The sequence below is a fragment of the Pleurodeles waltl genome, chromosome 7 (assembly GCF_031143425.1).
Source record: "Pleurodeles waltl isolate 20211129_DDA chromosome 7, aPleWal1.hap1.20221129, whole genome shotgun sequence".
Classification (NCBI taxonomy): domain Eukaryota; kingdom Metazoa; phylum Chordata; class Amphibia; order Caudata; family Salamandridae; genus Pleurodeles; species Pleurodeles waltl.
This window is the reverse complement of record NC_090446.1, coordinates 73949602-74021690: the sequence shown is the minus strand read 5'-3', so window position 1 is coordinate 74021690 and position 72089 is coordinate 73949602.

Below are 72089 nucleotides of genomic sequence, written 5' to 3'. Positions count from 1 at the left end.
AGCGGTCATAATCCAAATTTTCAAATAATGTGAATCAATTGCAACGTTTTCAACCCATGCAGCAGAAGCAAATGTCACATGTACAAATGACACTGTTGCAGCCAATGCAACTGCAGGTTCCCATGGTACCTAGACAGCAAATCCAAATACCACAGGCCCCAACGGAACAGAAGCAGGTGATGTTTCCTCAATAGGTCACAGGTCAGAGGCTTAAGAAGACATTAGAAGAAAGTTCCCCATTTGCATTAGTACCCTCATGCAGATACTTCTCATCTAATTTAAACCTCTCTATAGCTGTTAATCCAGTAGTTGTCTCGAAAGAGGAAGTATGGTTGGCTTCCTTTGACCCGCCGTGACTCCTTCCCCCTCCAGGTCTGGCAATTGCTCTGTTTGTCTCTCAAAATCATCGGCTTCTGGGAATGCCCTCTTCTGACTGGGCTCTCCTGCTGCCTCAATTGAGATTGGCTCACTGTCACCCCCTTGGGTGTTTTCTCCTTCGTCTCTCACAGGAGTGACTGAACCATCCTCAATGGCCTCAGATCTGGTCTCAGTTCCTCTTTCTTCTCCTTCCGGCCCGAGACTTGTTCTGTCGTTGTTGGTACTCTCAACAACTCTTCGTCATTGTCCGATCGACATGCCACTTTCTTCGTGTGGCTGGCATGGATCCAGTTTGGAACTCCAGCGCACTTCACGGCTGTGGTAGTCATCAGAACTACCTGGAATGGACCTTTCCAACAATGTCTCAAACACGTTTTCCTCACTTGTTTCCAGACCACAACCCAGTCACCGGCTCTCAGGTTGTGCCCTGGGTCATGAATCGGTGGCAGTGTGGTGGCTTCCACCTGCTGAGAGGAAGAGCGAACCACATCAGCCAGACCTTTGCAGTAATCCAACACCATATCATCTATAATGTTGACAAGTACATTTGCAGGCACCGCTGGCAACCTCATGGCTCGGCCCATAAGGATCTCATGCGGCGACAATCCTATCTTCCTATTAGGTATGTTTCTCATTGTCATCAAAACCAAGGGCAATGCATCAGGCCATTTCAAATTTGTGGACGCACACATCTTTGCAACTCTTGACTTTAGGGTACCATTCATCTGTTCCACTAGTCCTGATGCTTCAGGGCGGTAACTGCAATGCAACTTCTACTCAATGTTTAATGCTGTACACAGTAATTTAATTACTTCATTGTTGAAGTGCCTTCCTCTATCTGATTCTGAAGAGATCAGAAACCCGTAATGTGGTATCAGTTCCCAAACAGTATTTTTGCTACTGTGAGGCTGTCATTTCTGTTTGTAGGGTACGCTTCAATCAAGTGACTATAGATGCATACAATTACCAACACACATCTCAAACCTCCACATGCAGGCATCTCCATAAAATCCAACTGTGTTCTGCTAAATGGACCTCCTGCTCTTCCATTGTGACTCAAAATAACCACTGCCCCCTTCCCTGCGTTCAGTTGCTAACAAATGGCAAACTGCTTCAGCAACTTGTCTGAACCTTGGGTTGAACCAAGCATATTTGAACAGATGAATCATGATATCACTCCCAACATGTGCTTGACCATGATAATACCCAGCCATTTGAGACCACAGACTATTAGGCAAAACCATTTTACCCTCTTCTGAAACCCAAAATTCATCTTGTCTTTGCACATATTGCATTTTGCTCCATGAACATTTTTCCTCCTTGCCAACATTATTCTGAAACATTTTCAATTCTTCCATTGTATCAATTACTTTCAATGCATATTTTGAACATGTTTTATCTTCTTAAGGCAACAGTTACCACTTATCTTTGAACGATATACAGTTCAACGCACAAAACCTTGTGTCTTGATCCGCATATCCATTACCAATTGACACGAAGTCTTGTGACTTCAGATGTGCACTGCATTTTACCACGGCAATTTCTTCAGGCATTTGGATAGCATGTAACAATTCTTTAATTCTCTCACCATTTCTCACTGGTGAACCAGAAAAGGTCATGAAACCTCTCTGTAACCACAACTGGCCAAAAGCATAGACTATTCCAAATCTATACTGGCTATCTGTATAGATAGTAACTTTCAGTTGAGCAGAAATATGGCATGCTCTATTACGGGCTACCAGTTCCGCTACTTGAGCAGAATACACTCCTTGAAGCCAGGACGCTTCCAGGATACCAGAAATTGTGCACACAGCATATCCTGTTCTCAGTGTTCCTTTATTGTCTCTTAAACAAGAACCATCAAAAAAACAATTTGGTCATTTTCTTCCAATTGAGTGTCTCTAATGTGAGGCCTCGGTTTTCTACACAGATTAGTTACTTCAAGGCAACCATGCTCAATGTCAATTTCAACTTTTTCATTTGGAAGTAAAGTTACCGGGTTCAGCACTGTACATCTTTTCAATGACACATTTGGTGACCCTAAAATACTTGTCTCGTAACGGGTCAATCTTGCACCTGTCAAATATTGGGTCTTGGTGCAGGTAAGGATAACTTCAACCGAGTGGGTGACCATTTTTGTCAAAGGATGTCCCTTCACTATACATTCACACTGTGTGAGGATCTGTCCAACAGCTGCAACTGCACGCAAACAACCTGGTAAGGCTGCTGCAACTGGGTCCAAAGTAGCTGAAAAATATGCTACTGGGCCGTTTACACCTCCATGGACCCGTGTCAAGACAGACAAAGAACATGCATCAAGTTCATGACAAAACAATGTAAAAGGTTTCATGTAATCAGGCATACCCAAAGATGATGGATGCAAAGAATTGTTTTGTGTGTACACAGATTTCTTCGTCAGTTCAAGAAGGAGTTACTTATCATAGTTTGCCTCTAACTTATGGGATAAGTTGTAGTCTGTTACTAACAAGATTCTATAAACAGGAGTACATCCAGTACTTTTATTCCAACCACGTCTTGGTGTTTTAGTTTGTCCCTATAATTAGGTATTTGAGTAGAGCAGCTAAAGATAATGACACAGTACTAGTTAGAGAATTCTTTGAACCTACATTAACATTTGGCACCGCTTATGCACACCGCAACAACTTGACATATTTGCTTACACCTTCAGAGAAAAGCTTCTTAGATCACACAGATGACAGGAGAAAGGCGTTGAAGGAGAAGTTAGAAAAAGGTTTAGAGAAAAGGACTTACAAGAATGATTATGCTTATAGTGCAATAAAAACACAAGGGGAATTATCTTTAGATGCACAACACGTAGGTAAGCTTTGTGTATATAGGCTTAAGTCTCGCACTGACACTTTATTTGTGGGAACAAGTGAATATAGACATGTGTTTTTGCTTCAAAGTAAATGGACATTTATGTTGAATGGACAGAATCCAGCGATTCCTGGGACATATTACATCTGTGGTCCTAATGCTACTACAAGAGGATGGTGTGGTACGTGCTATTTGGGGATAGTTTTCCCAAAGATTTTCTAACTGGATGATCTGAAGAAATGTCCGAAAGTGACTGCAGTACTTCACATGAGACAGAGGAGAGAGTCTCCTTCTGGTATAGTGGGATATATATTTGGAGCAATAATTCCTTCAGTGGGAGTTGTTCTGAATTCAATAAAGACTTGAAAGTTATCTACTATCATGGATAACATACTGACAAATTTTTCAGAAGCGATACTTCTGATAGATACTCAATTAGCTGCTGAAAAATCTACGACTCTTCAGAATCGTCTTTCATTTGACATTCTTTTAGCAAAGGATGGCGGAGTTTGCAAAATGCGTTATTCTATGCATTGCTGTTCATTCATTCCTTATAATAGTAAAGAAATTAGAAGCTTAGGGCCAGATGTAGGAAACAGTTTGTGACTCGCAAACGGCAAACTTTGCCGTTTGCGAGTCGCAAACCGGAGTTTCCTATGCAGAAATGCATTTTGCGAGTCGGGACCGACTCGCAAAATGCATTTCCGACTTGCAAATAGGAAGGGATGTTCCCTTCCTATTTGCGACTCGCAGTGGTATGCCTGTTGGCGGTGCTTCCTCCGTCCCCGGCTCTGGCGGTCCATGACCGCCAGGGTCGGAATGACCCCCTTAGTGTGATGACACATTTATTCATCAGAGAAGGGATTGCTAGCGCAGGAGTTTTTAACAGAATTAATAATGAATATGCATGTATCCTGAGTGTTGAATTTGCGTAGAGATATAATAATGTAGGAGAAATAGTGCACGCATTTGAAAGTATGACCACCTTGAGTGGCCGCCAATATTCTCGAAGTGTACTTATTAATGGCTTATTAAAATGAAATATTGAGCATATGTTTGATTAATGTAGTAATACATCATATATAGGGTTATGCATTATGTACTAGCTTTATTAATTGAAAGCCTTAACTTAGTGGAGGTCTTGGCCTAGTTGCACGGCCTCATGTCAAGCTGCATTTCTTGCGTGTTTAATAATATGGCTGTTTAGAGAATTAAGCTGTGATTTTCCACTGAGCTAACCTAATGTGCTCATAGCTAAAAGTCTTTCTCATGAGAACTGCTTACTAGGAGATGTTATTCCTGCAAAATGCAACATTGTAAATGTAACATGTGTAAGACTTACTTTCTCAGGAGGAGAACAATGTCCACACTGACTGGAGTATAAGCTGCAACAATATTGTTACCTGACGAGCCGGATGATGAGGACATTACAAGAGAAGCCAATCATCGACATGTGAACCTTGTACTAGTAGAAATGTAGATATGATGTTTTAGTTTCGTTGGACAAAGTGTGAACATGCGATCCCTGGACCAATGGGGATTTAAGAAGTACTTTTAGGAAATCTAATTTAATGGGACTGCACTGAGAGGAGGCTGCCATTATTTTCTTAGCGTCTTGAGAAGAGACGTGCTTAACTTTAATGCTTAAAGACTTTGCCTTTCTGAACTTTGCCTGATGTCTTTCTGACCGAGCTGATGTCCTGAGGACGAAGACTGACACTGCTTGCTGATCCACACTGAGGATTAGGTATAAAGATATAGGCCCTCATTATGACCGCCGCCCGCAAAGATCTGACCTAGTTTCCGCCTGCCGGCCCAGCGGGGATCTCGGCCGCAACACAGGAGCCGGCTCCAAATGGAGCCGGCTGTGTTGCGGCTGTGCGAAGGGTGCAGTTGCACCTGTCACGCTTTTCACTGTCTGCTATGACAGTGAAAAGCTGCATGGGGCCCTGTCAGGGGGCCCCTGCACTGCCCATGCCAGCGGCCCCCCAGGGGCCCCGTGACTCCCCATACCGCCAGCCTGACTCGTAATCCCCTGGGCAGCGCTACAAGCAGCGCTGCCCAGGCGGATTATCACCGCCGGGGCAAAAGTGGCGGGAAACCGCCGGCCCCGGCGGTGCGACCGCGGTGCTTCCGCCTGTTGGCGGTGCAATCGCCACAACAGCCCTGCCGGTCTTTGACCGCCAGGGTTGTAATGACCCCCATAATGATGTTTGTCATTTATATTTGCTTTTGTTTCTAGCTACCAACCGCAATATTTTGATAGAGCCATAGTTAGAGGTTTTACAAATTTGTGCTGACTAAATTGGTTTACATGAAGCCCAACATGCTAATTCTAATCTGATGCTAGTTAGGGACCTCACTGATGAAGTTTGTTATATGGAATAACATTTGAGGTATTTCCTTGCTGAAACTAAATGTATGTGATATTGTTTGCGCAGTTACTCTTGAATTAATTTGCACTGTAATATAAGAATGTGTAGTAGATCGAGCCTTCATTAGATTGCTTTTCTTTCGTCGCTTTCGACAGCCAGTATTGTTTCTGTATGTTTATCTTTTGATTTTGAGATTAATTTACATGACATTAGCATTGTTAATATAGGGAAATAAATATACAAACTTTTTATTTAAAAGGTGTGGTTTTTCATGACTGCAAGGTCATGGTGCGTCAATTACTGACTCCTATTGATTACTAATTTTATTATTACTGATAATTGATGATTATAGTTGACATTTGGTTATTGATCTGTGTTGGTATGGGGTCTATATGGTGGGAACATCTCAAGTATTGGTCAAAAAATTCATCGACCTATTTGCTTCCCCTTGTAAGTTTACTTATTAAGGTCTGACTTACTAACACTTTAACCTTTATGTGTCTGCCGAGCCTACACTTTAAATTTGTTACCAATGTCAATCCCATCCCAAAGGTATGCCCGTTGTATCTAGCACCCTTTGCAGCGCTCCTTTCAAAGGAGCTAGATTTGCGCTTTGAATTACAAAACCATTCATACAAGCAGATGTTTTACCCTGATATAAAGGTTGTCCATAGACAAACCAGTATAGCAGCCAGTCACTCATTTCACATAGTACTTGGAACACCTTGTGATTGAGATCAGCATTGGAGCCTGAGTCCAGATCCTGCTCAGCCACTTCTGTCTAGACCCAGCATCCTTTGTCCTCTGAGGCCTCACCCATTCACTTCAGGTAAATGCTTCTTGTCTGTGCCGGTGCCCTGAGGACGTGCGCTGAAAGGGTCACTGAACCGGTTTGATGATGGGTTGCGGGGGATGGAAAGGGGCTTGTGCCGAGGGGACCAGGGAGGGTCCGGGGTCATGTTTTATAAAAGCAGGGTCTCCGAAGTGTAAGTGCGAGGTGAGAAGGACAAGGGATCATCTCCTGGTGAGGGGAAAGATCCGGAACAACGCATCCGGAATCACGCCTGCGTTGTTCACACTTGCCTGAACAATGCAGGTTTTTTCTCTGCCTTAACCACACATGTGCTGAACAACGCACATGCGTGGTTAAGGCAGAGAAAAAGGAAGATCCATCGGGAGAGGACGAGGTCAGGTAAATGGGGCTATGGCAGGGTTGGGGGTAGTTTTTAGGGGTGGGGTGAAGAGTTTGGGGTGGTTAGGTTCTTTTATTTTTTTTAAGAGGCGGGGTGGGGGGTCGGTACTATGGTTTTTGGGGCTGGGGTGGGGGCTCAGGGTTATTTTGCTTTTAGGGGTGGGGTGGGGGGTCTGGGTAATTTTGTATTTAGGGGTGGAGGGGTGGGGTTCAGGATAATTTTGTATTTGGGGAGGTTGGGGTAGTATGTTTTTAGGGTGGGTGGGGGCAGGTTTTTAGGGATGGGGTGGGGTAATTTTGTATATAGGGTGGGTGGGGGTCGGGTTTTTAGGGGCAGGGGTGGGGGTTGGGGTAATTTATTATTTAGGGTGGGTGGGGGTGGGTTATTAGGGGTGAAGGCTTGGGGTAATTTTGTATTTAGGGCAGGGGGTGAGTTTTTAGGGGTGGGGTTGGGGTAATTTTGTATTTAGGGCTGATGGGAGTGTAGGGTTTTTAGGAGCAGTGTTGGGGGTTGGGGTAATTTTGTATTTTGGGCGGGTGGGGGAGGGTTACTAGGGGTGAAGGGGGTCGGGGTAATTTTGTATTTAGGGAGGGGGCGAGTTTTTAGGGTTTGGGGTCAGGGTAATTTTGTATTTAGGGCAGATAAGGGTCAGGTTTTTAGGGGCGGGGTGGGGGAGTTGGGGTAATTTTCTATTCAGGGCAGGCGGGGGGTCAGGTTTTTAGGGGCGGGAGTGAGGAGGTCGGGGTAATTTTGTTTTTAGGGGTTGGGTAGTTTTATTTTTGGGGGTGGAGGTCGGTTTTAGGGCTTAGGGTCGGTGGGGGGTATCAGTGTAGTTTTTAAAGGTAGGGGGTCGGAGTACTTCTGTTTTTAGGGGTGGGCTGGGGGGTCAGGGTAATTCTGTATTTAGGGCGGGTGGTGGGGGTCGGGTTTTTAGGGGTGGATTGGGGGTCAGGGTAATTTTGTATTTGGGGCAGTTGGGGTAGTTATTTTTTTGGGTGGGTGGGGGTGGGTTTCTGAGGGTGGGGGCCGGGGTAATTTTGTATTTAGGGTGAGTGGGGGGTCAGGTTTTTAGGGGCAGAGGTGGGGGATGGGGTAATTTTGTATTTCGGGACGGTGGGGGCAGGTTATTAGGGGAGGGTACTCGGGTAATTTTTTATTTAGGGCAGGGGCGAGTTTTTAGGGGTCGGGGTAATTTTGTATTTAGGGCTTGTGGGGAGTAGGGTTTTTAGGGGCGTGTGGGGGTTGGGGTATTTTTGTATTCAGGGCAGGTGGGGGGTCGGGTTTTTAGGGGCGGGTGGGGGGGTTGGGGTAATTTTGTATTTAGGGAGGGTGAGGGTCGGGTTATTAGGGGTGGGTGTGGGGGTCGGGGTAATTTTGTACTTAGGGCGGGGTGAGTTTTTAGGGGTTGGGGTCTGAGTAATTTTGTATTTAGGGTGGGTAGGGGGTCAGGTTTTTAGGGGCGGGTGGGGGTGGTGTAATTTTGTATTCAGGGCGGGCAGGGGTTGGGTTTTTAGGGGCAGGATTGAGGGGGTCGGGGTAATTTTGTTTTTAGGGGTTGGGTAGTTTTACTTTTTGGGGGTGGAGGTGGTTTTAGGGCTCAGGTTGGGTGAGGAGTATCGGGGTAGTTTTTAAAGGTTGGGGGTCGGGTGCTTCTGTTTTTAGGGGCAGGGTGGGGGGGTCAGGGTGATTTTGCTTTTAGGGGATGGGTTGTTTTATTTTTGGGGGTTGGGCGGTTTTAGGGCTCAGTTTGGAGGGGTATTGGGTAGTTTTTAAAGGTGGGGGTTGTCAGGGTACTTCTGTTTATAGGGGCGGGGTGAGGGGGTCAGGTAAGTTTGTTTTTAGAGGTTGGGTTGTTTTATTTTAGGGGGTGGGGATCGGTTTTAGGGCTCAGGGTGGGTGAGTGTATCGGGGTAGTTTTTAAGGGTGGGGGGTCAGGGTACTTCTGTTTTTAGGGTGTGAGGGTGGCATGTGACAACCACACATGCCGTTTCTACACATGCCTTTGCAAGGCATACCTTTACAACGAAAATCATTGTAAAGGCAAGCGTGGTAAAGGCATGCGTGGAAACAACGCGGTCATTGTTCCGACTGCGTTGTTCAGGCATGCGTGGTTGCCACATGCATGGTTCCATCATACAACCCCTGGTGAGTACACTGCAGGGGCACTGATTGCACGAGGCTTTCCCATTTGCAAGGGAAGTTGTACGATTTGATGCCTGTTGTTGTGTTGATGCAGAGGCTCTGTTTGTACACAGGCATGGTTACATCCCCCTCCACACACATATCACATCCATGCACATCAGATACATACACGTCGAGCAAAAATCAGAAACGCACATGCACACTCACACACACAAACCACACACTCACACACCCGCACTCATATCCATGCACATTAGACACATTCACTTTAAGCAAAACACCAAACACACAAACCAACACACTCACACACAGACGCAATCACACACATGAACACACACACGCATCGACACAATCACATATATAAACTGCAGACTCGTTACTGGGCCCATTGGTGGAATTTGTCCACCTCCTTTGTAACATGTTGCCTCTTGTCTGACAAGACAGAAAAGCAGGCAAAACAAATGCAGATGACACAGGTGACTGATACACAACAGAACTGGCTGCTGTTTAGTAACATGCACAGGTATTTCCAAAGTCTTATTAAAATGACTCCACTGAGGGGTGGGGAGGCGGATCCAAGTAACAAGCATCCAAAGTCATCTGTAAGGGAGTCACAGTAAAGCTCCAGGGCCAGGGACGGACTGTCCATGGCGAGCATTGTGTGTTTTCCCAGGAGTCTGGAAGGGTGGGGGCCAGTTTTGCAGCAGTCAGGCCGGTTTTGTTACTGGGGGCCCATTTTATAGTGGTGCTGCAATATCGACCCCCAGTAACAAAAGCAGCAGTGCTTCACACTTGCCCCACCCTCCCCCTGGGCTGGTCTGACAAAGTTGCCAGGGCCGCTTTGGGTTCTTAGTCCGGCCATATCCAGGATGATTTTATCAGCTACACTCCAGTATTCACTCACATTTATCAGTAACTATGATTGAATGCTCGTTTGATCTTGGCACGTTGGTTGTGGTCAAGTGACGTGTGTAGTCTTTGGGCTTGTCTATAAAGGTGTGTGTGTGCTTTAATCCCTCACAGCCACCCAGCAGACACATGTCCTGCCTGGAGGTCACAACTGAGATGTCACCTGGGTTCTTTCTAGTGTCAACTTTTAAAAACAACTTGGTTTTCTGTGTGAGTTTCTATTGAATGTCAGCCATGCTCCTGTGACACTTCTTCGGTGGAGGTGGTGCCTCATGATGTTGGGCATGAGGCTGTATCAGAGGATCATGCAGTCATGGGTTGATCTACAACAGCATTGAGAGCTATGGTTAAATGACAAATGAGCATGACTGGACCTCTGCACCTTTAAGAGTGCATCTTACTCCTCTTGCAGAATTCATGCATCCTGACCTTGGGTGGAATATGGAGGATGTGTGGACAGTTTAGAGCACCAATGACATTAAATAGGATGGGAATGGCTTAGAAATTCCCTTTTATGACATTGAAAGAGGTAATGATGTTGCTTGCATGCATTAGTAGGTCATTCATTACTTCCGAGAGGATTTGTGAGACACCCTGTGTGAAGTTCCTCTTGCAAATAGCTCACGGGGTGGGTGAGAGCAGTTTAGGACCTGAAGTAGATTTGTGACTTCCCATCAGTATCTAGGAGTGCCCTGACGTTCAGTGGATTCACTTTCGTATGGTGTCCCTTCACAGGCCTAGCAGCTGTAAGTTGTCCTTCCTCTATGTCCATGTGTTTGGCATGAAGATCAACAGGGAATGTTTTGTGACCCAGCAGGTTATATGCTGCCGGCAGATCCATGGTGGTATAGGTGTCTGCGGTCATTGCAGTCTTTTTATCATTTTCCTAAATTAATTACCAAATGCGTTTTTAGGTGTGTTTTAAGGTTTGTAGATGCAAATTTATATGTACATATACCATAGGGAAAATCTTGGTCAGCCCCCCCATCCATTGGTCTGTTCAATAATAATTCACATTTTGCTTCCACCTACCACAGCAAGGGCCAGTGGGTCCACCGAGTTTATTCACTGGCTGTCTCACACTGTGAGTGACAGCATGTTCCTCATCACCTGCCCAGCAGCATGAAAAGAAGTGCATCACTGGTGTGTGTTGGGCTGCTGCTGGGTCACTTCTTTATATTTATGTTTTCTGATGTATTTCTCAAGTAGTTTTGCATATTTTATATGTGTGCAAGACAAATTTAGACATTATGGGTTCTTGGAGTTTAGATGATTATCATTCTAATTTGATTGGTCTTCGCTCCTTTCAGAATATAACTGAGTGACTTGGTTTGGTCTGTTCTTCGACTGTTTAGATAGACAATTGTTTCTCAAAAATGAATATATGATATTCCGTAATAATACAATTGGTCAATGTGTGTCTCAGTTACGTTGTGGTTCAGCCCACAAGGCAGCATATCAAAGAGTGTGTGATTGGTTGGCGCTTCAACAATTGACTTCTAGCCAATGTAAGCTGTATTTTGTTTATTTTCCAAGGACAGCCATGAGTGATTGGTTTTTCAGGCGGTGTTAGCAGTGCTTATTATGGGGCAGTGGTTGCAAGTGAGTTCAACAACATTCATTGGCATGTGAGCTTATTTGTCACCAGCAGACTTTTACCAAAGTTCAGAAAGAGATAAGCAAAAAAGAGAGAAAGAAGAAGGAAGTGAAAGATGGGGAAACAGTGGTACAGGGAGACAGCAGGAATGAAAAAGAAACTGCAGGAGTAATCTTGTAGAGGAAAGTGCAAGAGTGGGCAGGCAGTGTATGGTGGTGGATGGAAGAGGGATGACGTGGAGTCAACACTACGCAACCTTGGTATTTAGCAGCCTCAGCATTCGGCAGCACTGTCAGCAGGTGTCTGGGAAAAGCATTGGGATCCGGCACTTACTGTTTTACAAATTAAGCACTGGTTGTAACACTGTGAGTGACGCTGTTATTCTCATGAAGTACTTACTATTTAATCCCATATCAAATGGTGACAGCTAAGATAAGTTTTGAATGAAGGTGTATTTTTCTTGTCTGGTGTAATAGGTAGCAAGGATCTCTTTACTGCTCTATCTGTTAAATATGTGACTCGAAGGTAATTATTCACACCTTCCTGCATATACATTAGTATTAGTTTGTACAGTGCACAAAGCCAGGCTCAGACTTGACATAAGACATGAGCGCCCTCTGAGGGTCAAAACAAAGTTGTTTCACTTTTTGAAACTTGCACCAAATGAATGTCACATAGGGTCTGATTTAGATCTTGGTGGACAAGTTACTCCGTCACAACAGTGACAGATATCCTGTCCACTGACATCTAAATCCCATAGGAAATATTAGGATTTAGATTTCTGTGGACGGAATATCTGTCATTGTTGTGATAGAGTAACTCTCCGCCAAGAACTAAATAAGGCCCAGGATTAGTTCTGCAGCATTTCCGCTGGTCTCAATGCAGTAACACCTCCATGAAAAGGCTGGCAGACAACATGTGGGGTGGCCACAACGGGCCCCTGCACTGTCCATGCACCTGGCATGATTTCTAGCCAGAGACAATGATGTAGACTGTTTCCCTCTAGGCCAGCTGGTGACCAAACGGGAAACTCTTAATGACTCCAGCAGGGTGGATGCCGCACAGGAGTTTGGCGGATGTGGTTTTCCGTCCACCAAACTCTTAATGAGGCCCTAAGTCTTCGACCCAACTTTGCAGAGTGAAGAAATCCTTCAATGTGAACTAGAATACCCTGTGCCAAGTGACATTTTACCTCTTGATCAGTATGATTTCATAATTTATATTGATGGTTCAGTGCAAGCTGCAATTGGCACCAAACACCAATACTCAGCTGCTTGTGCAGCAGTACATGGGGTCATGAAAAATGGTAATTCTAGCTAAGAAAAATGTTTACACAGACCCTAGGGGATTGCACATCCCAGCTGGCTGGACTGAAAGCACTGACTCTGGCACTAGAGAACACAGTTTCAGAATTCCCCACACTGATAATGTGTGAGTCATACTACTGATTCCAGTCTTACAATGAAAACTTCAATTACTGGTGCCTAAATGGATTCAGAGATTCAAAAGGGAATACTATCAAGCATAAAATGCTTTGGGGAAAAGTGGCACATCTTAAAGATTGTCTGCCACGGGCTCATGTAATTCATACATTGAGTCACCAGCATGTTGGAGTACACGTCTCAGGGAATTCACTGGCTGATGAAGCCGCAAAAGCAGCCATTTAGGCTGCTGTAGTAGCTGCGATTACTCATTCTCATAATACGGTGGATGATGACATTGTGGTTGCAGTTACTGCTTCACGCAATGGCACACCTTTACCGAAGACATATCCAGGAAAAGTATTCCTATTTGTTCAGTTCCCAAGATATTCCTTTTACCCCGGATTACCGGGTTGGGTGATCAGGTGATACCCAACTAAGACCCAGGCTAGAGCTATAATAGCTGCACATGAGGGATTGGCATCTGCACATGCTGGTGTGGTGGAAATAGTTTCTCTACTTCAGAAACACTACTGGTGGCATGGTCTGTACAAACAGATTGAACAATATGTCCTTAGTTGTGAGATTTGCCAACATATTGAAAGTTCCACCACTGCACATCCACCACAGACACCCCTCTTAGATTCAAACAAACCCCTCAAATGGATATTCTCAAATCAATGTAGACCCTTAAATTCTGATGGGGATTTGTAATATATTCTTCTAGATGTAGGTGCATGCTCTGGATTCCTGTGGGCATGTGGCTACAGTGATCTGCTTACGCTCAAACTGTTAAGAAAGATTTGCAAGCCTTTATGGGGAAATATGCAGGAGCGACATTCCACTCGTACCAGGGTCCTGCATTTGCCTCTAAGGCTTACAAGAATACCATGGGAACCATGGGTGTTGCTGAGCATTACTCCTCTCCATAACATCCAGAGGGATATTCAATATTACAGAGGAAGAATTGTGACTTTAAGCAGTCCTTACAAGTTACAAGCTGGAGTATTAGCTTGCACCATCACTTGTATGAAGTCTAAAGAGCTTTAAATAATCTATTTAAAAGAGGTTTGGGATGCCAGACCCCCTATGAGGTTCTTTCGGCATCCAGATGCTTGTTCCAGATCTCAATAATCCTGACACAGTGGCGGGGGACACGCCTTTTGACATAAATAAAGGTTTCTCTGTTTTACAGGAATTACAAGACTTCTGTGACAAGCAATCAAATGAAATTACCAAACGTTCCATTACTGAAGAAGTGAAGAAGTAACCAGCGTCTTTCAGCTGGATTCCAATATTGGTAGGCGGGTCATAATCCCGCAGGCGGTGCAGTGACAGCCGCCGGGCTGGAGATGTATATCTCCAGCCCGGCAGCTGTTACCGCCGTGGAGGTCAGTGTGGTACATTGGCGGGTTGGCTTCAGCCAACCCGCCAATGTCATAATATGGTGGTAAGTACTGCCAGCCTGTTGGAAGTACTGACCACCATGTCACCGCTGACCGCCGGGGTGGTAATGACCCCCTATGTATTTATTACGGCATGGATGGAACCAGTTGAGATTCATTATGCATTTGAGTTGAACATTGAAGATTTAGAAATTGAATCATGTACCATGTAAATACCTGAACACAGCTTAGATGTTTTTTCCTTTAACTTAACATGTATACAGGGAGTTATGGCAAAAAAGATGCAACCTACACCATGCTGAACAATTATATTTTAGAGAAATTACCCTTTCCAGTAGATGAAATGTCTTTAGCCGTCTGGTTAATCCTTAGCTTTATATTGTTAGCAATCTCTACATTTCAATTTAAATCCTGTTTGACACACCATCAGGTAGGAACATGTAAGCTAGGGGGTATAGTTTTGTTGAAGAGTCCTGGGTTCTACCTTTTGATTACAAGTGTGTATGTGGGCAAGCTGAAGTCTTCCTTAGTGGAAATGAATGTTAAACATCATTTGGCAATACTCAATACAAATTCCCTTTCATGCTCACACCCTAATTAAAACATTTTTAGGGGCTTCTCTACTCTAAAAAGGAATGATGAAGATGCATGAACACCTCTAAAACATACATGCCCAAATAAAACAACAAATATTGTTATGATATAAAAATATACAGTCTGTATTTATTCAACAGCACACAATCAGGTAACATTTACATCAAATCTTCAATAAAAATAAAATACACATCAAGGGCCTTTACTCTTCACATCTATCATTAGGTCCATAAATCTTCACTTTGTCATAAATATCTCATATACATGATCATATAAATAAAGATAATAATTATACAAAACACATATTCAACTGCTTCGAGAATAAATATCAAAACACTATCCACATTAATGTTGAACCGGCGTTTCGGTGGTATCCATGATGGATCACCCCACCTTCTTCAGGACACAATGATATTTACATGTAATGCAATTATCTAAAAAAACAAATATGCAGTATCAATTTCCACTCAGACGCACATCATATCAACATTAATGAACTCTATATGCAATTAGGACACATTGCTTGCTATAATTCATCATCCCTATAAGTTAGTGCATAAACCATCCCCCTCATCATGACTCTTTAAAAAATAAGCATAACCCTTAATCAGAATAATGCATTACCTCTACATGTTACCCATATACATTTATATGTTGCTTCTATATATCTAGGCCTTGTCCATATGCTTATAAACTACTCACATTGCAATGAAAGGGATCTACAGTTTATCCCCCTTTTTTGGATGTTCTTTCTCTATACATCAAGCATCCTAATCCTCCATCAACCAGGGTGTGGCGGTCAGGTACCTCATTTATTATTACCCAATTCACCTTCTTGCGTTATTACTCTGCGCTTATAGACGACCCCTTAACTTTCTACTCACCTGCTCCTTCTTCAGTCTAATATGGGGCCTACGTGGTAAGTTATAAATGCCTTATTTCCATTCGCCATCATAAATAAAACTCCTTGTATAAGGATCCTGGAGAGCAAGGGTCCCGACCTTTTCAGTTGTATTTTCTCAGGGGATCAATCTTCTCTAAAGGGATCTAAAATATAGGCCCTCATTCTGACCTTGGCGGGCGGCGGAGGCCGCCCGCCAAAGTCCCGCCGTCAGGTTACCGTTCCGCGGTCGAAAGACCGCGGCGGTAATTCTGACTTTCCCGCTGGGCTGGCGGGCGGTCGCCTTCAGACCGCCAGCCAGCCCAGCGGGAAAGAGGCTTCCACGATGAAGCCGGCTCGGAATCGAGCCGGCGGAGTGGAAGCTGTGCGACGGGTGCAGTTGCACCCGTCGCGTATTTCACTGTCTGCGCAGCAGACAGTGAAATACATGTAGGGGCCCTCTTACGGGGGCCCCTGCAATGCCCATGCCAGTGGCATGGGCACTGCAGGGGCCCCCAGGGGCCCCGCGACCCCCCCTACCGCCATCCGGATCTCGGCGGTCAGACCGCCGGGATCTGGATGGCGGTAGGGGGGGTCGGAATCCCCGCGGCGGTGCAGCAAGCTGCGCCGCCGCGGAGGATTCAATGGGGCGGCGGTACACTGGCGGGACCCCGCCAGTGGTGCCGGTCCGACCGCGGCTTTACCGCCGCGGTCGGAATCCCCATTGGAGCACCGCCGGCCTGTCGGCGGTGCTCCCGTGGTCCTCCGCCCTGGCGGTCAAAGACCGCCAGGGTCAGAATGACCACCATAGTCTTCCTTCAGGTTTCTATCCATATCAATTTTACTTTATTGTATTTTTAACAGTGTTTAGCACTCACCCTAAATCATATGAAGTGGGGCTCGATCCAGAGTAACCTTGTTGTTTCTCAATATACTTTACAGTCCCTTGTTTTTCATCTCACTCGTTAATCATGAAAGATGTTTTGTATCTATGGAAATCACATTAAATATAGCTTCGACAGTATCAACATTATGTATTTCCTCAAGTTATATTTACACTCCCTGTAACTCACCCCACTACAATCCTTAACCGGTTCACATAAACAGGGTCCTGCTATTATTCCACTTGACTCCAATACACTATGGTCAGCTTCAATTCATTCCCATGCGCCCTCTCTTCGAACTCAGGCCATTAACAGGGATAAAATAGGATCTTATCAACCGTTTACTCCACATAGCACAGTCTAACTCCACCCACATATACGCTACTATCACACTACCTTTATACTGCTAGTCACTTGGGCCTTTCTACGAATGGCCACATATACAAGAGTATTGCTAAAAATGTTAAGTTCATTACCAATTCCCAAAACAATGTGGCATTTTTTCAAAGCATGGTCTTCTATATTTATTAAATATGAATCCGACTGATTCCAACAATTGCTATTACATCCATTAAATATTTCCACCAATCCATATCTGTTCTGGCAATACTCAATCACATTTCTTTGCTTACTACAGCCAATTCACAAAATTGCTATTACAGCAATTATAAATCCACACTATTATGGGCCGCTATAGTCTTATGCTCTTACTTCGCTTAGAAAAATTGCAGACGCTTCCATAGTATTCAATCTCTTTTCTCTGATTCAGTATACTAAGCCGCCATCTTGAATTAGGATGTCCTTATAACCAAAAAGCTTCAGGCGCATGTGTACTTATCTATCGTAAAAAAAATAAGCCATAATTCCTCCAAGCAATCATTTATTTAGTTACTGCCATACCCTTACTTCACCCATTACATCATTAATTATTAACTGTAGCGCGAATTGTTAAACCTGTACATTTTCCAACCATTAGACCACCTTTGCACTCAAAAACATCTTTGTATAAACAAAGTACTTCTCATACATGCCCACCTTCAAATAGTCTCGGGCGTCGGCCACCGTGGCTCCAGACATCCATCCTACATTCATGAAGCCATAACAACTATCTCAGCTCTCCAGCATAGTTATTGCAGGCATTTGTCCCTTACTATAGCCCTCATTATGACATTGGCAGTAACTCCCGCTTACCTCCATGCTGACTGCCGCCAACATACTGTTGGCGCGGCGGATTACCGCTACACATATGACACACACATAGCAATCCGTCACTATACAGACACACACACAAGTTGCCAGCTCAAAGGTCAGTGATAAACTGGTGGTACCAAAACCCACACCGTTACGCCAACAGAACTACGCCCACAGCATTATGACCCACGAATTACCCCGGCGGACATTCAATGGCGCTAAACCATTGGCGGTATATACCGCCACGCTCAAAATACACATACTCAAACAAAACAACACTACATTGGACAATTCAAACTACACGCACTTGACACACATACACACACCACTATAAAACACACACACACTACCCACAACCCTTTACGATTAAAAAAAATTGCCAACTGAGAGAGATAGACCAAGAGCACCCACAGAACCAGAGCCACATAACATCATCACCCATACACCACCCACACACCCCAAGACATCACCCCACACACTCTCACACACACCACTCACAATAGACCTATGGCACCACAAAGGAGGAGCTAAGGGTCATGGTGGAGGAAATCATCTGGGTAGAGCCAAGGCTATTCGGATCACAGGTGCAGCAGACCTCCATTGCTAGGAAGATGGAGCTATGATCGTGGACAGGGTCAACGCCGTGGGACAGCACCCAAGAACAAGGGATGACATCAGGAAGAGGTGGAACAACCTATGGGGGAAGGTGCATTCCATGGCAGCAAGACACCAAATAACAGTACAGAGGACTGGAGGTGTGCCCCAACCTCCTCCCCCACAGCTAACAACATGGGAGGAGCAAGTCTTGGAAATCATGCATCCTGAGGGCCTGGCAGGAGTAGCAGGAGGACTGGAATCTGGTAAGTCAATTCCCTATTACTATCACCTCCCCTGCCTGCATGCCATCACAAACCCCCACCCTTACCCTCACTCCCATCACTCCACCTCACACACCCCCAACCATCACAACCCACCCATCCCAATACCAAGCCCTGAATGCAACACCAATGCATGGACGCCCATCACAGACATGCATGGACACTTATCACTAAAGCATGCACACTAGAGGGAAACAGCTAGCCCACAAACAACAATTCACACAAGGCACGGCTGCCATGGCAAAAACAACCATAGAGGGCAACACACCCATGCACAATATGTTACACACAAAAACAATAACACTGCATTTACATCCCCACAGGTCCCCCACCCAACGTCATCGAAGAGGAGTTGCCAGCAACATCTAGTCCCCCCACAGTAGAGGCCCACAGTGATGACAGTAGCTTTGGACGCCTGGATTTGGATGACCAACCTGGCCCATCAGGGATCTCTGGACATTTTCATACCACCACAGAGCCTCCCCCCTCAGAAAACACCAGCACAGCACCCACCCAGCGGGCCCATACCTCTGTCTCCAGGACACGTCAATCAGCAGTGTGTCCACCACTACAGGGACCCCAGGACACCCCAGAAACACAGGACAATCAGGGACCTGAGGTCAGTGGCGGTGGGCACACGGTTCAGTGGACAGAGACACAGGACAACAGGAAAGCTGGGAGGACTGTTGTGCGACAGGGGGAGGACTGGCCCAGTGAACCGACTCTCCAGGAGGCACTTGCAGGGATCCTGGGAGCATACCACCATTCCCAGGAGACGATGGGCCAGATACTGGACAAGTTGCAGGAGATCCAGTGGCTGCAGGAGGGACAGTACCTGGGGATCAGGGAGGACCTGAAGGACATCAACACCCCCCTGGTCACCATTGCAGGGGTGCTGGCAGACATGGCCAACACCATGAGGGAGGCAGTAGCACACCACAGGGCCCCTGACACTAGCCACACTGATTAACAGCCCTCCACTTCTGCTGCCACTAGTTAACAGGAGGCCCTGCCACAGGAACAACAGGCCACCAGCACCCCTCCCCCTGCAGAAGGAGAACCACCCTACAAACAGTCCCTGCGATCCAGGTAGAAGCCAGAGAACATTGCCAAGACCCCTACCAGGAATTAGGACTCTCCTGAATGTCACCTTTGTGTCCCACTCTGTCACCCTGTCCACCTTGAACTGCCATTGCTCCACTTCCTATGCCCCCTTGGACAATGCACCTGTGATACAAATAGACAAAACTCTATCCTGGACTTTCCTCCACCATCACCCCAGCCCATTGCACATACCCCTCTACTTATTTTCACTTAAATAAACACCATTTTTAAAGATACAAGTATGGAGTCTGTCAAATGATTGAACGATGTATTTGTTTAACAATCTTTAAACACTGCAATACAACTGTCCATGAATGAATACATAGGAATGACCTATAGTAGGCTGCAGTCAACACACCAGGAGCTAGAGTGGAGCATAGATATCTGAAAATAGAGATGCCAAAGGATACAGTAAGTGGCCATAGAATTGTGAGAATGTGCCTGCCATGTACAATGTCAAACACAAAACTGCAATGTAAAGTGAAGTTACAGTGTCCTACCTGTGTGTCACTGGAAGTACTGTTGTATTATTGCTGCTCTGTTGTACTCATCGTCATCCTCTGCCTCCTCATCTTCACTGTCCACAGGGTCCAATGCTGCCACACGCCCATCTCCAGCCTCATCCTTCTGCAGAAAAGGCAAGGTTATACAACATGCAGCATACCAGGATGATCTGGCAGACCTTCTTGGGTGAGTAGCACAGGGATCCACCAGTTAGATGGAGGCAACAAAACCTGGCCTTCAGGAGGCCAAAGGTCCTCTCGATAAACCTTCTTGTCCACCCATGTGCTTCATTGTAATGTTCCTCTCCCCTTGTCCTGGCATTCCTCACTAGGGTCAGTAGCCATGAGAGGTTGAGGTAACCAGAGTCACCTGTAAATATCGAGGGACACCTGTTAGACACACACTAACCCTTAGGGCCCACACCATACCCATACACCATCATCCACTGGGTGGGAACCAGGGCTCACCTATTAGCCACACCCGGTGCCTCTGGAGCTGAGCCATCACATATGGGATGCTGCTATTCCTCAGGATAAAAGCATCATGCACAGACCAAGGATACTTTGCATTGACATGGGAGATCAGGCATACTATCTGCACATTCATGGAGTGAAAGCTCTTTCGATTTCTGAACACCTGTTCATTTCTCAGGGGGAAGACAAATGCAATATGTGTACCATCAATAGCCCCAATTATGTTGGGGATATGTCCCATTGCATAGAAACCAGCTTTCACTGTGGCCAAACCCTCCACCTGGGGGAAAACGATGCAGCTGCGCATGTGTTTAATCAGGGCAGACAGCACGCTGGTCAGCACTATTGAGAACATTGGCTGTGACATTCCTGCTGCCAAGCCAACTGTCACTTGGAAGGAGCCAGTTGCCAAGAAATGGAGCACAGATAGGACTTGCACAAGAGGGGAGGATCCCAGTGGGGTGACGGATAGAAGATACCAGGTCAGGCTCCAATTGGGCAGACAGCTATGTGATTGTGGCCCTGTGAAGTCTATAGGAGAGGACAATATGCCTGTCCTCCATTGTTGCCAAGTCCACCAGGGTCTGTACACAGGGGGATGTCTCCATCTCCTATCCATCCGCAGCGGTTGTAATCTAGGGGGCAAAATGGGGAGCAGATGGTCACTATTTCACATTTCCACACACTACACTGCATTGCATGTTGTGACTGTACACAATATTGTTGGATAGGACCAAATGGTGCACATGTGTACTGTGTTGCAGTTAGGTGCCATGGCATGCCCCCCACCCCTGAAATGGTGTCCGCCTGTCCTGTGTAAAGGTCACGTGGGAATGAGGTAATTCCGCTGATGTTGTGTGCCGTTGCGGGAGGTGGTCGAGTACCACCATGCAACTCCTCATTGGTTGTCATTGGGCCCTATGGGTTACAGTGGCCAATGGTGATGTACGCCTGTGGTGACGGTACGCACCGCCGTGGACGTGTCTGCCATTTTCTATCTGTTCACTCTCTTGCAACCTGACCTTCAACAGGGGAGGACCTACACTGCAAGTGCTGCTGTGACCTGTGTCTGGAACTGACCATGGCTCGTGTCACTGGGGAAAGGGCCCCTGCGTTCACCGCTGCGGAGTTGGAGACACTGGTGGTTGGGGTCCTACCCCAGTACCGAATGCTGTATGGGCCTCCAGACCGACAGGTAAGTACACTGTTAGCACGATGCATGGGACATGAATGCATGGAGTGCTGTGTGTGAGGCCCTCGTGTAAAGGGGGGTTGGTGGAAGGGTCCTGGGCAGCATGCTGCATGTATGGTGGGAAATGTCTGTTCTTAAGGGGATGTGAGGGCTATGGTGGGACATGAATGTAATAGGCCGGACGGTCTGACTGATAGCTTTGTCTATGTATATTTTTCTGCAGGTCAACATCCATCAGAAAAAGGGTATATGGCGTGCCATTGCCAAGGACGTGCGGACCCTGGGGTTTACGGCAGGCGGAGCACCCACTGTCGCAAACGGTGGGACGAACTGAGATGCTGGGCAAGAAAGACGGTGGAGACCCAGCTGGGGATGGCTTCCCAACGAGGAAGGGGTGCCCATCGAACCCAGACCCCCCTAATGGCCCACATACTGGCGGTGGCCTATCCGGAGCTAGATGGGCGCTTGAGGGCATCACAGCAGTCACAAGGGGATGAGTACAGTTTCCCAATATACTACTTGTGCCTGGTGGGGTGGTCTCTGGGTGAGGGATGTGGGCCTGTGGGTGCCCCTAGGCCAGGCAGGACATTGCAGGGTAGGTCCCATGTTGGGCAGGGTCTGATGTCAACCTCCTCCAACCAAGCTAGTAGGCATCCACTACTGGGCAGGGGTCTGTGGGTCTCAGGTATGCTGCTATTGGCGTTAGTTATTTTAGTACATGGCCTGGTGACAAGCATTGTGACTGTTAGTGCATTGCCTAGTGTGTAGGGCTGTTCCCTGTGTGTATGTGTGTGTCATGTACACCAACGGTGGTGTTGGAGCAGACATTGATCAAGTGTATACTCTGTCTCCCCCCATTTTTGTTTTGTCACCCTGTCCTGCTGTGCATTAGCATCATCTGGCGGAGGAGCAGAGGCACCGGCGACAGAGGGAGCTGCATCCCACATGACCCTAGAGGCCGAGTCCACCTACGTGATGCCACCAGTGGGACGGAGAGCGAGAGGAGCACCACAGCAGAGACAGGAGGGGACAGGAGGGGACAGGTCTGACAGTGATACCTCCTCTGATGGAAGCTCCCTGGTGGTGGCAGACACCTCTGTGGTGACCCCCAATTACAGGTACAGCCGCCACCCCCATACCAGCACCGCCCTCCCAGCAGCCCCTCAACGTGTTTCCCCTGCCCGCTAACCCAGGAGTGTGGGCATCTTCTTCGCCCCAGGCACCTCAGGCCCTGCCCCAGTTAGCCCTGCTGCCCGGAGTGAGGAAGCTATTGACCTCCTGCAATCCATCTCTGTTGGGCAGTCAACCATTGTGAATGCCATCCAGGGGCTGGCAGCCCATTTACAATGAACAAATGCATTCCTGGAGGGCATTCACTCTGGCATGGCGGCCCAACAGAGATCAATCCAGGCTCTGGCCTCCTCTCTGATGGCAGCCATTGTCACTGTTACTAGCCTCCCCCTCCAACTTCCTCTACCGAGTCCCATTCCCCTCAACCCCAACCTATCCCAAGCACACAGGCAGACCAGCATGCACCCAGGACAACACACAGGAGTGGCTCAGGCAAACACAAGCACCACATATCATCCCACAGGCACTCATACAAACACCATCCAGATGCAGACATTCCAACATCCACTGCCTCCACTGTGACCACCCTCCTCCTCCTCGTCCACCTCCCACCCAGTAGCATCTCCACTCACACTTGCATGCACTACATCCTCATCCACTACCTCCATCACCAGCACGCTTATCACTACACACCAAGCACTGGCTGCCACCACCCCCACAACCATGCACACGTTCCCTGTGTCCTCTCCCACTGTGTCTGTGCCCCCATCCCAAAGTACACAAACGCAAGCACTCAGACACCCAACAGCCATCCACCTCACAACAGCATCCTGCACATACACCTGAACCCAAACACAGCAGACACCTCCTACAACCACTTCCTCTTCCTCCACTCCCAAACCTTCACCCTCTTCCCGCCCCAATGTCCCTAAGAAGCTTTTCCTCCCCACTGTTGACCTCTTCCCTACCACTCCCCCCGTCCTTCACATCGGGCCAGGGAGGTCAGAACCCAGGCGAGCACCTCAGCCACCCAGTCCACGGCCACAGTAGTGTCAACAGTGCTTGCTCACCTGGTCCTTAGTAAGTAAACTTACAGGGGGACACGTATAGGCCGATGAAACTTTTGATTCGCATGGAGTATCCTAGCTATGTAGTGACTGGTGATCATCAATAATCAATATACAAAACATTACAACTAAGAATGCATTAGTCATTAATCCATAGTGACAACATTGATGAATAACCACAACTCAATATACGTTTTGACAATTTCTATTCCCCTATTAGTTACAATACTAATCCATATGGTTAATTCAAACTTTATTCAATCAGCTCAGAATTAGTTCATTAGTGACCACCAATAACATAATCTAATCAAAACTTGAGAAAAACATATGCTCTAATGCTTCAGCATAAGCCATCAAAGATGAATATATCAACATTAAAAGCAGAGTTCAGCAATCAGTTTGTCAATCATTTGTCACTGTCAGAGTCACCTAAAAGAACCTCACCTAACCCAGATTAGCATTAGCATGCGGGACTTCTTGCGAAAACAATTTAGAACATGAATTTGGAAAAACATATAGCTAAGAGAAAAACTATTTAGACAGCACAGTTGGTACCTAGAAAGAAAGGCACAAAGTTAACAGTCAATTTTCATAGTTACCTATCCACGGAATAGATCAGCAAAAAAGTCAGTCTTCATCTTCAGGTCATCAATCGATCAGCATCGCATCAGGCTCTCAAGAGCATGAGCCCAATGACAAAGTCTTGAATCTCTTCTCCCCCAATATTGCATCAAAATTCGGTATAAGGTCTGAAGAATTTTCATTCTGTCCCGACATTATAATAAAGTTATCCAGTCATCTCCTAATTCCTAATTGGTCAATTAGTCACCCAATATGACACTACCCAATACATTCAGTTCTTCAAATCTATGAATTCTAATATTTCATCACTCTCAGGTTGTCGATTGGTTCATGGTACGATGACCTCATCATCCTGCTCATCAGGTATCAAAAATGTTGCATCTTCTTCTCTAGTCAGTGTCTTCATTGTTGGAGTCCTGGGAAAGTACATCGAGTCTGCCTTACACAGCCTTTGTTACAATTTTTGATTCCCTCATCTTCTGTCCGTTGGTTCATTGCAGAAAATTCTAGCTAAGCAGACTTTATTAACACAAGTGGTTCAGGGTCAGTTCAACACATTTGCTTCTCCACTTTGCATGATTATTCTGCTGCTGGTCGAGGCCTGGCAAGACTAGGCCACAACTTTGGCTAAGTTAGCTCTACAATATCATGCAAATCATATGTTATACATCTTAATATGACATATTACTACATTATTATTGCACATTTTCAAGATTTCACATATTTTTAATAATTTTAGTACAACTCGTGAATATATGGTAGCCACTCTTCGTGGTCACATTTTCAAATGTGCACATAAATGTTTTCTCTGTTTACCTTTTTCTATAATTTTCTTATTAATCAAAACGCATAAACATTCATTAATAATTTCTAATTAACATATCTGCTTCAACAACAGCTATTCCAGGTGGGAGAGGATCCCAGGCACCAGGCAGCCACACTGAAAGGGTGCCTGCACCAGGTGCTGCACGGAAGGCCAAGGAGGCACCACCAGCTGTGTCAAGGAAGGACAAGGAGGCACCACCAGCTGCGTCAAGGAAGGACAAGGAGGCACCACCAGCTGTGTGAAGGAAGGGCAAGGAGGCACCCCCAGCTGCTACAGGTAAGGGCAAGGAACAATCCCCGGCTGTTGACAGGAAGGGCAAGGGGCCTGCACCAGCTGGCAGGAAGGACGGAAGGCCTGGTGCTGGGACTCATTCGGAGCCCCCACCACCAACCATGGGGGTATAGCCGTCCGAGGCTGCAGGGGTGAGCTGGAGCCTCCCCCCACCACTGCCAGCACCGCCACTAGCACCACTGCCAGCAGCAGAAGCCCCAGTGGGCATCCATTAGAGACTGCAGGGGATAGGCTGGAGCCTTCCCCCACCACTATCAGCACTACCACCAGCACCACTGCCAGCAGCAGCAGCCCTAGAGGGCAGCCGTCGAGGCTGCAGGGGATGGGCTGGAGCCTCCCCCCACCACTGTCAGCACCGCCACCAGCACCACTCCCAGCAGCAGTAGCAGCCCCAGTGGGCAGCAGTCCAAGGCTGCAGAGGAAGGGCTGGAGCCTCCCCACACCACTGCCAGCCCCAAACACCAGCCCCGCCACTACAACCACTAAGCAGCCATCACCGCCAGTGGGCAGTGTGTAGTCCTGCCTCCATGGGCTGTAGTGCATCATGGACCCTGAAAATCCTGTAGGTGTGACACCCAGGTGAGAGACTGTGACCTTGCACTCCCCAAAATCTGTATCAGGGGGCACAATGCCCCCTCCACAACCAGTGGAAGAAGCCATCCACTCACCCCATCCTTCTCAGGATGAAGCACACTGGGCACAATTCCCCCTCCAGAACCAGTTGAGAAGCCATCCACTTGAGAGACTGTGGCTTTGCACTCCCCAGGACCAAGCAGTGGGCAACCCACCCACTTGATAGACTGTGGCTTTGCACGCCCCAGGACCAAGCAGTGGGCAACCCTCCACTTGAGAGACTGTGGCATTGCACTCCCCAGGACCAAGCAGTGGGCAACCCACCAACATGAGAGACTGTGGCTTTGCACTCCCCAGGACCAAGCAGTGGGCAAACCACCCACTAGAGAGACTGGCCTTGCAATCCCCAGGACCAAGCAGTGGGCAACCCACCCACTTGAGAGACTGTGGCTTTGCCATCCCCAGGACCAAGCAGTGGGCAACCCACCCACTTGAGAGACTGTGGCTTTGCACTCCCCAGGACCAAGCAGCGGGCAACCCACCCACTTGAGAGACTGTGGCCTTGCACTCCCCAGGACCAAGCAGTGGGCAACCCACCAACATGAGAGACTATGGCTTTGCACTCCCCAGGACCAAGCAGTGGGCAACCAACCCACTTGAGAGACTGTGGCTTTGCACTTCCCAGGACCAAGCAGGGGCCAAACCACCCACTTGAGAGACTGTGGTCTTGCACTCCCCAGGACCAAGCAGTGGGCAACCCACCCACTTGAGAGACTGTGGCCTTGCACTCCCCAGGACAGAGTGATGGACATGTTGCCCCCTCCGGACCAGTGGAGTTTTACCATCTTCTGGCTGAGGTGCCCCCCCATTCCCTGCCTGTGTATTTTCAACCTGATGCCCCTGCCGTGTTCTCTCCGTGTTGTTGCAGGAGTGATGTGGGGCCTTGGCCTATGTGTTGTGGCACTGTGGCCCACGGACATTGAGGACTGGGCGGTGTCCCTCCACTTGTAAATATGTATCTACGTTTGTGAATTGATGCACTTATTCATGTTCTTTAATCGTATTACACTCACTTTCTTCCAATCATTTTGTCCTTGCATTATTCCTGAGCGGTAAGGGATGGATATGTAATGTTATTGCATCTGGTTGTGTGTATGGTGTTGGGGGTGTTGAGTGTTGCATGTGTGTCACTCTCTTTTTCCTCTCCCCTCCCTTGTGTGCTAGGCGGCAGTACTCACCGTGGTCGTCGTCGCTGGCGTTGATGTTCGTACTGCTGCAGAAGGTAGACAAGCATGGGGAAAATGTGCAACACGGGCTCCACGGCGTCGTGGTTGTTCTGTTAGTCTCCAGAGGTGAGTCCTTTGACTTCTGTGTTCTGTTTCCACCGTGCTTTTGATGTCGTTGGTACCGCCCCAGAAAAGGTGGCGGATAGGTGTGTCTTAATACAGTGGGCGGTACATTGTCTTCCCCCTGGCTGTTGCTGGTTACTGCCATGGTGCTTGTTGCTACCCAGTGGTGGTCAGTGTGTTAAAGTGGCTATCTGTCTGAGCGGTTTCCGCCGATGTCATAATTCCATTTTGGTTACCTCCAGCCTGTTGGCGGTATTACCGCCGCTTTAACACCAACCGCCAGGGTTGTAATGAAGGCCTATATGTTTTATTTACTACACCCTATATTAAGCACTTACTATTATTTTTTTCATTTTTATTTTTAATATTTTATTTGTTATACCTTCGCACATCACTTCTCATTGTGCAGTCCAGTAAGTTCCAATATACCTCTTTCCTGACTTGAAACCACCTACTCACTGTCCATCCTTCTTGTGCAACCCATACTAAATGCTCCAACCCACTTCCTCTCCATCTATTTAGTCTAGTCCTCGTAACTATGAGTACACATTATTAAACGTCATTTGGCTACTCATTACTTTGTAAAGAGGTCATGCTGCCTGGCATGTGTAATGTGTCATTGGCAAATTTAGCGTGCTATCTGAAAGGCGCTCCAGATTCATTGATTCGACCAGTGTTCCAATTACTCTTGAATAGGAGTGATTTGATTTGGAATGACCAGGGTTGCTGTGGGATGAAATCACGTGTCCCATATTTAGTAACGGTATCCAGGACCTCGAGCTGCTGTAGCAATGTGTTATTTTCACCCACACACGTAGTAAGGGAAAATACCTTATCGCCTTCCATCCCTATTTTTTGTGTGAATTTCAATCAGGTAACCTGGCTGAATGCCTTATTGTTTGAGAAGGACGTTACTTCAACATCTGCTAGAGAGACCTTTGATCTCCAAGTCTTCTGCTGACATATAATCATTATTGCATACTAACTTGCCCCAGCATTTTGGTGAACTTGTTCACCGTATATCTAGTGTATCAAATACTGCGGGAGTGGTACACTTTTTCAAAGCGATTGAGTCTGGATTTGTGAGCACATTCCAGACTTTATGTGGAGAGCTCCTGGCCATTCTGCACTCTTTGGTTCCCTGAGTTCTTGGAGTTATACTGATTGTGCTATTCCCAGACATCCCTATTTTAGTTTTGTTTTTTTCTGCTCCACAATGGATGTTGCACCACAGCGAGGCCAAATAGTGATGAATCTGCCACACATCCTGCTGTGTTGTGACCAGTGGTGTAGCGTGTAGTGGGTAGGGGGGGCGGGCGCACCGGGCGCAATATCTGGGGGGGGGAAATCCACGGGTTAGGGGGCGCAAATTACTTGCCTTGCCCCGGGTGCTGCCACGGGTTAGGGGGCGCAAATTACTTGCCTTGCCCCGGGTGCTGACAACCCACGCTACGCCACTGGTTGTGACTGCATGCTACAGTAGTTCGACATGTGTTTGCTCCCGGAATCAAACATGTACTGGTCTCTGTTGTTTAGACCTGTGTGGTTACAATGTGTGTAGATTGTGTTCCGCTGGCTGCTGTGCCCTTTTGAGAGTGCCCTGGACTTCTGTCTGGCTACACAATTGGTGCAATCTGTGGACATTACTCTGCATGTGTATTTGTTGAGTACCTGCCCTAGTTTTGTCCCATCAGGCCGCCTTTGCTTCTGCATGCATACTATGACCCTTAATTCCTGTTGAAATGGATGCTTCAACTCCAGGATCCTGGAACCTGGCTCTAACCAAGTGGATACCCAGTTGGCTCTTGCCTTCTGCATTGGCTGAGTTGGCTGGATCTGATCATTTCTGTTCTTTGGAACTTGCTACTACGGCCTCCGTAGTTCTGTTGTCTGCGGTTGTGGGAACCTCCTAGATTTTGATTTGGCCCCCTTTTTGCTTATAACGAAATTGCTTTTTATTAATTTTATTTACTTTTTAAATGGCATTTTGTTTGAAACATATAGCTTTCATTTGCTTTTATTATCGAAGTGTACTCCACATTTTATTCATATAGGGGCCACATGTACAAAGCATTTTTTTAGTCGCAAACAGGCTGATTCGAAGAATCGGCCCTTTTGTAACTAGAAAAATGCTTGATGGGATGTACAAAGCCCAAATTACGAATCAGTAACTTGTTACCAAATTGCAATTTGGGTTTTGCGATTTGGCATTAGGAAGGGGCACGTTCTTTCCTAATGCAAATCTGAATACTATGCATGATTGTTTTGTAACCGTGAATGCGTGCACAAAATAATCAGAGTTAACATCAATTTAGAATTGGTGCTCACCCATTTGCAAACGGGAAGGGGTCCCAATGGGACCCCTTCCCCTTTGTGAATGGTAGCAAAAATGTTTTTTCAGAGCAGTCAGTGGTCCCACAGACCACTGCCTGCTCTGAAAAAATGAAAAGAAAATGTTACATTTTTCTTTCTACCACTATGCAACAAGTTTCGTTGCTACATTGCTTGTACAAATGGTAAATCCACCTCATAGCATCAGCCAAATATATACTCATTTTTTTAAATTCCAGAATGGACTGTAGGACTGTAAGGCCAACTAATGTAAACTTGTGAACAGGATGTGTGATTAAGATGATGCCACACATCCATAGAAACAGTAAATCACCAAACTATAGGAGACATTTTTGTTTGCTGCGACCCCAGAAAAGAGCATATTCAGAAGAGCCACAAGTGTGTAACTCAAAAGCACATCTGCCTTACAGGGCAGTGACGCTCAACAGAATGCTGGTTTGACAACCATGATCATTTTTCTGGCCTTCCCCCCTCTTGTGATGCTGTCTAGCCTCCAACGGAATTACATAACTCTTTGAAGCAGCCATGAACCTCTTCCTTCAGACAGATTTTATAGGATGCCACCTTACTCATGTCATCATGGACACTTTTTCCAGCTTTAAGGGTTTCACCTACAAATTGTAGCTATCAGGTGTGTTACACTAATTCAGGGATGTACTGCATTGATCCCGGTGAATCAAATCTATGCTAGCTTTTTAGGAAAAACACTGCCTAAGTAACTGAGCTCCATTTATGTTCACTGTAGTATTAGTAACTTGTTTTTTTGGTAAATCTCTTCATACCTCAATTCTACTGTTGCAAAGATTGGTAAATAATAGGTGTTGCTACAAACCATTCTATTTTTAATTAGTTGTTCATCTTTAAATAGCGCAAACTTTGCCAGCATGGACACCTCTGACCTTCAAGTCGCTGCGTATCTCAGCAATGAGTTATAACTCATTTATCACCTTCTTGTATTGCATGTAAAGGTATTTTATGTGGATACCCCTAAAGATTTCCCACCTGGCCCAAAATTGGACAACCTCGATCTAACTAGTTTAATGGAAGCAAACCAAGACTACAGCACCCAGAATGCATCACATTACCATGATAATAGCAACCTTTGCTGAGTGCAGCTGCCTAACTCCTGAGGACCGGAGGACAAAAAGTACACTTCAGTCTGAGTTTGTGGAAGCTTCCAGAGTAGCTTCTAGAACTGCCCCTGTTACCTGTAGTTGGTGAATGCTGGAAAGATTTTCAGCCATCGCAGCGCAATATTTGAATCAAGGATGCACCTCCCTCACTTCCAGGGCGGGCTCTAGGTTGGTGCGACCGGTGCCACCGCACCGGGTGCTGACTTTGAGAGGGGGTGCCATGTTTCCAAGTATATTTTCGAAAGCTGGTTATTGATTTCTGTGCTACTAAGTTCCACTGAAAAATACCTTTTCTCTCATGATACTATTAAACTCTCTCATTCTGAAACGCAAAGTAATATTTCCTCGAGTAAAGCTCTTTCTCACTGAGATCCAGGCATTCGTGCAAGCAGCGCTGCTGGAGCTGTGATTCCAGATCCCATGTCGCGATAGGACTGCTGAGGAAGCTGTTCATGTGAACTATCAGTTTCCTGTGGATTGTTGCACGCACAGAGCGTGACTGTGGAATTTTGGAATGTTTATTTTCTTGTATCACTGCATGCCATCAGTAACCTCACTCACCGCAGGGCCAGACATTTCAGTCTCTGCACCTGCTCTACTCACATCCCTGTTACTAGCTGCATTGCTGATTGTTCACCTGGCGGTCTCTAGCTGAGGCGCCGTGAATGTTTCCAGGCTCAAGTCTGTGCACAAAGGCGACATACGATGGCCTCGGTTGCAAGTTTGGTGGTAAATACCACTAAACTTGAACATAGGGTACACACCGATACCACGGGGTTTGGCAAATAACTACGTGCTAAAAAAAACACTGATTATGAGTTTTTACAGTGCGTGGCGGACTAGTAATCTAGCTCATTTGTTAAATGCCGAATGGCCCTCATTGGCTGGGAAGGCTGCTATTATCCCGGCTCCATCCTCATGCAGCATAGTTTGTTGTACTGTTAGCGCGTCAGGACCTTGATAAGTAAACTTACAAGGAGACACGCCTAGGCCGATGAACCTTTTGACCACGTTCGGAGACTTCCCAGAACCAGATATCTTTTTAACATCACAATCAATATGACAATAAGTCAAGCAATATTCGCAATACCTAATCTACAATTTAATCGATAATATTCAAGAAAAATCAATGACACGAACACACCATGACCTTCCGGCCATGAATAACCACACAAATCTAATTAAGTGTTAGGGTATTTATTCACTATTGGTTACAATCTAATAGTCATTTCCGATAATCTCATTAGCAATCAATCTTATTAGTAACTCTTCAAACTTGTAATTAGAACACACTTAGGGGTCATTCTGACCCCAGCGGTCAAAGACCGCCGGGGCCAGGGTCGGCGGGAGCACCGCCGACAGGCCGGCGGTGCCCCGCAGGGCATTCTGACCGCGGCGGTTCGGCCGCGGTCAGAAGTGGAAAACCGGCGGTCTCCCGCCGGTTTTCCGCTGCCCTTTTGAATCCGCCATGGCGGCGCAGCGCGCTGCGCCGCCATGTGGATTCTGACAGCCCATACCGCCATCCTGTTCCTGGCGGTTCGCCCGCCAGGAACAGGATGGCGGTATGGGTTTTCGTGGGGCCCCTGGGGGCCCCTGCAGTGCCCATGCCAATGGCATGGGCACTGCAGGGGCCCCCATAAGAGGGCCCCACTTTGTATTTCAGTGTCTGCTTTGCAGACACTGAAATACGCGACGGGTGCCACTGCACCCGTCGCACCTTCCCACTCCGCCGGCTCAATTCTGAGCCGGCGTCCTCGTGGGAAGGGTGTTTTGCACTGGGCTGGCGGGCGGCCTTTTGGCAGCCCAGTGCAAAACCCAAAATACCCTCAGCGGTCTTTCGACCGCGGAGCGGTATTTTGGAGGGGGAAGTCTGGCGGGCGGCCTCCGCCGCCCGCCAGACTTAGAATCACCCCCTTAATCTATTCATAGAGAACACTTATTCAGCAATATCAAATCATTAATAAGAAGCAGTTTAGCAAAGTCTCCGTTGTGCAAGATTCAACAAAGCAAGAACTCAGTCATTTGTCTATTTGCGTCAGATTTTAGTGAGCACCTTAACTAACCTCGAATTAGCATCAGCATGTTGGGCTTCATGCAAAACAATTTAGCAAACACAAATTTGGAAAACATCTAGCTATGGCCTCTATCAAAAGAGCAGTTGGTACGTAGAAAGAAGAGGCAAACAGACAATTATAATTTGCATCAGATAGTTACCCCTCCAACGAATCAGCAATCAGCTTCGTCCTCAGGACATCAGTCAAGGATAGGACAGGGCAAAGTCTCAGTATGGCATGGCTAAGAATAAGGCTCTTCCCTCATATGGAGTAGAAGTAAGGATCAGGTAAGAATTCAATAGAGGATGGTTAAGATATCAGAAGAATAAACAACAAATACTCAAAGAATAATGGCAAAAGTACAGCTCGCTGGAATGTCCAGTAATGGCCGATATCTCTTCGGGTCCTGTGGTTATATCAAAACTGTTGAACTAGCCCTTAATTCCTCATTGGATCAATTTTGGTGCATCATTATCTCTGTCCAATAATTCTCCACGCACCTCACTAGAATTTTCCACAAAACACAGTTCTCATGCAGTTGATTGGCCCATGTTGTTGACGTCTTCATCGGTAGGAATGTCAGGTAAGAAAAGTAACACTTTACGCTCCAGTCAGTAAGCCCATTGTTTTCTCCTAGTCTAGACAGCTTTGTACCTGTTACAAATTACGCTGTTGCATTCGGCAAGAATGTCTCCTTGAGCAAGTCAGGTCCCATGAGAAAGAATTTCTACGGCTACACACATCTCCAGCTTCGGGAAAAGTACAGCTTCGTGTCCTTCAGGAAAGCAGCACATTGCACGTTAGAAAAACACAGTTTAATATGAGACCAGGCAGCTAGGCCCAGACCCGCTAAACTAAAGCCTAGTGATTTAAGTTAACAAACCCCTAATACATGATTCGAATTAAGATATGCTAATACAAATTCAAAATGTTAGTTCATGATTTATGCATCTTTAATAACTTTCATTAGTCTTCGTATACATTGGTGGCCACTCCCCGTGGGCGCATTTCAAACGTGTGTATTAATTCCTACGTTAACACATTTTCTATGCAGCTTCATTACAGGATATATTGCAAGCTTTTCATGTTAACATTAATTTTAAAGATCACACTCCAACGGTACCAGAACATGGATCTCGTATAACATGATACAGCGTCCTAACAGTGCTGTATCCATGGTAGGTATAGTTTTCATAGGTCATGACTTATAGTTACTATTTTTTCTTTCTGGGACTTGGCTTTGGGGTAAACAAAAAAAAAAATGCTTTTTATGCCAGGATGGGAGGAGGGCATTAGAGCTGAGGGGTCAGGGTGTCCCTACCCTGGCCCCTTTTCATTTTTTTTCATATTATCCTGAGTCCCAAGATGGATGCAAACCCTTCCTTGTTGAAGTGTTGGCAGCCAATCAGATCACAGCACGAGGTCGGGAGTGGTCGCAAGTCCTTTGTGGTGTCTGTAGATATACAATTTTGGATTACCTTAAATTTCTCAAAAACTACTGAACAGATTTACACCAAATAACAAAAAGGGCTCTTTCTACACCAAGAGCTACCTTTCTGTCAAATTTGGTCAAATTTTTTGAGCTCTTGCTGCTCAATTTGTTTCTATGGGAATTAACATTGAAAACGCTCTACATTTCACCTCTTGTTTATCTTTGCCCTTGCTTGACCGATCAACGCGCAGCTCACAGACTGTCTAATTGTTTTGGAAAATTTTGTGCAGATTTGTCAAGCAGCACCACAGATATAGGAAAGCAAAAAACAACTTTTTCTAAAGAAACTAGGGGACCTCCTTACAAGTCTGCCGGTCCATGGACAGCCAGACTCGCGGTGGTGCTCAGACCACCCCTGAAGGCTGCCACGGTGCATCCGCCGGCACCGCCAGGTTGCCGCCAGTCATTAGCTTGGCGGTGCCAGCGGTCTCAATCTGCCAGGGCAGCGCTCCAGATTAAGACCCACGTTTCCACCAGCCTTTCCATGGTGGGTTCACTGTCATGCAAAGGCGGGTGGAAAGGGGGTATCGGGGGCCCCAGTGCAGCCCCTGCACTGCACTTGCACTTGGCCCCCATGGACAGCCCAGTCATGGTTTTTTACTGCCCGAATTATGGGCGGTGAAATGCGCGATGGATGCTGCTGCACCTGACGCACTGCAACATTGCCGCCAGCTCGATTACAGGCCGGTGTCAATGTTGTGGTGAGTATTCCGCTGGGGCAGCAGGCAGAAACGCTGTTTCCGCCCACTGGCCCAGCAGAAAACTAATAATTGGGTGGGCGGGTGGAATGTTATAGTTAGGTTCAAGTTTTACACAAACCAAACAATAGAAATTCAGCTGTTATAGATAGAGTTATTTCAACTAACTATAACTCATGCCGTAAGGTATCTATGACTCGCGCCCTCACCATGCAGTTTTCTCATCAATAATTATACTGCAAATGTTACAATATTGTTATCAATTATGTCAATGAAGATGTCATGAGTAATGCAATAACTGGGGTAATAAGCAGTGCATGGCGAGGGTGCGAGTTATAGTTACCTTGGCGCACAAGTTATAGTTCCTTGCTATAGCTATAACTATAACAGCTGAATTGCTATGGTTTTCTGCATGTAAAATCTGAACTTAACTATAATGTCTCTGCAACGATTTTTTAGTGAATTTTGAAGGTCGTTTTAATTCTATATCCTAAGTATAACATCCCTGTAACCTTTGTTTTTTTCATTGAATTTCTAGTTTTTTTTTTTACGTTACGTAAGATGGCCATCACAATGCATGGTGAGTGGGCGGTTTGGATGCAGGGTCTGGCCTGGCATTGTGCTGTCTCTACCTAAGCTTGCTGATCCTGCTCCCCTTCTTCTTGTCATCCATTGTCCAAGTCCATACCCCTGCTCCCTCATTACAGCCATGTATGGCTGGTGTTCTGTCACTGCCTTTCCCACCTGCCCTAAACAATTAGAGTAGGTGGGATCCACCTCCTCCCTACCCTGTGTTGTCTGAGTCCATACACCAGCCCCCTCCCTCCTACACGGTATGATGTACTGCCGCTGCCCCCTTCATCGCCCCATCCTGGTCTGTTATGCACAATTGTTCCTCCTGTCTGTCTAGTATGGCCAGCTTCCTGCCCTTTCCTCTTTTCTCTCTGCTCTCTTTTGTCCATGCGCACGGCCCTGTCCCCTCCCTATTGCTTTCCATGGTCCATTGTGCTGCAGTGCCGTTAAGCTTGCCCTGTGTGGTGTATTGAGCTGCTGTAACCCCTGATGCCTGCCCTGATCGGTCAGTTTGGCGCCCCTGACCACCTCCCTCCTGTCCTCTGTTTTCTGAGTCCATGACCCTACCCCAAACCTCCTGCCCTCACTGATCCAGTCTGCCATACTGGGCAACATTTTGAAATTGGTAAGAGGGAGATTTAAAAAAAAAAAAAAGCTGGGAATTGATTTCCGCATTGACTTACATTGAAAAAGATGGGATTTTAGGCAGGGGAAAGATAAAATAAAGCCCTTTTGGGGCTTAAAAACACAGGGAGTCTCCTGCCTGACTCAGGCCTGTTGGCATTTATGGTTGTGTTGCCACTGCCTCTTCCTTCTGCCCTCTATGGTCTGATATATTACCGCACCTTCTCTTGACAGAACTGCATGGTTGGTTTGTTGCCCCTGCCCTCCATTTACCTGCCCTCCATGGTCCATTGTCTGTTGCACTGTGCTTGCCCACCCCGCCTGGCCAGTGTGTTCAACTTGTTGCCTCTGCATCCTCCTCCCTGCCCTCAATTATCTGGGTCTGTGCCCCTGACCTGTATCTCCCCACAGTAGTCTAATGAACAACTAGATTGCTAACATTCTACATTTATGACAAAAGTGTGGCACACCTGATGTCATCTTATTATTTAGTTTTTAAAAACATTTATACAGCATATGCTGTCACCAAAACTGGCATCCTGGCGCTAGAGCTAACTGGAGATTCATCCTTCGGAACAGAGAGTGAAGCACAGTCATAGGGGTAGGAAAAAAAGACTCAGTTTGGAAAAAGCTAGGTTTTTAGTGCCTTCCTTAAAGGTAGAAGTTCTGAAAATACCCTGAGATACGGGGCAACCTCTTCCAAAACTGAGCAGCTTTGATTATAAAGGCGCAACCTTGTCCAGATTAGTAGTGCTTGAGCGAAGGCATCTTCCAGGAGTGTAATGCTTCAGTTTCTGTTGTAAAAAGTGGGCCATGTCCATGTAAGGTTGTAAATACAATGCACATAGCTTTGAAAATAACCCTCTGGTTATTTGGGAACCAATGGAGGTCATTTAAGGCCTTAGATCCCGAAGACCTGTTAGATCTGTTTAACTCAGCCTTGGCTGCTGCCACTTGAACTCTGTGTAGTTTACTAATCAGCAAGTCTGGGGCACCAAGCAGGAGGGCATTCCAATAATCCAACCTGCTCAGTATGACGCTGGCCATGATGGTAGATCGGGCTTCATTAAGTAGGATCACTTAACAGCGCAAAGCAGGTGCTAGTGACTCTAGGAACCTGCCCCCCCAAGGATAACTTGTCATCAAATATAATATCTACATTGCAGACTATTTTGGAGGGATGTAAATCATCTTTTGTCGGTAACGGCCAGAAGTGTGGGAGAAGCTGCATAGGCATTTTGTTAGCCGAGCAGCAAAGAAATTCTGTTTTGTCCCCATTTAATTTGAGGGAGTTCAAGTTCATCGACTGGACAACATCTAAGATACAGTTTTGAAAATTTGCCTCAGAATCCTGTTGTTTATCGTTCTAAGAAAGAACCAGTTGTGTGTCATCTACATAGTTGATTAGCGTTATCTCACACACTTTTACCAGAGAGACCAGTGGCCTTAGATATATATATATATATATATATATATATATATATATATATATATATATATATATATATATTGTCAGGACAGGGCTCAGAGTCGAGCCCTGAGGGACTCCTGAGTCCTGACCTTAAACTTTTAAACTGTGAAAACTAAGGGGGCAAGGCAATAGCCTGCCATTGGTCAGATAGATAAGATTCCATCCACCTCAAACCCTCCTACTCCGATTTCAGCTAGCCTTTCAAGAAGAATTTTATAGTTGACTATGTTGAAGGCTGATGACAGATCTAACATAACCAAAACTGTTGGCTGGCCCTCATCTACTCTCATGCATAACTGGTTCATTGCGACGAGTAGAGCTGACTCAGTTCCATGTCATGGTCTGAACCCAAATTGGTCCTCTTCCAGGAGGGACTGTGTTGCCGATGTTGTGAGAGCTTCTTACTCACACATTGCTCTTGATGTAATCAAAAAAATACCTAGAGTATTTCCTTTAGAAATTATAAAAATGAGAGAGTCTTATTCCCATAGAAATGATGTTTAGGGCTGTAAAAAACTGAAATGAGGACATATTTTCTGAGTTCTCAAATAGCGTCAAAGTACTTTTGAATTATTTGCTACCTTTATGTACCAAAATGATTGTGTCCTTGTATAATGTAACTGATGCTCATGTAAAGCACTTCAGTGCCTTCTGGTCAAGTGTGTTTTGCACAATTCTGTCAATGAGCTATACCTTGGCTACATTTGGGTGATATGTGTGCTTCATTTGGGCTCTTTTTCTCTGGGGGCCATCTTGGGAAACTGATTTGTTATGAAGCTCCTAATTTTCTTATTTACTGCAGTATCCTTTGTAAAAGATGTATTTTTGGCATAAATTCAGAAAATAAGCACTCTAGTTGCTTATTAGAACATTGTAAGCTGCTAATCATCATTGAGTTAACTGGCAGTCTGCTGCTGGCATTGAAATTCTATGTCAGGACCAGAGGCCCAGAGGACCAGAGGCTTCGGATTATGCAATATGCTTATTAAGGTCAAAACACAGCAGCCAATTAAAAACTAACTTTTTCTTAAACTACATTACCCAAAAGATTTATGAATAACATCATAACAACAGTACAATCATAACCTATCAAACGATATGTAGTCAAGAGGAACCACAAATCCTCCTCTTTTTCTGCTTCTCAAAAAGATGAGTACTAAACTTTCCTGATGTTTGTCAATGGTTTATGTTTTTCTGTGCAACACTGGTGCCAGCGAATGCTTTTTAAATACATGCGGTATTTCCCTTTGTGATTAAATGCACATGATTACTCAGCGCACGTGAACCCCTGTTTTCGGCGTTAACGCCTCGCTGAGCGATCACATGGTCAGATTACACAGTTTCTTGTAGTCACCGCTTATAGCTCCCAAGATCAGGCCATAAATATCTGTTGCACCCAGTGTGGGTGCAGAGAGGCCAGAAGACAGAGTGCATTTGCTTGAGGACCACAGCCCTCTTTCTGAATTGCTGCCCATGCGGGAGCTAAGCACTGGGGGTCACTGTCCTTTTTGATTTGGAACACAGGGGCATGTTCAGACTCTGCAAGTTTTGAGTCAGCTCCCGTGATAACTGTCCCTGTGTGTTAGCAAAACATCCTCCTCATGCCCTACTGCCTTGGTTGTAATGTTGGCTATTACCGGATTTATCTAGAGGGGGAAATAAGCTTCATGGAGCATTGCGTTTCCTCTGTGTTTCTCACACAAGAAGCGCTCAGTGCCTCTCAATTGGCCTAATATACTCTGGGACTGCCCCACCATTACTTACACCATAGAAGCCCAGATATGTATGTATACATATTTCTCAATTTCTTTATTCAGGCTTGTTTTCTCAATATTTAGGCATTATGACGGACAGACAGTCCTCTGACCAAGCCGCATATTTTTGGTAGCATGAACATCTGCTACTTGCCGGGGACATTGTGCACCCCTAGACGTTTCAGTGGCCCAATCAGTAAACAGAGCCCTAGCAGTAGTGCTGCAACTCATTGCTATGCAACTAAAAAGGAATGCCATGACAGTTTCCCCTTATGGCCAACTTAAACCCATTCCCCTTCCTCCCCACACAGATGATCCATCCTGCCTCACCCCAAATGGCCCCATGTAGCTCCCATGGCCCGCATGGTCCAGGCCGCAGCCACAGACCACAAGTATTCGGCACAGCCTTCCACCAGCACCAAAGCCCTCTCTTTCCCTACCTAAGATGATGTCTCTGACGACTCATGCTCTACTCATTTGGACTCAGACGATGACACTTGGTGCTCCCAGAAGCGAAGTCGCCATTCACCGAATGACATACAACCCCCTGTTCCGACTGGCCAAAGTCTAGACCCTAATCCTACTCTCAACTTTGACAGGAAAGCCATTATCCACCGCAGATTGGTGGACTGGACCACCCTTCCCGCAGTTGCGGGGTACGCCCAAACACGACTGAGGAAAGCACTGGACAAAGATGTCAGGAACCATCTCCGCTCAGAATGACCCTGCAACAACTTTATTGTAAATGATGGGTCTCAGTTAATGTTAAAAACAAGGGGAGTATAAAGGAAATAATGTTCCTCTGTTCTAACCATTAACATGTAGGGCAGAAAGGACATTGACTCTAGCCCTAACACTAAGGTCGACATGTTTCACACCTCAGATGTCCCTAAGGATCAATTGGCATTTCATCAAGACCACAAAAGGTTATTGCCCTTATACTCCCCTTGTTTTTAACCTTGACCGAGACCCGTCATTCACAATAAATTTGTTGCAGGGTGGTTCTCGAGCCAATTTTAATGTTCTAGCTCTCTGTTCATCGTAGTAGGTCTGAATTTTGTCCTACTCATTTTTGTGGCACGCACTTTTAAAAGATCTCTGGCATAGAGCCCCATTGTAGGGGCCCGTTGGGCATTGCAGCGCCAGCCTGACGAGAAGTAGGCCCGAGGATGAAGCATGTCACCCAATGGATGTGTGAGGGTTTTAGCTTCTAAATTTAGAAGTGCCTCTGTATTACTACGTATGGACAGCATCCCAGCAGTCCAGTATGGCAACAAACTGGAAGGTACACGGTCACGAATTTTGGTAGAGATAGCAAAGACCTTTTGGCACTATTGCCTCCAGAATCAGTTATCAGTGACAGCAGAATACCTGCCGGGCCAACTCAATACAATAGCGGATTGGAACTTAGAGGCAGATTTAAGAAAAGTGGCACTGCACCCAGTGCAGCGCCACTTTCTTTGGGCCCCTTAGCGCCCCCTAATGCCACAATGTGTGCACCCTATTTCAAATATGAATCACCATGGCGCAGGGTAAGGGGCAATAGCATCTTTTTTTTTACGCTATTGATGTACTCTGCAGGAGTAGTGCCAAAATATTGGCACTACTCCTGAAGAGTACATAGGGGCCCATTATAAATAATGCAATCCTCATTTTAAGGCCCATTATAAATAATGGAATCCATCTTTTAAACGCCTGCTTTGAGCAGGGGTTAAAAATGCTGAAAAAAATGGCGCAAGGAAATCTCTTAGATTTCCTTGCGCCATTTTTGTGCACCCCCCCAATGGGGGAACGCCTACCTTGCACACATTATGCCTGGAGCAGGCATAATGTGACGCAAGGGTTTAGTAAGTGGCACAATGCATGCATTAAATATGGTACAGGGAAAATGCCACTTCAGCGCCGTCTTACCGTAAAACAAAGAGGCTATGGCAGCGCTAAAGTGGTGCTAGGGGCTCTTACATATGCCCCATAGTGTTTCATGCCCTCCAAGAGAGATGCAGCCAGTGTCACATAGACCTATTCGCATCCCGTCTCTCTCACCAAATAGACCGGTTCTTCTTATAGAGGCCAGATCCCATAGCCATAGCAAAGGACGCCTTCTGCTACAATGGACAAAACCACTTCTCTATGCCTTTCCTCCGTTAATCATGATACCGAGAGTTGCATTCCATGCTCGTCATCAGAAGGCGAAACTGATCCTGGACACTCCCATTTGGAGAGCACAATCCTGGTTCCTAATACTTCTGGAAATGTCCAGAGACTCTCCAGTACAGATTCCCCAGTACACAACTTATTGCTACATCCAGAAGGGACTACACCATCCTCTGATAATGCAGAACAATCTCCATCTCATGGCGTGGCACATTTCCAGCAGCATTGGTCTCTTTCAGGCCTTTCAGAACAATCTCTCACGTTTCTATCCGCTTCATGGTCAGGCACCACCGATAAACCTTACACTTCTGCTTGGCGCAGATGGGTACCCTGGTGCGACACACGGAATCTGGATCCGTTGAGGTCCCCCATTAACTCTATAACAAACTTTCTGGCAGAATTGGCATCTGAAAGTTTGAGCTATTATTCAGTCAATAACTACCAGCCTGCTATTTCTGCAGGACACATGGCAATGGATGGGAAGCCTGTAGGAGAACATCCTTTAGTAAGTAAGGAGATGAGTGGCATTCGGCTAGAGAATCCTCCTCAACCTAAATATTCTTATTTATGGGATGTTAACATCATTCTGAACTTTCTACAGAGTTGGCCCTGAAACTCTGACCTGTCAAAGAAGCAATTGTCATCTAAATTAACCATATTGTCATGCCTGGTATCTTGTAAGAGGGTCTCTAATGTCAGAGCCCTAGATATTTCAGGAAGAGTCTTTTCTCTGGATGGTGTTACCTTTTCCATCTCAAGAGGAACCAAAACTCTCTCTAAGAAAGTGACTCACCCTAGTTTTCCTGAAGAACCCAAATTATGCATGGTCCATTGCCTAAAAGAACATGAAGATCGAACCAGAGAGAATCGCCAGACCCCCGGGAGTCAAATCCTGATTTCTCTCCAGAATCCCTTTTATCCAGTGACTTCAGCTACCTTAGCACGCTGGGTGAGATGGATTTTATCTGAAGCAGGAATTGACACCTCAAAGTTTGAAGCTCATTTTGTAAGAGGTGCCATGGCCTCAAAGTCCTTTTCCCGAGGGTCACAATTACAGGACATAATGAGGGCAGCAGACTGGTCAGTAGATTGGACATTTAAAACATTTTATTATAAACCTATCATAGATGTAGCTTCTATTGTACTACAGCAGCTTTAAACTAGCATAATCCGAAGCCTCTGGTGCTGACATAGAACAAAACGTTTTGTAGCTTACACAACAACAATTTTAATTTCTATTAAGAACTCAGAAGCAAGGATTAGCATAAGCATTTCTTTCTGACTATCACACCCAATCTTCTACGCAGAATGTATTTAAACGTTGGGATATTTATCAATTGATAGTTATTGATATGCATGTGATCATGATTTGTACAAAATGCATTTTTTCCTTAATAAGGCAGTCATTGTTAGCATTATAATTTACATTTTCATGACTCGGTTTGCTTGCATGACGTAGTTCATTTATGACAGAGTGTTACCACATAGTCATCTGTTTTCTTCACAGTTTGAGATCAAAAGTCTGGTTAGTTGAGACATCAACATCTTCAAGTTCTCAGGATGGACATGCTTGTCAGCCACTTTTGTTAACCTACGTCGATTCTATGTGGGAGACCACCTTCTGGAATGTTGTTGTTGAGTCAGTTCTAGACTTTAAGACTTTTATCTCAAAGCAAAGAAAGCGGAGGATTCGTGGTTCCTCTGGACTATATATCGTTTGGTGGGTTATGAATGGACTGTTGTTATGATGTCATTCATAAATCTTATGGGTAATGTAGTTTAAGAAAAAGTTTGTTTTTTATTGGCTGCTGTGTTTTGACCTTAATAAACAGAAAAGGAGAAGCATAATTCTCGCTTCCGAGTCCTTCATAGCATTGAAACTTCTTGTCCCATGAGCTAGAAAACGTTTTAGTGCTTGTTTCAGTCCGCATGTTTTAACCAAATAGAAGAGCAAGGTAGTTGAGAACTCACTTAAAATTAAAACATGTCCTAATTTTTGTTTAAACAACACTAACATAATTTATATGACAAAATGAACCCACGCAATTTGCTCTTTTCTATTTTAAAGGTTTTAGGTTTTACCAGTTTGATTAAATCAAGATGGCTTCAGATGTGCTGCGCTTTTGTCATAAGTGAGGCTGTTAGTACTCTAGGAGGCTGCAGTAAAACACAAGGGAATCAACTGACAGGCTCATGTTTGAAGTACATGTTTTTACTGAAAATATCAGACTTTATTTGCAAATGGCTGAGAAAGACAGTGTGAATATACAGAAAACAGGATCTCATTTTAGCTTCTGTAGCTCCTTCCGTCACCTCTGTCGGAAAATCATGAGAAAACATGATTCATGAAATTCCAGCAGAAGGCATTTTCTCAGGGTAAAATCACCTTAGAACACACCACAATTCTTAAATTCAGTATGGTGCCATCAAGAAATGATTTCTATTGTAACTAAAAAATGTTATCATCCTTTATATGTTCTCCTTTTCCTTATACTCAAACCCTCCCATTCACTACATTGCATTTCAATAGGGTGCCATCATGTACATTGGTCCCAAGATAGCTGCCAGCACTTCCTGGTTAAAGTGTTAGTAGCCAATCAGATCTCACCATGAGATCTGTGCATAGGCTCCGCCCAGATATACAAATGTGGTTTTATTTAAATATCTCAAAACCTACTAAACAGATTTACACCAAATATCAAAAAGCATTCTTTCTGGACCAAAAGCTATCTTTCTGCCGAATTTGGTGTAATTCTGTCCAGCAGTTCCGTCTGTAATCGTGTTCAAAATCCCTACAGGAACTACAAAGGGAAATGCACTTTTTTGACCCCCTTCCCTGTTTTTCTCGGCACCCATCAAAATCAGCTTTTTCTATGGAAACTAGGTCCTAACTCTAAAAACCCTTCTGGTGACTGCCAGTAGGTAATATGTATTGTTACCATAGAATGCATTTTTGTGAGGCTAAAAAGTTCAGTAGTTTGGTGAATCTCCACAAAACCTTTGAAAAAAGTGCTCTTTTTTGCCTAGTTTGCACATGGAAACATTTGGGGTAATCCATCAACCAGAGATCAAGAAAAAAGGGGAATTCCAACACAGCTAGAGCCTAGACCACTAAATGGATGTATACCAAATTTGGCAGAAAACTAGATCTAGGGTCAGAAAGAGTACTCTTTGTGTTTGTGTGTTACTCCGTTCAGTAGCTTGTGATCAATTAATGCTGAAAATGTTTGTATATCTAAGGGTGCAGAGTAACACGGATCCTGCCAGATCTCAAACTGAGATCTGATTGGCTCAAACTGGAAGTGGTGGCAGTTATCCTAGGACTTCCCAATCAGTCCAAAGTCCGACAACTAGGAGCGGACTTGCGATCTGCTTACCTGCCTGCAGTGATGTGGGCAAGGAAACAGATCTAATTATTACTCCCTCCCATTGGAGCAGCTTCATCAGCTCCTCCCTGTGGGCGGGAGCAACCCTAGCTCCTTCTGAATGTGGGGAATTGGCTGGGGTTGTGGTGGCCTTAGGGATCCCCCGCTGCCTTCAACGATACAACAGCATGAAATGTTCAGTACCAATTTAATGTTTTGAACTCTGAAAATCACAGAAATGAATCAGTTATAGTTATTTCAAGTAACAATAACTGGTGCCCTCAGTTAACTATAACTCACACCCTCACCATGCACTACTAATTACCTCAGATATTATATCACTCATTACATCTTCTATCATAATTGATAATATCACATTTGCAGTGAAATTATTCATGATGGTGGTGCGAGTTATAGTTACCATAGTGCCCGAGTTATAGTTATTTGAGATAAATATAAGTGGTACATTTCTGAGATTTTTAGAGATTAAAACTTTACATAGCTACTGAACACTTCACCTAACTATAATCTATAATGTTACTTTAAAATTTGTTTTTCCAGTGAAAAAAAGAAAATATATATACACACACACACATATATGTAGTTATATATATATATATATATATATATATATATATATATGTGTGTGTGTATATGTATATATATATATATATATTCCATCAAACTTCTCTCCATAAAGAGATGCGCTGTACGCCTTTAGTCAATAGCATTGTGAGGCATTTTAATTTCACTTTTAAATCACTCAAACAAAAGTTCTTTCTTTTTCCTGACGCGTTGCAGGATGGCGAAATCAGCCTTAATCATAGGTTCATGGTTCTCCCATTTAAAAGTGCTCACGTGATGAATTCGACCACTCTTATCTCCTGTGGCCTTAAAGTGACAGAGTCTCTTTGCAAATATGCCAGTAGCATCGCATTTAGTCATTGAGTGCAATTAATTAACTTTGCTTGCTATTAATCCTTCATTTGGATATCAAAACACATCTGTAAATATTAAATCGTGTTATTGCCTCATTTCCTCTTATAAAAATTACATTGCTAAGTTTCCTTTACAATATCAGTCTCGTACTTTAAAAGGTTAGCAATAAACATTTTCATGATTTTTCAAAAAGTGTCATAGATATCCATCTTGAAAGCGCACTGCATGTCCTCCTTATTTTATGCCTCATAAATACATTTAACCACATTGCCAATGGCTTGCACTTCACTTCTGTGTCGCACAAATGCTGTGAATGTGGATCAATTAACGTCACATTCACTTCCCTTGCCCGTTTCTACCTGTTAATGCATAAATAATAATATTTTCTTTTCACAAACGGTATCCCCGTACCTTTATCTTTCTTTGCAGCAAAAACGGGTGGATCCGGCTCCAACTCAATAAATCACCAACATTGTGAACCTATGATTAAGGCTGATTTCGCCAGCTGAAACGCGTCCGGAAAAAGAAATAACTTTTGTTTGAGTGATTGAAAAGTGAAATTAAAATGCTACACAATGCTATTGACTAAAGGCGTACGGTGCATCTCTTTATGGAGAGAAGTTGGATGGAATGTTTTGCAAGGGTGCTCCGTCCCTGCGCGCCGAGGCCACCCTGTTTGGATTAGGCTCTACGGAGAAAGTATGTTGGTGATATATATATATATATATATATATATATATATATATAGAGACACAAACACATATATATATATATATAGAGACACAAACACACATATATATATATATATATATATATATATACATACATATATAAACATATACATTTATATAGATATACATAGATTTACTTGAAAAAACAAAACTTACTGGAACGTTATAGTTAGGCTCACATTTTAAACATACAAAACCATAGAAATTCAGCAGTAACAATTAGAGTTCTTTCAATTAACTATAACTCGTGTCCTAAGTTAACTATAACTGGAACCCCGGCCATGCACAGCTTTCCTTTCAAAAGGTTTACTGCAAATATTCCACTGATATTATCAATGATGTAATCAAAGATGTCATGAGTTATGCCATATGTGGGGTAATTAGAGGTGCATGGCGAAGGTGCGAGTTACACTTTCCTTAGGGCACAAGTTATATTTACTTTATATAACTCTAACTGCTGAATTTCTACAATTTTGTACATTTAGAACAAGAGCCTAACTATAACATCCCTGCAACCTTTGTTTTTTAAATGAAATTATGTTTTTTTAAATTCTATTTCCTAACTATAACTTTCCTCTAACCCTTGATTTTTTCAGTGAATTTCTCTGTTTTCTTTTAATGTGAAGTAATTTTAATTACTATACGTTAATCCAACTGCCTGCTGCGCATGGCCTGGGGCCAGGCTCCACTGCTCACACCCTATAACCACCCATCCCGGCATCACGCACAGCCTTTGGCGGTGCGCGGCAGGGTTGGCTCTCAGCAGCAGTTGACACAAAAGAACCTACTCATCATTGCCCCCACTTGAGATATTGCACTCAAAAAAAGCAACTATGCAAACACCTCCATGATAATTTACAGGTAATGTTTCAAGGTGAAAATGAGAGAGAAAAAACATTTGCTTTGCCATGATCATGCTGATGAAGTTAGGATAATCAGTACTTTACAGAAGTGGACGTTGAACTTGGGCATTTGCTTTGTTTATATCTGTAAGTGCTTCCTGTTGAGGTTTAATTTCTGTGAAATGTGCATCGTGCCAGAATTAATCCTGCCATGCCTATTTATCCAACAGGAGACACTTTTTTGTACAAAATGTCTACCCAACTGGAATACTTTGTACTGGCTAATTCGTAAGTACTACCTCTTTGGGTAAATGTATAGTGAATCTCCTACACTCCAGCTGCATAAAGGATGTTGAGGAAATGACTTCAGGGACCTTGAGTGTCTATAACTTTGCAATGTCATTCTTTGTTGAGCGTCTTCACTAGGTAACTTTACAAGGTGGAGCTGCAGAGAAAACACAGTTGGATGACATGGGGACGTGGGGGAAGCCTGAAGGCCCCCGCGGTCCCAGCTAGCTCCTGTCCCCTCCGGGTGTGCTGAAAGCAGGACGTTGCTTTAAATAGCAGCACTCTGCTTGCAGGAGCAATGTTTTAATCTCTTTCCCTGCACGCATGTTAGTGTGAAAAGAGAGAGATGAAAACTTGGCTTTCAGCAAACGGGAGCTGTTTGACAGCTCCTGCGGCCAGCAGGGCGGTTTCGGTGCTGTGGTTTGTTCTGAATCCTGATTGGGTGATGTCCAGAATGTTGTTGTCCTTGATGTGCTGGCGTAGCTGAGTGTTGATTGCTTTCTCGGTTACCTTAGCTGGGAAGGGAAGCAGCGAGATGGGGCAGTAGTTTTTGAGATCCGTTGGGTCGGCTGTGGTTTTTTTCAGAAATGGCCGGATCTCGGCGTGCTTTCAGTCTTCGGGGTAGGTGGCTGACTGTAGGGAGCAGTAATGGTCTTATAGAGTTCAGTCGCTGGCCTTGTTGAAGATGTAGCGGGGGCAGGTGTTGGTAGGGGCTCTGGAGTGGATGCTGCTCATGATGGAGTGGGTCTCACATGTTGTGAGGGGAATCCAGGCATGCAGGAGTCTTGGTGGTTTGGAGGGTCCTGGCAGGGGTGTTGTTGGTGAGTTCAGAGAGTCTTGGGGTCTGAAGCTGTCCTAGATGTCTCTGTTGTTCCGATGGGGAAGGTGACCCATCTGTCACAGAGATCCTGATATGGAGGGATGTTAGCAGTCTTGGCATGTGGTTTGGCAAATTCTTTGATGACGTTCAAGAGTTCTTTGGTGTTGTGTGTGGAGGTGTTGAAGCGGTCCTGCAGGGTGGTTTTCCTGGTGGACCTGATGAGACCATGGTGGGATTTTGTGCCGGATTTGAAAGCTGCAAAGTCTTCCGGGGATTTGCTGTTCCTCCACTTCTTCTACAGCCTCCTGCATGAGCGCTTTGATTCTTGGAGCGTGGGGTGAACCAAATGGCTTTCTTGGAGGAGTGTGTCCCTGTGGTCATCCAGATGGGAGCTAGGGTGTTGGTGCAGTCGGCGATACATTTGTGGAGGTCGCGTAGTGAGATGTTGGCATCTGTTGTGTCAGGGGTGGTGAGTTGTTGAGGGTGCTGATGAGTTGCTCATCTGAGGTCTGGTTCCATTTACTGTAGGAGGGGTGTGTTGTGGGAGTGTGCGCTGTAGGCGTGGTGATGGAAAAGTGGATGAAGTGGTGGTCAGTCCAGTGAAGCCGGGTTGAGTCTACGATGATGACATTGCTGCTGGTAGAGAAAGTGGAGTTGAGGGTGTGTCCGGCGGTGTGCGTTGGTGAGGTGACCAGCTGCTTGAGCCCGATTGTGTCTAGGTTCTCGAGTAGTGATGAAGTATTTTGGTCGCTGAGATAATTGAAATGAAAGTTGAGGTCGCAGAGAAGAATGTAGTTTCTGGAGGCTGGAGGTGAGTGCGTGGGGGGCTATGATGTTCACGATGGAGTCGCTGGGTATGGTTCCGCTGGTCTGTAGATGAGGGTGCAGCGGGTGGTGGTCTTAGGGGTGGTGTGCACTTGGAAGTGGAAGTGCTCCACAAGGGGGTTGAATTCCTGTAGGTTAATCATCAGTCGGAGTGTGGTCTTGTGGGCGATGGCTATGCTACCTCTCGTTCTTGATGGATGCTGTTTGCGGAGCAGCTTGTAGTCACTGCGGATGGCGAAGTCCGGTTTGGATGTTGTGTTGGTCCATGTCTCGGTGAAGCAAACGATGCCTGGGTTCATGGGCCCGTATTTATACTCCGTTTGCGCCGAATTTGCGTCGTTTTTTTCGACGCAAATTCGGCGCAAAACTAACGCCATATTTATACTTTGGCGTTAGACGCGTCTAGCGCCAAAGTATTGGCAAATAGCGTCATTTTTTTGCGTGAACGCCTTCCTTGCGTTAATGAGATGCAAGGAAGGCGTTCCCGTCTAAAAAAATGACGGCGACGCAAATGCGTCGTATTTATACTCCCGGGCAAAAATCACGCTCGGGAGTTGGCGGGTCAAAAAACCCCGCATTTGCGCCACTATTTAACGCCTGGGTCAGGGTAGGCGTTAAGGGGCCTGTGGGCTCAAAATGAGCCCACAGGTGCCCTCCCCTGCCCCCAGGGACCCCCCCTGCCACCCCTGCCCACCCCAGGAGGACACCCAAGGATGGAGGGACCCACCCCAGGGACATTCAGGTAAGTTCAGGTAAGTATAATTTTTTATATTTTTTAATTTTTTTTGGGTGGCATAGGGGGGCCTTATTTGTGCCCCCCTACATGCCACTATGCCCAATGACCATGCCCAGGGGACACAAGTCCCCTGGGCATGGCCATTGGGCAAGGGGGCATGACTCCTGTCTTTACTAAGACAGGAGTCATGAAATGGCGTCTGGGCGTCGTAAAAAAATGGCGCAAATCGGGTTGAGGCGATTTTTTTGCCTCAACCTGACTTGCCCCATTTTAAGACGCCCTAACGTCATTTTTGCCCAACGCCGGCGCTGCCTGGTCTACGTGTTTTTTTTACACGCACACCAGGCAGCGCCGGTCTGCTTGCGCCGGCTAACGCCATTCCATAAATACGGCGCCCGCATGGCGCTTCAGAATGGCGTTAGACGGCGCTAAATTTTTTGACGCTAAACTGCGTTAGCGCAGTTTAGCGTCAAAAAGTATAAATATGGGCCATGGTGTCTATCAGAGCCCAGATCTCCACTGTGTGTTTGTCCAAGGAGCGGACGTTGAGGAGGATGTACTTGAGGTGGTCTTGAGGCAGTTCTGGTGCTGTGAGGCCTGGCTTTTAGCGTGCAGAGAAAGTAAGGTGGCAGTGGTGGCAGGTGCTCTGATGTCCAGGGTTTAGTGTGTGGACAGTACTGGTGTTGTATCGATGTATGGCGCGAGATCCATGATCCGTGGTGCTGGCCATGGTCCAGGTATGGACAGGAGCAGACGAGATAGCCTTTGGTGCGCCTTTGGCGTGCCATTGGCACAACCACTGCGCTCTTGCACAGCGGCCACCCTTAAGAAGGGGAGGGAGTGGAGGATTGGTCAGCCGGGAGGCGGGAGAGTGGGAAGCAGTGTGAGAGCGGGGCTGCGAGGGCAGCAGTGGCAGGGAGGGAAACGTGGGAGAGTGCAAAATGGGTGAAAAAAGCTAATGAGGAACAGAAGTAAAAAACAGGAGTAAAACACTGACAAAAGAGTAGAAAGAGGAAAGACAGAAAACAGACAGACACAGATGGCCAATAGGCCACAAGGGATGAGGCCTTGAACACAGAGATCGCAGGCTCTGTGACGAGACAGCGGCAGCAACCACGCAGTTGGGAACGACGGACGCTGGCCAAAAAGGTCAGTGAAGTCACCCCTCACTGCGCAGCAGCCACAATTAAGAAGAGGAGGGGGGGATTGGTGAGCTGGAAGGTGGGAGGGCTGGGGCAGTGGGGGTGTCAGGGAGGGAAGCGCAGAAAAGCACAAAACGGGTGAAAAGTGCTAAAGAGAAGCAGAAGTAAAAAACTGGAGTAAACAGGAGTAAAAGACAGACTAAAGAGGAGAAAGAGGAAAGACAGAAAAGAGACAGATACAGATGGCCCCTAGGCCACCAGTGATAAGGTGCAGGTGGGTGCCTGCTGGTGGAGGTGGGCTCTGTGAAAAGACAGCAGCAGCAGTGGCCACGCAGGAGGGAGTGACGGACGCTGGCCAAAAAGGCCAGTGAAGTCTCTCCTTCACGCTCATGCTCATGGTGGCCATGGCACTTTGAATTGGCTCCCTTATGTGAACTATTTAACTTTTTATTTTCAATTCAGGTGGCAAGAAAAGTCCAGTTAGGAATTTACAACTTTAAAAGCACTAACTTGAAAAAACACAAGACTCACTGCATTGCAAATGCTTGTTTTTTTATGTTTCTTTTTCTGGCTCGGCTGAAGCTGAGTCTTCAAATGGCTGCCAACAGTTCCTGGTTGAAGTGTTGGCAGACAATCAGATCTCTGCACAATATCGGGAGTACTTGCGAAGCCTTTGCACCTCCAGATACAATTTAGATTTTCTTGTAATATTTCAAAAAACTACTAAATGGAGTTACACCAAATTACACAAAGCACTGTTTATAGAGCTACCTTCCTGTCAAATGTCATGCAATTCTGCACAGTTAAGGTTGAGGGAAGGTATATATATATATATATATATATATATGTATATATATATATATATATATATAGTGCGAACGAGACATCTGACGCTTTTGGGGGCATGTATCCTGCTTCCGTCAAAATCTAAACCCACCTCTATGTGACTTTGTAGCTTAAAGTTTCAAGTGCTTCTGATTTCAGTCCCATCCCCCAGGATCACCTATTGTAGCTAGCGACCAATTTAGCACTCAGCTCGAAGGAGCTAGATTTGTGCTTTGGAGGTACCAATACATACTTACACACACACAAACAAGTTTTAGACTAATATGAAGGTATATTAATGTGCAGAGACAAACCGGTATAGAAGCAGTTCACTCGTTTGACTTACTGCCTTGCGATAGAGATCAACATTTCAGTCTGTGTAGTCAGAGGTGAAAGGGCTGTTGTCCACCTGTCCCTGCTGATCCACATCTAGCTAGGCCCAGCACCTCTGGTCCCCTGCGGCTCGCACCTCCTCACAGTGGCATCACGTCTGAGCCTGTGCCCTCAGGGCGCGCTCTGAAAGGCTTCCAAAGAAGACAACAAATGCGTGATAATTTGATTTGACAACAATCTGCCACTCAACAGGGTGTTGAAATGCGAGTGGTTGAATTGCCTAGGAGGCTTGGGAGGGTCTGAAGACCGGTCTTATAAAAACAGGGTCTCCGATGAGTAAACGCGAGGTGCGAAGGAGGAGGGATCGGCTCCTGGTGAGTGTACACTGCAAGGGCGATTGCACTTGGCTTTACTAACTATGGAAATCTCACAGAAAGAGACATTTTAAAAGGGAAGTTGAAGTGTAAATTGATGCCTGTTATTCTTTTGACTCACAGGCTTTTTGTGCACACTGCCATTCTGACGCGCACACACACTCGGGACATACATACGTGACACTCTTTTTGGTGTAAAAGGTCATTTATAAGAACAGGGTTTAAACACAAACATTACTTAAACTTTTAACTGTATATCTTCTTTTAAAGCAGATCTTAACTTTTACAATCCCTTTGCCTTCATTCCTTCCTCAAATATCTCCCTTCAATTCTCCTACCGTATATGCTCCCCTATTCCTCCCCTGCCTTCCCTGCTTGTAGCCTCCCCCTCCCCGCTCTGATCCTTCACCTCCTTGTTTTTCCCCCTGGAAGGGTGGACAAGCCCGCATCTGGCTCTCCACCCTCCCCCATCTCCTGCCAACCAGCGAAACCCGCAAGGCGTTTTGCTGCCCCACCCTCTTTTTATTTCCGTATCCACAAGTTTGTTCCCCATGCACTTTCCAGCATTAGCCTCAGTTCTGTTATATAATACGCGTTCCCTATCTTAGATAGATGGACCCCATCATCACGAAACAAAACTTTTTCTTGTTCTTTTATGTCCCCATGTCTTAGGACCTTGATCCCTTGAGCCCAACAAAAAACTCTCATGGCTCTGTTCAACTTTTTCCGAGCCCGCTCAATGGCTCCGTGACTGATAGCCCCTCTCCATGCCCTTCTTGGCACAAATTCCGTCCACACCAGGCATGTCCCGCATAGCTTTTGTTTCAAAAGTTCTAAATCCCTTTGCATCAGTTGTATCAGAGTGAGCCCCGATAGCTTCACTAAATCGTTTTCCCCAAGATGGATCAATAACAGATCTAGGCATCCCCACTGAGGCAAGTTACTCGTGATAAATGGGAGCAGGCTCCCCCACCTTATACCACTCTTGCCCCACCAATGCACTTCATGGTGTCTGCTGGGCAGTCCCAACGATCTGCCGTAAATTTGCTTCTCTGCAAATTTTGCCGCCCAATGAACAAACGAATGGCCGACCAACCACGTCGTCATCTTTCCTTTCTCCAGCCCGGCCACACAGCCTGCAAAGAAAAAACGTTGTAAGAACTGTATTGATGAGCTAACAAACCCCCCCCCTCCCCCTTATCCCCTCCCGTTTTGCTCTCCTTAAGGTCTAACATACCGCTCGCAGCACCTAGACTTCCATCTCCCTATGGACTTGATCTTAGCCCAATCCCAACCTAAATGAGCTGCCTCCGTTGCCGCGCCAATTCTGAATGAGTGCGTTCCATAGTCGCCTGCGCGCCGTCCTATCCTTCCGAGGGCCATTCTCATAACTTGCAACAGTTGATAGCTCGTTAGCTTCTTCCCTGATGCATGGATAAAAACCCCTGACTCACCTGCCCCTGTCCACTTAGCTTTGAAAGTGTCCCATTCCACTACCGGGCAAGCTACTTCTATGCCCCCTTTTTCCAACCATATCCACTTGCCTTTTCCCAGCTGATCGGCTTTTGACCGCCTCAGCCATATCCCTAACCTATCCCTATACATGCATACCTCTTTTCTCTTTACCCCGATTTCTTTTCCCACCCCAAGTAACTCAGATACTCTAAATGCGCCAAAAAACATCCACAACATACATAAACGAAATAAACCCACCTCGTATTCATCCCTACAACAAACTGGTAACACCTGCACCATCCCTACTAACATTTCAAACGTAATAGGTTCTCTTGCTGGTTTGTCTCCGCACTCTCTAACCTTGCTCCATCCTTTTATCATTTTGCCCAATAAATCATTATGTGCTGGGTCGTAACCAAAGAACAGTTTCCCGTAGAAGGAAACGCCAGCCAGTTTTCCCCCAATTGTGGCTGGAGATAAACCTTCCCTGATCAGAAAAAGCACAAAACGTTTGGTCCGTGCCTCCAGCGTATGCAGGTTCTGTGCCCATAAATTGCCCCCAAACTGTTCAAAAGATTGAAACTCCAACCATGCCAATCTGTAATTACGCCGCGTGGACACTGCTAATGACATCTCCACCAGCCCCGTGATCATCATGCCCCCCATTCCCAGATGTCTGCCGGGACCACAGTCTTGTTCTGCTCCGCTCCAGGTGCTAATTCGCGAAAACGCCGCCACTGTGAACGAGATAGAGAGTCTGCAATCTCGTTGTGAACCCCCGGTATATGTGCAGCTTTAAATATAACATTCAAAGATAAACATAAAAGCATGAAATGCCGCAACAAACGCAAAACTCTGAGGTCCCTTGCTCTCTGTCTATTTACCAGCTCCACCACTGCCATGTTGTCTATTTGAAAAATCACTGTCCTGCTAGCTAACTCCTGTCCCCACACTGCCAGCGCCACTAAGAGGGGAAAAAATTCCAGGAAAGCGATGCTTCTCCCTTGCTGCAACCAAGATGCAGGCCATGTCTCCGCACACCACCTCCCATCCCAATATAAGCCAAATCCCGACGCTCCTGCCGCGTCTGAGAAAATTTGGACCTGCCATACTGTGTCTGACACACCGAAAGACATCGGTACGGCATTGAAGTTTCTCAAGAAAATCTCCCATATTCTAATGTCTTCTCGTAATGTCAAAGACACACGTATCCTATGGTGCGGAAGCACGGCACCTGACATAGAAAGTCCCAAGCACCTACAAAAAGTCCGACCTCCCCTAACTACCCTGCACGCGAAGTTAAGGTAACCTAAGATCTTTTGAGCCGTCCGCAGATCCATCTTGCGCAAGGTGCGCACCACCGCAAAGAATTCTAGTATCTCTCCCACTTTGGCCGCTGGCAATCTAGCCCTTATCTCTCCTGCATCTAGTTCAATGCTCAAAAAGGTTAAAATTGGCATGGGGCCTTCTGTTTTTTCCGGGGCCAAAGGCACCCCCACCTGTTGCGCCAGCTTCTGAAAAGTGTCCAGAGCCCGCCCACACGCCCCAGACGCCGCTGTTCCTACGAAGAAGAAATCGTCCAAGTAATGCGTCACCCACCTGTGCCCGCTTGTTCTCACAAAAACCCACTGCAAAAAGGTGCTGAAAGTCTCAAACAGCGCACATGATATTGAGCAACCCATGGGCAGCACCCTGTCCACATAGATATTACCGTCTAGCTGCATGCCCAAGAGGTCAAAATCCGCTGGGTGAATGGGGAGCAGTCTGAAAGCTGATTGAATATCGCATTTTGCCATCTCCGCCATCCTACCGCACCTTAGGACTAACTTTATTGCATCATCTACTGACGCGTAAATTACTTTGGAATCTTCTTGGGCAATAAAATCATTGATTGATGTACCCTCAGGCCAGGACAAGTGGTGAATCAACCGAAAGTCTCCTTGCGCTTTTTTGGGCACCACTCCCAAAGGGGATATCATGAGGGCATTGCTTGGCCACCTGGCGAATGGGCCTGCTATTCTACCTAGGCCTACCTCCTTTGCTAGTTTGTCGCGCACTATCAGTGGATGTTCCTTGGCTGACCGCAAATTGTCAGCCCATCTCCTTTGCCTAGGGCCTTGATAACCTATTCTAAAACCCTCTCTAAACCCCCATTCCAATAAACGCGCCTTCTCTGTGTCTGGGTATATGTGTAACCATGGCAGCAGGAATTCCAGCCTAACTGGTGTAGGACCCTTTTGGCGCATGAGTGCCATGCGCTCCTCTCCCTCTCGCAGCCCTCCACTGCTCAGCTGGGCTGGACAGGGAGAAACATTGGGTGACTGGATGACGGCCCCCGCACTTGGAGCAGTCATGCTTGAACCTGCATTGTGTTCTGGAACAGAAACCCTTGTTAAAGTTCCAACAAGCCCCCGCAGTTGTCCCTGTTGTCTTCGTGGTATTGCCCGCCCCCCCATGGGCGGGGCGAGCTTGAAAGGGCTTGTAAGTCACTGGCAGGCCACTCGCAGTGTGAGTGGACGCCGCTGTCTGCGCCGATGCCATCCATTGCATCCACAGTTCGGGGTCTATGTCACCCCACGGTTTCTCCGGATTAACACTCACTCTGGCCCTGAATTCTTCATCATAATTGAGCCACGCGAAACCCCCAAAATGCATTTGTGCCTTTCTAATTATATCCATGTACTTAAAGAGTGCAATGGCCCTGTCCGGGTATTTCTCGCAGTATATACTGGCGAATATCAAGAAGGCCGATGTCCAGTTATCCATTGTAATAGGAACCCGGTGCCTACGCGCTAGTTCCCACTCCTCCTCATTGGAACCTTCCTTCGCCTGTATGTCCCTATGCAAAAGTTTGAAAACATCTACATATTCGTGTTTCCATATTCAGTTTATTGTTTTCTCTGCTACGTGTGAACCTAGTGGCATAGCTAAACCCATGTACGGTAGCCTCTTCTTGTGACCTCCCCCCTCCTTATCCTCTACTGTCTTTTCCCCCGCATCCGCCTTCCCCGTTGCGGCTGTGTCTAGTGTGGCGGTGCCCTCCTTGTCCTTATTCTCTGCCATCTTTTGTATGGCGTTATCGCCCGCTATATCTAAAACTGACCCGTCTCCAACCCCAATGGACCTACTTGTGTTAGCCTCCTTTATTGTCTCACCCCCTTTGCCCCACACTGACCACCATTTCTTACCTCCGGCGCTGTCTCCCAAACTCCTTGGCACTCTCCTCAGGCTTCTGCCACGCGGCATGGCTTGCCGACCACCTGTAGTCCCTTCCATTGGAGCTGCCACCTGTAACACAGAGAGCGAAGAAGAGGTTGCGCCGCTCTTGCGCCCTCGCCCACCACCTTTTTTCACAGCGCTCACCTCCCAATCTCGTATTTCACCATCTTCCCATTCCTCCCCTTCCTCATCGTAGTCCAGCTCCAGCTCATCCCCACCTTCCCACTGGCCCTTGTCTTGGCCAAAATCTCTTACGTTGGTTGATGTGTTCTCGCTCGCTTCCGCGCCCGCATGACGCGTATCCTGAAAACGGTGTCTGTGGTCCCCCGTTGTGGAGAAGGCCGCCGCAGACCCCTCCAGCGCTTCGTACCGACGTGTTTGAGCCGCATTGCGCCCAGTCGGCGTAGTCCGTCTCCTGCCAACCTCTGCCGTTGGCATTGCTGTCTTTTTGCCTCCGTGACCGTCTGCGTCACCGGGCATCCCCGCACCTACTAACCCTTCGGCCGCACCAGCCTCTTGTCTCTGCTCTCCCCTTGCCTGTGGGACCCATACCCAAGATCCACTACCTGGCCCTGCCTGCTGCGTCCCTACGTGCCCTCTGGCCTCTCTGATTCTCGGGGTTGATTCGCTGCGGGCGCTCGCCTCCTCCTTGTCTTTAAACATCTGTGCCCACCTAGCCTCCGTCTCTAGGACAACCCTGCGTTGTTCCCGGATCCTGGCCTCCAAGTCCCAAGCCTCTGCCTGGTCCCAATTCCCTTGTGTGCGTGGGGTCTGCCCCTTTGCCGGCCCTGGTTCCTGGGCGGTCCTGACTTTCCCCCCCCCTGGCTTGGCGGGGCGATGTCTTTGCCCTCCCCGCCCCCCCCCTGGGTTTTCCCACGAACTTGCCTCTTTTCTTCGCCGGCGCCCCAAAAAACCTTGGACTTGGGGCCTCCCCCTTGTGGTATGACAAATCTAGCGGAGCAAAATCCCCGCTGGTCCCCGGTAGGGGCTGCTCTGCCTTTTCGCCTTGCCCCGCGGGCCCCCCACTCCCCATCACCTGGCCCCCTGCGCCTGCGGGGTCCCCCCCCCGCCTCTGCGCGGTCCGTTCCCTTGCCCTGGGTGCCTTGTGTCTCTCCATCGAACATCAGCGGGCTCTGTGCCCCGTGCCCGCCCTGTTGCGCCATTGCGCCTTGCCACGGGACCTTCGTCCCCCTCCCCGTCAGACTCCTGCGACTCGCATGCCGCTATTGCCGCCGCGACCTGCCCCGAGGCCGCCCTAGTGGGGCGCGCCATGCCCACCCAGGCCTGATCTAGTACTCCTGGTCTTAATAAATCCGCCCTGCCTGCTTCTCTCAGCACGCGGAGGGCGGCCCGCACTGCATCTGCGTCATGGCTTATTGCCATGTTGCGGGCCTGATGGCTATCGTGCGCTGTTCTTATATAGTCTTATTTTTCTTGCCTGTATCTATATATAAATATATATATTTTTTTTTTTTTTGGGGGGGGGGGTTCAAACCTGACCTCGGTGTTAATTGAGGCTGTTATCTATCTTTGCCTCTTTTCTCCCCTTTTTAATTTTTTTTTCTATATATCCCCTATTTGGGGTGCCCAAGGGGCCCTCCCGGCCTTTTCCGTGTTAGCGCGGTGTTCTGGGGCCACCCGCGGGGTGTGGTGCCGCCTATGCCGCACTTGGGCCTGGCTGTGCTGGTCTTTGTAAAGCGCGGTCTCCGCGCCTTAATTTATGCACGCGCGGCCTTCCCGCGTTAGCGCGGCGTTTTTGTGGCCCACCGCGTGTTGCCTGGCCGCACTTGGCCTGCCCGCGACGTTACTTCTGTAACACGCGGTCTCCGCGTGTTAAATTTATGCCCGTGCCGACTCGGCCAGACGCGCAAAGAAAATTGCCCAAGGGGCCGGCCTCCCCTTCTGTTCGTGCCCCGTGTTCCCCGATGGCTCTGTAAGCCGGGGACCTCCTCTAAATGACCTCTTTCCCTCCTTGCCCTACCCTGTGGGTCCCTAACTCCTTACCTCCTGCCCTCGCTAAAACTGACTCCTCACTGCTACCAACACCTCCCTCTCTGACTGTCGGCGCGGATAAAGAGGCCGACCCCACCCTCCACCCCCCTTATAAACCCTTACCTAAAACCCCGCCCCTACTTACCTTCCACCAATGAGGCGCCTTCCGCGCCACTTCCCCTGTCCCGAATCCACCCGCGGAGAGACTAGACCGCGTCTCCCTCTCCGCGGGCCCCTTCAAAGGCAACACGGCGACAAGGCATAGAAGCTGCCACAGCAAATACAGATTACACAGGTGACCGATGCATAAAAACCTGACTGATGTGCAGTAACACACACGAGTATTTCCAAAGTCTCATTACAATGGGACTGCGATGAGTCAGGGGGGGAGGGGATAGAGGTAACCAGTATCTAAAGTCATCTGAGGCGCAGGCGGGTGCTGGCAGGTGGAGGTGGGCCTTGAACACAGAGTGGGCAGACTGTGAAGAGTCAGCGGCAGCGGCCACGGAAGGAAAAAAGGAAAGGAAAAACCTATGACTTCTGCGCCTACCAGTTCTTTGAACTGAAATGTAGAGCATTTCAGTCTCTTTCTAAATGTTAAGGCTAGCCCACCATCCCGCCTGCCCTCTCTAAGTGTAAACATACATAGTTTGGAGGGAGTGCCAATTGCAAGTCCGGACAAGAGTCACCCTTTAGCCAGGTTTTAGTCATAAAGAAGACATCTAATTGCTCATCCTCAATATGGTTATAAATGTTAAGTGCATGCCTAGGGAGGGAGAGAACATTGATTATAGCTGCTTTTAGTCTCACCTGAGTCTCCATCTGTTTCATAGGTGGCTTTAAGGTAATTATAAATACCTTCCTGAAAGAGGCAGCAGTGGCAGGGGAGGCTATTTCACTGAAAGAGGTGTTAGACCTCGTATCCTTGGCCTGGTCTCCCCTGTCCTTTTTGCCTCTGCTTCTTATGTTTTGATGGTGTGCTGGAACTCTGTTTTTGCTGTTTTTGGTACTCTGAACACTTCACAACTGGTGACCTGTGCTAAAGTACAAGTGCTCCCTGTGTAAATTGTATGTGTAATTGGCTTTTCCATGATTGGCCTATTTGATTTACTAGTTAGTCCCTAGTAAAGTGCACTAGAGCTGCCCAGGGCCTGTAAATCAAATGCTACCAGCGGTCCTGCAGCACTGGTTGTGCCACCTACATGAGTAGCCCTGTAAACATGTCTCAGATCTGCCACTGCATTGTCTGTGTGTGCAGTTTTAAACTGTCAATTTGACCTGGCAAGCCTAAACCTTCCCTTTTTATACATGTGAGGCATCCCTAAGGTTGGCCCTAGGTAGCCCCATGGGCAGGGTGCAGTTATGTTAAAGGTGGGACATGTGCTGATGTGATTCACATGTCCTAACAATGAAATACCGCCAAATTCGGGTTTCACTGTTGAAAGGCCTATCTCTCTCATAGGTTAACATGGGGGTTGCCCTTAAAAATCCTTAAACTGCAGTTTCCCTTTGAGAGCAAATATAGATGTGGAGTTTGGGGTTTCTTTTAGTGAAGGTAGCTTTTAGATTGTTAGTTTGAAAATGTAACTTTTAGAAAGTGGGAATTTTCTTGCTTAAACTATTCTGTGACTCTGCCTGCTTGTGTATTCCGTGTCTGGGTCAGACTGACAGTTGGGCTGTTTGTGAATCCCCTCTAGACAGTGACACAAAGGGAGCTGGGGTGTAGCCTGCATATCCTGATGAGCTATCTGGGCTAGAGTGGAGGGAGTAGTGGTCACTTACACCTGAATGGGCTGTGTCTGCACTCTCCAACACCCTAGTGTGAGTCTGAAGCCATGCCTGGGCAAGGCAGGATCTTGTGAACAACAGAGGCTTTCCTTTGAAGTTTACCTACTTCAAAGGCAGAAAGGAGTATACGTAGTGGACCCAAAACCCCAGATATTCAGATCACTTCTGGAATCAAGAAGCACCTCTACCAAGGAGAAGAGCTGAAGAGCTGGGGGAGGAGTACTGCCCCTTTGTCTGTGACTGTGCTTTGCTGGGTTGGCCTGCAGAATCTGTTTCTGCCTGAAAGAGAACAAAGACAGGACTTTGTGGTATATTCCCGCTGGTGAAGAATCTCCTCCAAGGGCTTGGACTGAGCGTGCCTCCTGTTTTGAAGTCTCAGGGCCATTAAAGACTTCCTCTGCCAGCACCTGGATTCTCTGCTGAGACTCCTGCCCTGCCAAGTGGTGCCCTTCCCAGTCCCATGGCCCTTGAAAGGTGAAGTTTGTACAACAAGGACTGAAATCCATGCACAGAACACCGTGGGGGAAAATTTTGATGCACCCCCTGCAACGCAGCTGAAAACCGATGAGCTACCTGCTTTGCGGCTAAAATCGACACTCCACCTGCATTGCGACTGGGAGATCGATGCATTGCTGCTGGAGAAATAACACAACACCCGCTTGCGGGTGCTGATAATGACGCAAACCCCATGCAGCATGGTTTTCCAACACGTGCCGCCCAATTTCTCACGCATCATCACGGGGCATCAAAAATCAACTCAAGCCGGCGCGTATCCGAGGTGCTTTGCCGGAAATCGACCCATCGCTCTGTTGCAGGAGAAAAAAATGACTTATTGCCTACCCGACTGGAGAAGAAATGACTCACGGCCTCACTTGTGAGTAAGGAATTGACGCATCGCTTACTTTTCCAATGCTCGTTCACCCGTGCGGCTTTATTTTTGACACAAATCAGGTACTTTGGGTGAAAACGCTTTTTCCATTGTTTTCAATGGAGTAAGAATCCATTCTTTTGAAAATTCATATTATGACTTGTGTATGTTGGATTTTTCTCATTTTGGTCATGTTTGATTTACATAAATATTACCTATTTATCTAACCTGATTTGGAAAACGCAGCGTGGTTTTCCATCACGGTGTGACCGGATTTCTCACGCATCATCACTGGGTGTCAAAATCAATGTAATTTTGCATGGACTCGAGGTGCCCAGTTCGGAAAACGAAGCACGGCCTCACTTGCGAGTGGGAAAATGACACATAGCTGACTTTTTTTGACACACGCTCACCTGGGAGCCTTTATTTTTTATGCAAGCCAGGTGCTTTGTGTAACAACAAAGTTTTCATTGTTTTCTATTGATTAGAAGTCTTTTTATTTTAAAAATCCATAGCTTGACTCGTGTATATTGGATTTTTGTAGTTTGTGTCTTGTTTGATTTAGATAAATATTGCCTATTTTTCTAAACTGGTGTGGTGTCCATTTTGTAGTGTTTTTACTGTATAACTGTGTGTGTTGGTACAAATACTTTACACATTGCATTTGATATAAGCCTGACTGTTTGTGCCAAGCTACCAAGGGGGTGAGCAGGGGTTATGTAAGTGTGTATCTCCATTTCCCTGACTAGAGTGAGGGTCCCTGCTTGGACAGACTGGAAATTGGCTGCCTACCAGAGACCCCATTTCTAACAGGGGGTAAAAGGGATGAGGTGCTGTGTAGCATGATTCTTATCATCTTTATGTCAATCATGGACTCTTCAGTCCTCATTTAGGGTGCTTTAGGAGATTCTTGTTTCTTTGATTCTCTTTTTGGATTTGTATCTCATCTCTCATCATCAGGGTTTTTTGTGTGACTGCACCCAAGTAGCAACTAAGCCAGTTGTTGCCTGCTCGTTGCACTGTGCCCATTAGATATGACCAGTTTGCTCAGTTACTGGGTCTAAACTGTTACTCAACTGCGCTCTGTCCCTTCCTTGGTCCATGCAGGCTTGTCACAAGGAGTATGTACATTACACAAAGGTGGGCTCTGATCTTGACATAAAATAGGAAAACCTTCTGAAGGACAAAAGAAGTTAATAGTGTCTCATTTTTAGGTTGAGCATATCAGCACACAAGCACTGCTCTTCTCAACATGTTGTATTCTATTCTGAGTGTTTCAACAATAGCCATCTCATGCCCATCACTTTCATTCGTTCCAGAGCCTGCCTTTCAAAAATCCCTTGATGTCTTTGCTAAATGCTTTTGTTTGTCCCTCCTTGAGGCTGTTTTGTTACCGCCTTGGAGACTCAACGTGTTACATGGATTATTGCACGATCAGCCATGTATCTTAGTGTGGCACACTATTTTTTTCTTTTGCCTCACTGCTGCATGCTCATAGCGGTATGTTGTTTCTTCCTTTTCCTTGGTTTCGGGCATCTGACGTTTCTTTCCGGTGTCTGCGAGATCTTTTTTTTTTTTGCAGTATTATGTAGCAGGAACTCAACACGAAGGTTGGAGCACGCTATTTATTAATTTATTTGCAGTTTTATATAGCACAAACTCAATACAAAGGTGTTACAGTGCTTTACATGAGCACTGGTTACATTACACAAGAACACATTCATTTTTGGTGGCAAGGGGAGATTAAGTGATTTGACCAGAATCACAGGATGTTGAGCCAGCGCTGAGACTTGAACCATGTTCCCCAGCTCCAAAGTTGGCAGCTCTGGCCCTTACGCCACATCCTCTCAGCTGGGGTTCTTTATCTGGTGCTTGCCAGGGTAGTCTGGGAATAACTCTTTTTTTATATAACACTTGGTAATACAGGTTCTGCCATTTCATAGCTCAGCAAAGCAGGTGTTATTCTTAACAAAATCACTATATTTAATTTGCATCGACCTTACAGACATGAAAAGGTGAAAAAGCTATGACAAGATTGATATCTGTGTCATTCTTGTTCTGACAAGACCTCTGCAGTAGGTGCATTAACCAACAGACTTGATTAGAGCTTAGTTCTAGGCAAGAAGGTGGCGAAAGGTGTTCTCTCCAAAATGGTAGAAAAGGAGTTGTGAATCCAGACCGAAGCACTTCCTGGCCTCAACCTTGATAGCTAAAAACATCTAGCCTTTAGATGTAAATTGGGCCTCTTCAAATAGAGTTCAGTTAGCACAAACTTGATACAATGGTATAACAGAACTTTACCTGAGCACTCGTTACATTAAAACAAGAACACATTCATTTTTGGCAGAAACAGGAGATTAAATGTTTTGCCCAGAATCACAGGATATTGAGCCGGTGCCGAGTCTCGAACTGTGTTACCCAGCTCCAAAGTCAGCAGCTGTGGCCCTTACACCACATCCTCTCCCCTAGGGTGCTTTATCTGGTGCGTGTTGGGACAGTCTGGGAATAACTTTATTTTTATAGCACTTGGTAGCACAGGTTCTGCCATTTTATAGCACTGCAAAGTAGGTGCCATTCTTAACCAAATCGCTATAATTCATTTGCATTGACCTTGAAGAGATGAAGAGGTGTAAAAGCAATTTCAGGATTGTTATCTGTGACATTCTCGTTCTGTCAAGACCTCTGCAGTGTGTGCATTAGCCAACTGACTTGAGTAGAACTTAACAGTAGGTGATAGCATGTGCTTTTGATAACCTCCGGAGGGTGACCAACCAAGCACATATGTTAGTTTTAGGCAAGGCGATGGCGTAAGGTGTTGTCTCCAAAATGGTGGAAAAGGAGTCGTGACTCCAGACCCAAGCACTTCACGGCCTCTTGATGGCTTGTTTGGTGGTTTAAATGTTGGCCACCACATCTCTGCTCAGACCGCCAGGGTGGTCTGACCCGCTGGGCCAGAGATGAGCATCTCCGACCCGGCGGTCCACAGAAGACGGCCGGCGGTATTAAGAGCTGCTTTTTCACCAGGGTTTCCGTGGAGGTAGCACCGCCACCAAAATCTTGGCAGAAAGGCTACCTGTGGCAGGGAATTTCTTCCTTGTCACCGGAAGACGACTCCCCCAGCAAGCACAATACCCCCCCAAACCCCCTGCCCCACCCTTCTCCAGGTACAGCACCCTCCCTCCCCCTCACTCCAACCCTCACCCCGTTCCAGGTACAGCGCCCCCTCCCCGCATTAACCAACACTGATACACACGCATTTACTTCAACACTCATACTCGCATTCACCACAACATTCATACACGCATAGACATACACATACACACTTACATTCATACATGCACTCTCTTCTACATTCAACCACGCATACACACATACATGCACACATGCAGACAACACCCACTCACACACACACAACACCCCCCCTCTGTCGCGCTGCAGTGGATCGTGGCGCAAGGCGAGCATTCGGCTCGGGGCACGGCCGCAGTTCTTAGCAGCCTGGCGTTACGCACCTCTACTGTGTGCTATTTTCTCACTCGAGGCCCCAAATTGAGCATCGCACCTCGGCGAGTCTTGGGCTTGGCGCGCCCTCACTATTTACATGGACACCTTCCCCCACACCCCTCACTTACCTGGTGAGCCTGTCCTTTTTTCTTCTTTTTCTTCTTTTCTTCTTACCTCGTGTTTTTATGTGCACATTCAGCAGCCATGTTTCTTTCCCAATCCAATATGGTGACTTTCTACTTCCTGTTGGTCATTTCCTGTTCTTGGGTATATAAGGTGAGTGATTCTTGTTCTCCTTGCCCTGCAACACTTCCTTTGGTGGTGAACTTCGCTCCTGCTACTTTTTCTCCAGTTATTTATTCCTCGCCTGTTCCAGCTTCTTCCAGTATTATTTTCCTGTTGGAAGATTTACCTTTTTGCTTCTTTTTGTTCCAAGGAGTTCCTGCTTTAGAGGTTTTTCCCTTTGGTTTTTTTTCCTCTGGGACTCCTTCTGGAGGCCACAGGCTGCTTTTTGGCGTTCCTCCATCGACAGCACCGTGGCTACCAGAAAGGGCCGCCCTTACCTGGATCAAGGCAGAACCTGCAAGAATCAAGACCTTTCTGCCGTTCCAGTGAGCCAAAGACATAAACGATGAGTAGCCCGTGACACCCTCCCCTGTCGGACAATCGACTTACCTAGTCCGGGGAAGAGGTTGTCCAGCAGGGAATGGGCGCTTCCACCTCTGGCAGTACCCCACCATCAGGACACCGAACGCTGTATTACTGCTCATATTACGGTGGGTGGAGTCCTTCTGGCAGGGAGGGGCAGGTAGTAGAATTGCCCCTGCGCCTCTGCCCGCCAGCACGACTACTGCTGGATTTCTGCCCAAAATGTGGCAGAAATCCAGCAGTACTCGAAATATGGTAGGCAGTCTTCTGACACCTGTGGCTTTGGCAGTCTTGCTAAAAGACCGCCATAGTCATAATGAGGGCCATTGTTATTTACAACACCAATAGTTCTGACTCTCAGAAATGGAAGACCTATTCCATTGCAAATTTTTGTTGGAAATGTTGCACCACATTATTGTGAAACAGTTCTGAAGCACTTATGGCCTCAGTCCAGTAGATATGTTACTGGTTCTCTCATGCACATTCCAAAAATGGTAGTGGGACCTGGTGGCTTCTGCTGTGGGTCTGTTGATTTCTCTTATTACTTTTTGATGAAATGACCTTAAAATTTTACATTGTCTACATTGTTTCTCTTCTCTTGGTAGATAGAGCCATTACTAATTATCAGCTGCCTTGTGTGAGAGTTGTTTAAAAACAAAAGAAGTCCTCCGGAAGCCACCTAGGTTTTTGGAAACCAGGTTTTGGAGAGGTAAGTGGGACAGCTTCAGGTGCTAATGCCATAGGTTCCTTGTTAGGCAGTCACAGCTCGTGACTGTCAAAAGTGGAGGAGAGGAACATGGCTGGGAGGGGGGAATGACAAACAATAAATAAATACATTTAAAACAACTTACCTGACACTCCTCTGCCTCCACCATGCTGCTCTTTGAACCTCGTCACAGCAGCCGCAGGCTCCCAGCCTGCCCTGTTGCCAATCCTAATGCTGCTTTCATGTTGCTGGCAGCATGAAAGCAGCATAAGGATTGGCCAGAGCTCCCGGACGTGGCCCTCTGAGGCAGAGTGGGAGCCTCTGCCTGCTTTCTCCAACCCGGCAATACAGTGCCGACTTGGAGAGAGCCCAGTGCGCTTGTTTTTGGCTGGCCAGAGATGACCGGCCAAACATACATGCGCACTGAGGGAAGTGCTCTGCATTCCCCTTCTGTCCCTGTCATCGTCCATGGCCCTCAGCCCTGCAAAAAATAAAAACTATAATAAACATAGTTTATTATCATTTTTATTTTTTGGTTAGCCGCTGCTGTCCGTCATAGCGCCATAGCGGAGGACCCACCGCTGTTGTGAGGAAACAAATGCCCATGGAGGTGTGAGGCTAGAAGGCCACTGGTTTTCCTTTCTGACCAACTCCTATTAGACAGGAGAGTATGGGTTGTAGAATCTGCTAAACATCGACTGAGAGTATGTTGATGCACTACACTGACTCCACTCTTTTTTGAGTGCATTGTCACAAGATGGGTACTTTCTTTTGTGTTCCAATGGCATGGTTTGCTGATTGTTGTTGCATGTGTGGCACCCTACCAGGTGCATTATTTTACTTCACAGTGTTACTGAACTAACCAATTGAAATGGATTCTGTGCTAAGATCCCAGTGCTGTTCACATCTATACATGCTAGACTAGGTGCCTAAGCTTCCGTAGCCAGATGGCACTGGATGGGGTGGTTTCTTACTTTACCCCACTTTCTAGGCTGTGCCCCAGGGTCTGAGTGCCTTAGATGCAACTGGTGGAAGTGCCGAGTTCAAGATTATGAATCAGCACTGCCAGTTGCCAGGATATTTACTTACAAACATATATTGTCCAGGCTATTAGACACTCTAGCCCCTCCGAATAGCCTATAATCTTACACGGAATGGACCTCATAATGCAGGCCAGTCACCAGAGGTCAGACACCATACTAGCAGACATGGACGGACATGTTAAACGTGTCCATTCCCAGGTTCCAAAGGTTTTAATAAAGAAGTTGAGAACCTCATGTACATGAAGCATTGTCGCAGGGCATTCAAAACAGGCTTATGGAATAAAACCTATCTTTTCACTTCTCCTGAGGCTGCAGATTTTGGTTCAAAGCCAGATCTACTCTGCTGAACATCGTTCCATGCACTTCTAATTGCTTTTTACTGCTGTCAGATGTGCGTTTTAATATTTGTGTTAGAAAAAACAAAGAAAGAGTCAATATGAATGATAGTTAAAGTTTTAACATTTATACATATGGAACAACATCATATATGTTCAGTTCATGAAAAAGAGACAAAGGTCTTAGCCCCTGATAAACATTGTGCAAAAGGTAAAAGCAGAATAATTGAAACATTTTTAGAATCAGTAGCTTCAGTTAGATTCCACAGTATGTAACAACTGGATTTAAGTCTCTACACTGTTCTTCTCTCAGGCGATCTGTAGTTATTACAGTAAGGCCCTACTCTTCTGTTATATTGAGGGACACACCAATAAATTTACAAACAACAGATAATATATCGCAAAGAAATACAAAAATGTAAGCAAATAGGGTCAGTTCTTTCTTTTACTCTTGCTTACCAAAAATCTCACTTTAATGAAGTCTCTAGCATGAAACCACTGCTTTGTCTATCATGGGTTTCGTGATCTTTTATTGCTTCCTAAGACAATTAATGTTCTCAAAATTCATGGATTAGAAAGATCATCATCATCATCATCCTCATCACACCACATCCATCAAGGTTGTCACTGACTTGAAGAACATCCTTATTCCCTGGGCAGTGAACATCAATACTGGAGAGGGCTCCCCCTCTCCAGTATTGATGTTCACTGCCCAGGGGATAATAAATTATAATAAATAAATAATGCCACCAATGCCACAATCCTCAAAACTATAGACTATTCATCCTCACCCAATATAGAGTTGATGGTCTTAATTTCTGTAAGAAGAAAGCCATTAGATGGAGCAGTCCATTTCATTGATGAAGCTGGAAAGGAATTGTACCGACCACCACATTGAAGTGTGGGCGAGCAGGGTGAGGATGTTGCAGAATCAGTGCAGTGGTGAATTGATTTCTTTTGGCAAGTGGAGTTTTTTTGCACTTTTATGTCCACTGAAAAGCTTTTGCATTCTTTAGTGGAAACGTTGTGACTGTTACTATGTGAATATCTTTCATGAAAAGTAAAATTAGCAAAATCTGTCCTTATTTGTAATCAGCCTACATAACAAAATACGCTCTGCAGGGTTACTAGAGAAAAGATTGAATTTCCTCTAAACCACCTGTGTTTGGGCAGCTTGCTCTATAAAACGCAGTTCATAGTGGCAAGTATACCGACACCTTTTTAGTTTGGCTACCGGCAGCTGATCTGAATGTTTTAAGCACAGAAGTCTAATCTTCAAAGGTAGACCATCAGATTGCTGATGTTTCAGTAATCTGAAGGGGTCAACCTTTCTACCAACCAGAAAAGGACCTTTGAGCTAATCTACCACAATCTTAGCTGGTCCCATACTGTTATGTTATGTTATGCTATGTTATTGTATGGGATGTTATGGTATGCTTTGTTGTGTTATGTTATGTTATATTATATGTATCTGTCGGGTCTTCAGCTTCTTGTGGAATTCAAGAGGAGAGAAACCCCCGACATTCTATAAAGGCAATAACATGGGAGTGGCATTTCCCAGCCTGATGTACAGCTCATATTCACATATTTCTCTGTAATGCCATGTGGACATCTTGGTCATGCTCTGGCTCAGTACCTGAAAATATCAAGAAGTTGTTAATTCAGATAACTCTTGTAATATACTATTCATAAAGAACTGGGTGTTAGTTATCGTATTACAGCTAGCTAATTGTAGCAGGAGATTTTAACTTAATCCTGGAACCGATATAAGACGGGTCGATGAGTTTGAATTGTTCAGATATGTAGTATGATCAAAATTTAATAAAAATAAAATATATGCCTTGATTTAAAAGATGTTAGGAGAATAAGGAACTGTAATGAAAAGTAGTACACTTATGTTCTTCAATGCATAGTAGCCATTCGTATTTCCCCTAAAGACCTGGGACTCCCTGAGGACTTCTAGGTGATCCCCCTCTGCACCCTCCTTTCACCAACATTTAAATCTCTAGGTTTTGTGTTGGACTCCTTACCTTATCTGGAATGCCACTTAAAGTTGTGAAAGCTGCACATTTCTTTCTCCCCTCTCTCAAAAAACACACTTCTTCTCTTCTACAGTATTCGTATCAAAACAGCCACCGTACTGGTGATTTTATGATTGAACATTGACAATGATGTCGTAGCTGGTATTCTGCAATTCTCACTCACCCAACACAGGTTTACACTGCATTATCCTTCACCAAAGTATTTGGCCACATCACTTTTGTCCTGCCCAGTCTTCACAGTTTGTTGATCTAAGCAAGGATCACATTTACAATAGGAGGTGCAACCTACTATGCTCTTCACCTGAACAAACCTAAATACTTTGCCAAGCAGTGCAACACATCTGGTGGATAAAGAGGACTAAAAATCAAAAACGTTCTTTACTGGAATCAATTCTCCTCTGCAATCACAAGATACACCTTTCCTCATGTCCTTCAGAAGACACTTCGGGCCGGATTTATACTTTTTGATGCAAAACCGCACTAACGCAGTTTTGTGTCAAAAAGGTTAGTGCTGACTTGCGCCATTTTATGACGCCAACCGGATGTCATATTTATACTATGACGCTGGGTGGCAGTAAAAATTGGTTAGAGTAATTTTTTCCGACGTTAACCATTGCGCCTTGTCGTAAGGCAAAATGATGTTAACGGAGGAAAAATTACTCTAATCCAGTTTACGACATATAAACACGTCGCACGGAAATGCACCCTTTTTGCCCACAATAGTGTCAATTAGAGACTCTAACGGGGAAAACAGTGCAAAGGACAGGAAAAATGGAGCCAGGAAGCCAGAAGAGACCCCAGGGAGACCCCATTCAACCACAACCCAGCGAGGAGGACACAGACAAGACCCAGGGGAGGGAGAAGAAAAAGAGGTAGTGTCATTTCAGCACAGAGGAGCATGAAATACAGGTGAGAGAGGTGACAAAGCATCAACATCTACTCTTCGTCACCCCCAAATTGCCAATTGGAAGGAGAGAAGCAATCTGGCAGCAGATTGTGGATAAGATCAACAGTGTTGCAGAGGAGAACTGTAACTGAGTGCAAAAAACGCTGGCATGACTGCAAGCGAAGGACAAAGAAAAAATGGAATGGAACATGAAGGCAGCACTGCAAACTGTAGGTGGGAGTAGAACCACAGGAGGACTTGGAGGAAATCATCACAGGAATACAAGGACAGGACAGCACAGACTACCAGGAAACACCACAAATGCAGGATAAGTTGTATGGGGGACATTTATGCTAAAATGTC